We start from the raw sequence: 72,089 nt of genomic DNA on the forward strand, positions 1-72,089 counted from the left end.
TATGTAGGTATACTATATATTATATTATCGTTAGGTTAAGGGTTATATAGGTATACCAGATAGTTTATTATCATTAAGTTAAGGGATGTAAAGGTATTATACTATTACGTGAAAACGATTAACTGACATTCTTATAATAGGTAATTGTCTATTGCTATAGACCAATCCATTCTCAGTTTTTAAGGTATACATAAAAGGCTGATAGACGTAATATAGAGCGCGCCCTCTCTTCAATGAAATGGCAAATTGTTATCTTTGTATATTCAGTTTGAACCAGTTTCCAATGAGAACCATTTAAATGAACAGACACACATGTTCACGGATACTCTCTCTCTCTCTCTCTCTCTCTCTCTCTCTCTCTCTCTCTCTCTCTCTCTCTCTCTCTCTCTCTCTCTCTCTCTCTCTCTCTCTCTCTCTCTCTCTCTCTGTGACATAACGTCACAATAGTGCATGTTTGTGAACTATAGCTATAGATGAAATACATGCTGTAAAGTACACGTAGTATATACCGTCCGTAGAGTCATACTGGCCGAGTGGTAGCGAGGCCTTATGACGTCTGAGGACGGTATCTATTTTGTACCCGAGGGACAGTCTGTGTATCGTTTCACATCATACACCTTTTCCATAGACTATAAACCGCAAAAATCATTGTGTCTTCTTTCAGTAAGAGTTTCCGCCCAAAGACGAAGCATTGGCTGTCTCATATATTCTCCGCTTAACGTACAAGTGCTGTTGTCTAAATCTCGTAACCTCTGTGTTGACTGTCACTGGTAATTGAATCCCTGGCGACCCGATAAGAAAGAAAAATTGTTACCCTGTAACTCATATCTGTAGGCTGACCTCGTTTTGGAAGGTTGTTCACTTATATTCGTATTATTTTGTGTGTTTTCTGAAATTCTTTCCACCGCTTTCTTTTACATGTCTTCTGCTGTGACTACAGCAAATCGACGTCTCTCTACTTTCCTCATGTTTATAGGTACTCGGCTAGTAGTTGCATCGCTGGGTTATTAGTGTGTCACGTTGACCTACACAAGTCAACATATGGTTATATGTTTGATACAGTGTAGCGAAAGATTAATAAACTTTGTGCCTTGCTTCCGGTCAATTCTTTCCTGGTCTTGGGGCATTTTTTCTCCTTTTCTTTCCGCTGACCAACCGGTATAGCTTATATTTCGCTGAAAGTTTGGTGTATGAGATTTATTTCCTGACTCGTGTTTGGCTGATGCGCTCATTTGCCCGTCAGTCACACTGGTTACGCCTACCTTGGTTACAAATTACGTTGATAAGTTTTTATTCGTGACAACAAAGTATATGTAATTTATGATTGTACTCAACTATTATTATATAATTGGTATAGCGGTGTTATTGACTATTAATGAATATATCTTAATTATGTTAATAAAGTCTACTGCAATGGGTAAAACACACTTTCACAAATTTCCTGTGTGTTATGTTACATCACTCTTCCAATTGACACCCATTCAAGCACTGTTGGAGTAAAGTAGTATAAAGGCTAGTATTGGGAGTGAGTACAGTGTGACTATATGTAGCGCAATCGTGATTCTTCACTTGCCTTTGTACTGAATGAATATTTGTCCTCTGCTCGGTGGGGAGGTTGGAGATTTTCCCCAACAGATCGGAAAAGCGCCCTCCAATTCCAACTTTTTTAGTTGAGATGCATGATAAATTCATTAACCCATTCACAATTGTCATTCGAAACACGCCATGTATTTCCACTGCATATCACCGCCTAGCAACATGTAATCGACTTTTCATTGGGTTGGGTTGGGGTACTTCAGTGGTGTCTGAGCGAAAAAAAAAACAACAGTTACAGCTAGTGCAGTTTTCAGTAATAAATAGTATACTGAATGTCAAAAAATACATGTGTTGATATGGTGATCAAATCGACTACCTAGGTTACTGGCCAATCGGTCGGTACAAAATGCAGGTACAGGACAGGCCAGGTCAGGTCAGGTATTGACTGAATATTTTTTAAGGTTTACATTCAAATGCAAAGATTGGAATCCGTCATTACATTTGTTAGATTTTCAATAATAGTTATTATTTCTCAGTAATTCGCCATCAGGTGTCTTTTTTCAAAATTTTCATGCAATGAGTGTCTTCTGCTTTAGGAATAACATTTTTCACACCCGATTATATATTTGTTCTTGTACATACTGGATGCACTTAATTATAAAGGAAAAAGAAGAAAAAAAAACTTTTGCAAATATCATGGTGCACAGGACAACTACAGGCACTTTTAAAATGTTGCAAGTGAAACAAAGAATATGGCAGACACTTGTATGGGAACATTCTCATTTCGTGTATGGGGAGGGGGTAGGGTTTGGCTAATTGTGTTTGCTTATTCGATATGTGCGCAATAAAAAGTGCGTCAGATAGTGTTTTAAAATGATCATCATGAAAGCTATAACGATACAGCCTTGAATTCCTGTCGATTCGTTCATGACATAAAGTGACTAGGGCTGTTTTGAAACACCCGCTTTGGTGTTTCTCATCAGTTGTAAGGGATGTCTCCAAATTATGTGTTTTCATCGGGTTAGAGGCATCATTGAGTGATGCTAAAATATTGATCAAGTGCAGGTATGTTGTCTTTGTTTATCATCACAAATGGTATGGTTGGGTTCAGTTATTTTTACCAGCGGTTCGTTGCATGAATAACTGGAGTTCTGTGTTTAGTGGTGTATATAATATTTGATTGCGAATGTCAGAGAAAACATCAAAGACAAATAGTCATAAAATCCCTTCTTCCACTCATAATTTAGGTTGAAAATTCACACCGGTTCTGATTGGGTCTAACCCCACAGTATGAGTGCTGTTTAGATCCTGTTTTAATGGTGTATGCTCTGAACAGTCATGTAACTGGAACAAAGCCTGGTTTTAAAGATGATTCTAAATACTCACATTCACTATTGTTATTTTGCTAGACGACATGTTCGTGAAACGTATTCTTGTTTTAAAACTTTACAGTTTTTCAGTCAGTTCCCATCGGATTTACGTCGAGAGTTTTCGGGTATTTCCGGTCCCGCCGAGACCACGCCATTTTGTGACATTATTCAGAGAATGACTTAGCATTCAGGCTATGACAAGCACTGCATTGTCAACAGGTGACTAAAACACAACGTTGTGAATAAACTGCATCGCTGTAGGTTGCAATAGACATCAGTAAACAACTACAATCTACACATCTTAAGTGAATCCTTTTAACCCACACTACCTGACAATCATCTGTGTCTGTGGGTAATACACAAAATATTAATGTAATTTTCCATATATGTTCCCCATATTTATGAAATGGGAAAAAATGAAAACAGCTACACTAGATATACATTAATAGTTGTAATTTCTGGGTGTTTCACATACAGTCAATTAGTTGTATTTATCCAATTTGTATCATTTGCCAACAAGTACACTGCCATACCATCATGACTGCATATTTTAGCCAACTCGACTCATGTTGCATTTTTAGTGACTTGTTCAATATTTATTAGAATATACAATGGAAAGTTTCAATTTCAATAAGGTCTATCACAACATGCACGACATGTAATTGACAAATATGGAGTATATGGATAAATTCATCCCAAATGTAGTCTCCGAGTCCATACATACACTACTTGAGTATTTGATTGTGTAACAATCCTACTGCCGTGGCAGTAGTGACTACCCATGGAAAAAAACTATTGCCTTGACAACACTACCCACCTGCCGCTAATTAAACACCCCTCATAATTACCACCTGTACACAGTGATCAAAACACAATAATTTGAGTCCCCAACAAGTCGATGAGACCTACTTCTGTTCAGTATGAATGCGAGTTTCTGAGGTTTTACGTAGGTCTCGGAGTAGCACGCCCTAGACAGCCCTGGCCAAAATAATAGATGTAAACATGCTGTCACAAGCCAAGTATGTGACAATACAAGACAACAACGAAAATTGTGAAACATTTACAGGTCACTCTCATTTCATATATAGACAAGAAAATTAGGCTGGCTTCATTTTTTGCCTCGCCAAGGTGCCTACACCGCAAAACCATTGAACTTTAGTAGCAATCAACTTTTGGGACGGGAAAAATATCGGCAATCGTAACATTGTGTTTGGTTCAAATTATTGTTTCTTTTGGACAATATAAAAAATTAATGCATTCTAGTTATCATTAAAGGCATGATAACAGTAGAAGAGCTTTTAGCTTCATTGAGGTTCGAATCGGCAATATAATTCGTGATCAACTTGAACCCGATATACTCTCCAAAATCAATAACATTTTGACTATTGTTGCTAATATTGTAGGACAAGACACCTACATAAAAAACAATCTATCAAACATTATAGAGTCGTCAGATAAATTATCAAAGTATCGAAGTCAGAATTACTACTGTCAGCCATTGCTTACTATTATACTAAGTGACATGAAACGTCCCCTCTATGATGTCATAATCCACAAATGGGAGAACAATAGGCAGTAAAACTGTAAATTTATGGCTGGTCGGATCACCTTTTTCGCACTTGTCATGCAATTTTGAATATTTAGCTTTGCATGGACAGGTTACAAGACATGTAAAGAACACTTTTCAAGGTTGTGGTATGGGGCATTTTGAATCACCTTGAAAGCATGGTTGTAACTATGTGTACAGCACAGTAGTGTGAAGCTTTGGATAAATATTGACTAGTGAATTCTGATGGTAGACATTTGGATCCGAATGTGAATCCAAAAATAAAATCCAGTCAATACATTGTCTGACCTGGCCTGTACCTGCGTTTCGGACATCACTGCGCCAAATTACTTTATCTACATCAATGCCCTCAGTCACGACAGCTTAGAGACATTGTAAATTCGACAACAGCCTTAGTATATCCATTCCATTTTGTAAGAATTCGACTTCAGTAATTGCATGGTCATCCAATGGTGTACTTGTGTATTGCTAATTCATCAACGCACATAGGAAATTTTTTTATGCTGTCCTTAAGTGATGTTATTTTTTTTAAGCAGTCCACGAGTGATGTAACATGCATATCAGTAATTGTAACTTTAAGGAATGAGCCTTGAGGGACTCCGTATTGTACATGCGCAATTGTACGGCAGAAAACACAAATAAAGCAATATGTATGTATGTATGTATGTATGTATGTATGTATGTATGTGTCGTGTATTCGCTTTTGTTTTGAATACGCAACCAGCCTGATAAAACAATAGCCGGCATTTTTTTCTATACGTAATTAATGTATTTTTTATAGTATTATTATTTTATGCAGGTAAACTCGCTCGTAAAACTAAAGGCGTGTATTTCACGGCATTTGAGTTTAATAACAATGCCATACATCTAGGCCGAGACAATAACTTCTGGTTTGATCTCTTTTACGTTCAGATAGAATGCAGTTGGACGCATGTAACTGAAAATTAAAGTTCTTAAATTTTGTACACTGCTTCTGATCCTTTTGATTTTGGGACCACCATGTTGTTATCATTGACAAACTTTCATTTCGTAGGGTTAACACAGTTTTCGGCCGCCATATTGAATAATTGTGAAACGCCTTAATGTGATATCATTTTGACCTCTATATCAATACGTTATACTGTAATCCCTGATTTTTACTTAATTTTAACTGAAAATGGGTTGGCGTTTACTTCAATTCATATTCGAGGCGCATTTCACGTTTAAGACACTACTAACTAGTAGATTATGACAAGTGACCATCACGTAACGCAGACTCAAAAAGCTTTGTATCAAACGAGTGGTATTGACAATGATGAATTATTCATCAAATAATAGTTATTGTCTTAATTTTCACATTTTAGAAATTAGTTTTCTGTTGAGGACAGAGACAAACTAAGTTATATTTCAATATAATATTTCACTAGCTAACTAGAAAACTCCCATGTCGTGTTGAAGCATGTATCGTGACAGGAAGCATTATTCATACTCAAAACTCACGATACTCGGAATTCATAGCCCGCATTTTCGTCCTTAAATAACAAGTAATTCTAAATTCATAATAAAAAAACCCTGTTTTTACAATATTTACTTCGCCAGACGCGAACATAGGTTAACAAATAAGGTATCATGTTACTGTGCACATCATAATTTTCAGGCTGAGAGAAACTATTATATTTCTGTTACACAACGTCTAATGTTCATTTGCCAATGTGTGGATTGTTTGTTTGTTTGTTTGTTTGTTTGTTTGTTTGTTTGTGGGGGTTTTTTTGTGTGTACATGTGTGGGTGTTATTTTCTTTGTCTTTCTGTCGGTCAATCGGTTAGTCAGTTTCCTTATTTGTTTATGTTTATGGTTTTGTTGGATAAGCTAGTTAGTTTGTGTGTGTGTGTGTGTGTGTTTGTTTGTTTGTTTGTTTGTTTGTCTGTGTGTTTGTTTGTTTACAAATTTATGGGTTCCTTACTTATAGTTTCAATAAAAACTTCTGGCATCAAGAAAGCGATACCTCGGACAACCCATTATATGAGCAATTTAAAAAAATAATAACAGTGACAAATATTGCAGGTTAATTTATGGTAAGACGGTAGTTGTCTTGATATTTATAATACCAGAATATTGTCTTGTTGATAAGACTTGTTACCTTGACAGATTTCTGCTTTCACTTTTTGAAATTGAGACCCAAATATTGTATTTTTTCATGAAATTATGCAATGGACTTTATACTGTAATTACATGGAAACTATTTTACAAATTTTGTTCATAATTTGGCTTACTAAAACGATTGAATTGTTAAATATTGCTTTGATAGACCTCCCCCAATTTCACATTCAGTTTCAACACGTATGCACTAATACTGTTCTCGCCCACTTATGAAATGGCCATTGTTTGAAATTAGACCTCAGAAATAGACATCAGTGACAGCTATACGAATGCTGTTTCGATTCCGTATGGTGTCACCATTATGGTCCCTCTAAAACATATTTTGCGCTATCGCTTAGTATTGCTTATCTTAATTGGTATGGATGGACTTTTATATCCGCAAGCTCGTACCGACTTAGCAATGCCAATAGCTTTCCTTAGATTCTACGGCAAATTACAGCCGTACAAATCTACGGCTACGGAGCTTGTATTTGTTGTAGATAGTTCAAGCAGTATTGGGTCTACAAACTTTCAAAGCGAGATCAATTTTCTAAAGCACCTAGCAACACTTCTCAGTATTTCCACAACTGATGTACACCCTGCGGTCGTCACCATTTCCAACACAACAGAGGTTATTCGTAACATCGACTATATTAGCAACCCAAACGACAAGAACAAATGTACTTTTATAGAAGAGCTGGACTCGTGTGAATATATTATTGGTCATGATTCCGAAATAACTTGTGCTCTCGAAGAGGCTTTAGAGATTCTTAAAGACTCACGTCAAGATGCAAAGAGGTATTGTTTTACTTTTCACAATTCTTACCCTGAAGATGAAATTTATTATCAGCTCATGAAGGTATGATACTGAGTTATTTTTAGGACTAGTGCAGTATTCATTGTAGCCATTCTAAACCTTTGAATGACCTTGACGACAAAAACATGCATGCATATTATGTAGATTAGCACCATTTGTATATCCGTGTCCGTGTCAGTGTATTCAATGGTTTATATCTGAATGACGTATAAATGACCAAACCTTTGATTTTCGTAATCCTGAAAAGGCAAGGTTAATCGGTTCAAATAATGTATTGAATATATAATGAGCAACATCTTCATAAGTGTCTAATACTAGGCAGCTCGTAGACTTGTCTGGTGTCAATTGCTCAAGAAGCTAACCATATAAGGTTAATGCAGATGCAAGTTAGAAGCATTATGATGTGTTTTGAATTTTAAAGTACGGCCAACAACTCTGCCAAAATCTAAGTGAATCTCATATTGTCTTATACTGAGAACACCGTCTTAATTTAAGTCACATGGTGCCACAATTACATTGATTCATTTGTTTAGTAGATGTAAAACAAGGTATGCGAGCGTTGAGTTGTATATCCTACTAATACCACGGCTCCCTTTGTGGTGATGATTTGATGATATTCATTAAATAACTACATCCCCGTCTCTCATGTTCACATAGACATGTTGACTGTCTGACTGACTGACTAACTGTCTGTCTGTCTGTCTGTCTGTCTGTCTGCCTGTATGAATGTGTGTGTGTGTGCGTGCGTGCGTGCATGCATGCATGCATGTATGTATGTATGTATGTATGTATGTATGTATACATACATACATACATACATACATACATACAGGTAGGTAGGTAGTTATGTAAGTATGTATGTATGTATGTATGTATGTATGTATGTATGTATGAATTGTAAAGTGGCTTAATTTTGACTGCTTCCAAAAGAAGAAACGTGACCACTGATTTTGGTTAAAATGTTTAGCTAGAAATGAGTTTTCTCGAACAAAGTAATAGCAACAGGTTAAACAAATGAAATTCTAGGCACATGTCGCACATATCTTGTCTAGATAATTACAAATCTGCCTTCTACCATAACGAAAGGCAGACTACTCAAGCCTTGTATCAAAAGAGTGGCATTGGAAGTGATGAATTATTCATTGAATAATAGTTATTGTCTTGATTTGCATATTTTAGAAATTATATTTCAATGTTGAGGACAGAGAAAATATTTTTCTGCTCTGTCTTCGAATAATTTACTAGCTAATAACTAGAAAACTCCCACACACAGTGATGACAGGAAGCATACATTAATAATTGATACACATTCATACATTTGAGCAAGGCTGGTATATATCTCTATATATCTCTACTTTCAAAGTTTTTTGTTTTAAATCCCCTGCCAAATTTTGGTAATATTGAAAATTTAAAAAGGGCCAGGCTATATTACGATTTCAATAATTGAGGTGGGGGGTCCACAGTTTATAAATCGCTTCTCTGGGGAAGGTCATGTTTTAGAAATTTGATCAGGGAAGAGTAATATTTTAATTTGACCCATTGTATTATCAAACTAACTTTATATTAACGTGTGATTCTATTATCCAATTCTGCTCCTGTTGTCATATTTCATAGCTGCCAAATCACACCGCTGCCAGCATTGTTACGTAACAGTAATACCTGAACATATCATATACCAGAACAATCTCTCATTACAACCATGCAGTGAATCAATTATTAGCTATGTTTTCAGTTGAGATGTAGGTCTCACAAGAGTGATAGTGGAGTTTGGGGGGTAGTGTGGTAAAATACTGGGGTAATGAGGTGGAATGGGGATGCTGTCATCTTTAGGAGTTCTGGCCTTCAGCTATGCCAAACATACCCAAACATACAAATTAATTAATTCAGTACCTTCATACAAATTCAATGTGGTGGTAATACTGGGAAACAAACGATGCTTTCAAAATTATATAAATGTGTTGGTAGCCGAGGGATCGACTCCTTAATATTAATTTTGGGATTTTCAAATCGCGGCTTCTCGTTTAATAACGTTGTTGACTCTAGTATTTTTATTTGTAAAAGTTTCACTGAAATGAAAACAAATGTAATTATCATATTCATGATCAGTTCCAAAACGTATGCACATTTACTCTTCTCGCCCACATATGAAATCGTTTAAAACCATCGTCGGCTAGTCGTAAAAAGTACAAGTAGGGTTCGACGTGTCCAACACCAGATATCAGTAGTTGTTAACTCACTTCGTATGCTGTTCGAATTCTGTGGTAAGACCATTATGGCACTTCTAAAACAAATAATGTACTATCGTTTAATACTGTACATCTCTCTAGGCATGAACGGACTTTTATGTGCTCAAGCTATTACCGATGAAACAAAGTCGTTTCTTGATAAGTTAGATCCGTATGCATCTACCGCTACTGAGATCGTATTCGTGGTAGATAGTTCAAGTAGTATTGGGTCTACCTTTGAAAGCGAGATCGACTTTGTGAAAGACCTATCAACCCAGCTCATTATTTCCGCAAGTCATGTACATCCTGCGCTTGTCACCTATGCCTACACCAGTAAGGTTGTTCGTAATATCGACTACATCAGCAACTCAGATAGCAAGAACAAATGTACCTTCGTAGAAGAGGTGAACTCAAGCCCGTATATTGGTGCGTCTGGTACCTATACATTCTATGGACTCCGAGAAGCTTTAAAGATACTGAAAACATCACGTCAAGATGCCAAAAGGTACTACTTTTAAAATCATATTTTTATCAGAAAGTCAGTGCTGATTACTTTATTAACGTTCAGGTTGCGAAACAAACAGTATAGAGAAACACTGTTTATTTACCACTGTTTATTAACGTTTTCCATTTTTTTGCTATCTCTGCCTTTTACTAAAAGCTATATACATGTATATATAAATGCGCTCCGCTTAGAAATAAGTTCATCAGCATTGCCTATCTGAATGATGTACCGCTGACTAAACTTATGTTTTTCGTAATCCAATACAAGGTAGACCGTTCGTTGTATGAACTGTTACCGTTTCAATTGTATGACTACACAATGAAACCCTTTCATGTCAAATATAGCCTTGTATCGCGGAACAATTTTAAATTGCTATTATAGCTCATCGTCTGGGTCAATAAATATCTTAACATTGCTAATAGAATCCTCTGGTTCAACACATATCTTAATTCCATATTGAGGAATTTTTACACTTTTCCTACTTTTCTTACTTCTGTGTCTTTTTGTTGGCGTCTTGGTTCTCTTGATCTGTCGTGTGTATATCCTTTGCTTTGTAATTAATTTTAAAAAAAACCAAACAAACAAACAAATAAACAAACCAAAAAACAAACAAACCAAAATCATTGTTACACTTCATTGGCTGGCTGCACGTAAGTCTAACTAGCATTGCTATATTTCATAATATATTTAAACATATTCATTTCCAACGACATACACATTCAAATTGAATACCTTTTATTCATCCCAAGGTAAATATTTGGTTCGGTCGAGAAAAATATATACAATTCGAAAAGAGAAAATGTCTCAAAAACAAAAATAGGAAGACAAAAGAATAGGAATTGAAAATAAAAATAAATAAACCGATGAAAATGTATTATTTAAAGCCCCTTAGCAGGTAGAACATTCTGTTGTTAAAATGTGGTTAAATTCCAAGTCAAAATAAGTTATATCGCTATTGATACTCCAAAGCAAATATTCCCAACCACGATCAACTCACTAATTGACTTTGCTGACAGCTGTCGTAAATTGGTTCTATGTTGAGGTTTTAGTTACAATGTCAACAAAGTACAAAACTAATTAATATCGCTGGTATAACAGGTTTACAGGCAAAAGACAGAATTTCCCCTGACTGTGCATTACATGTGCTGCTTAAACTAAGAGGCGAGATCAATAGTTCAATGTAGGATAAAAAAGTAACTCTTTTTAATTACTTTGGGGTGGGGGTGCCATTTTAGTTATCATCCTACAAAATCAATTTTACTTTGTTTGTACCTCTGAATGCAAATATTCCTATAGCAATGTCGTGAAATTGAGAAATAGAAGAATATTCGCTTTAGTAAATGCATGACACTAAAATAAAGTGTCAACAAAAGAAGTAATACTAAATACTGATTTGAACTTAATTGTGCTGTCTGAAGGGGGGGGGGGCTGAGGCCTAACGAAAAGATGTTTTTTTTATCCTACATTGAGTTATTGATCTCCCTCATCTTTAGAATGCATTAACACTGCAAATTGAGGACTACACAGGACTACACAGGACATCAATACATTTCTGTAAAATACATTGATCATATTTCTCGGTGAGCAACAAAATGAAAGAACTCGACGCTGATCTAAGCAAAGGGGTCCTTTTATCACATTCTATACAGACTATACGAAAAAGTAGAGCCTCTCTCATACCAAAGCCTTGTCGACTGATATATTCTGACATAGAATTTGTATTACATATGGTGTGTTATGATAGTAGTTGAGGAACCTTAACATGAAATTGAAATAATGGTTATATCTAATTTGGATTAGGGAGGGGAACTGTGATTTGATTTTCAACCCACCAAAATAAAAATAAAAATTTGTTTAAATGTTAAGGTTTGACATTAAAAGAAAACCCTTACTCATTGACAAATCCCAGGGTACTAAAAAGTGACGCTAAATACGCATGCACCCTCCTCAAATAGAAGTATATGCAGTGCCCATAGTTTCTTGAGTACACGCTCTCATTGCATATTACTTTATCAGATCAAATATGCCACTGTCGTAGTAATGATTAATAGCTGTACTGTATCGTTACCAGTATATTTTAACAGGGTGTGGGCGTTTTCTACTTTGATACATTTGATACATTTTTTAAAATGACTTCTTTGTGTCTAGCTAGGACCCTCAGTCACCAAGCACTCGCTCGACCGAGGTTAGCCAGCCTCATCGCTGATGGTTCACTTCTGTCTGTCTGTCTGTCTGTCTGTCTGTCTGTTCATTAGTCTCGGGAGGTTACCCAGACTCCTGTCGTTGAGGGCTCCACCCCTAGCAGTGTCTGGGAAAATACAACGTCAGTGATTGTTACAAGATGGCTGCAGGGAGGGCTAGAGAGCTGTATCGTCGCAAAACACAGTCTGTTTTACGGCACCATTCTCAGTGCGCCAACCCACTGGCCGTGGACGTATTCATTTACAATTTAGGGGATCTATCCCTGAGGCCTTTTTACGTCAACAATACAACCAATCAGATTGGCCCATGCACACCCGTGATATACAATTCCTTGGCAAGATACTAGTATGTACACTGAAAACTAACTTGGCCAAGTTGGGTTCTTGTTGCTGAAATTTTATTTTTGCCATCCTACTAGAGTACTGACAGGATTGGATTGATACATGTATGAACATAAAATTATGATCTATAAATCTTGCCTTGAAATGTCAACTTGAACAGGTGAGAATATGGATTTGTTGTACCGTCAGATCGGGCGTCCGATACAATCGTGAGTTTGTAGCAAGTAGGTTGCAATGTGGATTATATCAATATCAGATCCATGGTAACATCAAGTCAAGATTGACTGATTCATGCGAGTTCACTCGAGATAGAAATAATTCCATTCACAACATGTAGTTTTTGAAGTGTTGTTTACCATACCCTTGGTTTTACAAGAAACTGAACCTGGTCTAAATGCTAAATAACTACGACCTTTTCGGGCGCACGAGTTCTGAATGCCGAGACTGCATTCATGGCACTCGTACTAGTATTAATACTCTGTACAGTGCCCATTTATCAGCCCTTAATGTAAATTTTCAACTAACCTTTCCCCATTCTTACTTTATACTCTTTAACCCCGTCATATGTAGGTTATCGCAGTAGATTTAAACGAAACTAGTAACTTTTACATTGGTCTTATGAATCGCCCCTGTTCACATTCACTCCCGTTCACATTCACTCAGTGCATGCATCTGTCAATGTTTGCTGTTCACGCTAGCTAGCTATGTTGGACTCAGTTGATCATCGTCGGTAACCACGATCCCTTTTACTGCAGTGTTCAAAACGCGCCATGTGAAAGTCCCTCATTTCTATTGTACCTACCAATTATAGTTTTTAGGACTTATTTTGGGAAAGTTGTATGTGTGAGTACCCTTTACTTTTTTACCTTCCGTAAGGAAGGTTATAATATACCGATGAAGTCTGTGTCTGTCTCTGTGTGTGTGTGTGTGTGTGTGTGTGTGTGTGTGTGTGTGTGTGTGTGTGTCTGTATCACGATTCCGAAAAAAACGGCTGCATCAATTCAAATGAAATTTCATACACATGTTCTGTTGGGTAATGGCCAGAACCGATTAGGTTTTGGTAATAATCCAATGAATAATAATGAACAATTTGAGTAATTAATTAATTGATTGAACGAGTATAAATTTGATTTCAGATTCAGATTCAAATCAGGTAGCGTTATCTTATGAACGCTATATTGAGCGTTAGATGGCCTCAGATCCGAATCTGAATCTGACGCCAACTTTATACTCATGCTCTACACTACTGGAGTTTCATGCCAACCGTATTTTGTGTTTCCCTTGGATCTGCACTCTGCATTGGCTGCACAAACTCGAGAAAAAAGAAGACTGAGGCAGGATATTTAAGTGATTCAAACTCACAAGAAAAAAATGTTTTTTCTTGGCCTTAAAATAGGTTTCCAATGAGTGCGGAGTTCACAAACAGGTTGAATATTTATCATCGTTTCAATTTCGTCAAATGTGGACTTATCATTTTCAAATTTCACACACTAATGGGCAGATGAATAAAGAGAAATCATGACTTTTTAGATTTTCGATTAGAAGTTTAGGCAGTATTATATTGACTTTAAACCGTCTCCTTTTATCATGTTCTTTTCCGATTTCTCTCGATAACAAACTACCACTGTATGTTGCAAGGCTTGTACATAATCATTTATCTAGCTCTGTATCTCAGGATATAAATACACTCTCACATATTTATCAAGTGTAATAATCTATAATTTAGACCCAAATGTGTGTGGTCAAAATATGGAAAATAGACCAAGCCTCGGCGAACCTGCAAATAAAATTTCGTGACAATGTATCAATAATGGTGGCAGGCATTTGAACAACATTTTTGACAACAAACTTTCATTGGGACTTGCGAATCACAGATATAGAGATAAATGTCCTGCATAAATCCTTACGGAAGGAATTCAGTTTAAATCTGGTCTGAATTGCGTTTGCGGCAGTTGCAATAATTCGCCATAACATGATATGCCATTGTTGTTATGATTCTGAAACGCATTCTTTGAGAGACAGACTTTAATTGGTCGGATTATCATGAAGACATTGCTCATGAATATGTATTACCTATACGCGAGGTACGACTTTGACAGCCGAAAGAAGCCAGAGTCTTTATTTCGAAGTGTAGCCGGAAAAAATAACAGCTGTGGTTTGCGAGAATAGACAGCTGACCCATAACATGACATTTGTATTAAAATCACGTGGTGGCAACTCTTGCTATGAGTATTTTGATTTATCTCCAGACAAAGATGGTTTTCAAAACGTCCATATCATGATTTCTGTTAAATATACACAGAGTCAATTAAAATGAAAATTCAGAATCATTTTGTCCAATCAGTGACTGTCCCAACTCTTGTCAGGTCAGCGGCCATGTTGCTCCTTACAATAGGTGATATTGTATTTTCCCAGAATCTGCCGGGAGGGATGGCGCTCTCAACGGCAAGAGTCCGGGTAACCAAGACTATCAGTCTGTCTGTCTGTCAGGTCTGTCTGTCGTCTGTCCATCCATCCATCCGTCCGTCTGTCCGTCTGGTCAGGGACATGATATCTCAAGAACTAGGATGTCGGTGGCCGAGTCGCTATAACACTTGAATCTTACCACTGTGGCCAGGGTTCAAACCCCATTTTAGGTTTGATTAAATTTACCACGCTATAAGAAAGAAGAGTACCGTTCATTTGTCTTCTGAACAACACAGGTTTTCCTTGGGTACTGTGGTATCCAACTTCACTAATATAATGCTGAACCCATGAGGGATGGCCCTAACCGGACTTCTTGGGAGATAAGTGTTTATATACTTAAACACTTAAAATATAACTAAAATGATTATTATTATTATTATTATTATTATTACTTTCCAACTACTGCCTCAGATTGTAATAAATGTTTGCTTGCTTGCATATATCTTCCTTATAGTCATGGCAAAAACCAATTAAATTTGTTAAAATCCTATGAATACTAATGAGTCATCTGAATGAATAAATAAACGATTTTCAGTAAACATGATTTAATTTACACACAAAATACAATACCATGTGTCTTTTAAAATTTGTTGATGTTGCTTTTGATTTAAATGTTGATTATGTTATTTGCATACTTAATGATTTAAATTTCATATAATTTGGTACATACATTGCTGATAACAAAGCACACATTTCTGATGACACTTGATGATGTACTTTTTAATTTCATTCAGTCATTGTATAACTTATGATTTTTGGTAATTAGGCAGTATCGTAATGCTTAAAATTCCATACGACTTGACGATGACAAAAAGGCGCATGTCTTCTGTCTTAACAATTCATGTGTAACACTTAGTATATATGTTTATAATAAATCTCCAGGTTTTACTGAAGATATTCAGTTCACGTCCGGTTTTCACATATCTGCACACTTAATTTGTCATTTCATTTTACTGCAGGCTTATAATACTCCTGACTAATGGAAGCGGGCGAGTGTGTCCAAGAGTATTTGGTGCTGTGCTAGACGAACTCAAAAGAGAATATATATATATATTTGCTGTAGCTTTAGGCTCTCTAAATCGGCCTAGACTTGAAGAAATTGCTACAAAAGAAAACGTCTTCACCTTAAACCAAATATCGGAAGACATTGCAAACCTAGCCAGGGACACAAAGGATGGTAAGCAGAAACATATAGGAATATATATATATATATATATATATATATATATATATATATATATATATATATATATACTGTCCGTCTGGTCAGGGACATGATATCTCAAGAACTAGGATGTCGGTGGCCGAGTCGCTATAACACTTGAATCTTACCACTGTGGCCAGGGTTCAAACCCCATTTTAGGTTTGATTAAATCAATATATATATATATATATATATATATATATATATATATACACACACCTCGTTGAGTATCAATCTGCTAAGACAGTGCTCTATACCACAGTGGCAGAGCAGAATAGTTTTGGTAGTTCTATAACTCTTTCTTGGTTGCTAGGAGTTGTCTGATGATGTATATATATATATATATATATATATATATATATATATATATATATATATATATATATATATATATATATATATATATATATATATATGGTAGTTCTGGAACTATTTCTTGGTTGTAACTTGGAGTTTCACGCATCGATGTCTGATGATCGCACGATGCGTGAAACTCCGAGTTACAACCAAGAAAGAGCTCCAGAACTACCAAAACTATTGCGCTCTGCCACTACGGTACTGACCACTGACACTCACCGAGTATATATGTGTCATCGTCATTCCAATAGATTCCTCAACGCTTCAATTATTACCTGGAAGTGACGCATGTGATTGTGATTCCGAATCGACTTGTGCCTGTGGTACTAGAAGTGGGGAGTATATGTGTGCGTGTAATCCTGGCCACAAAGTAGTCAATAGCGAATGCGAAGGTAAGAAAAATTTCGAAACTGAGGTACTGGTACCCTTTGTAATTTTCACATATCCACTTGCTTACAAAATGTATATCTAAGTATCCTCCAACAGTTTGCCCCCAAACACTGTGTGTGTGTGTGTGTGTGTGTGTGTGTGTGTGTGTGTGTGTGGCGCCAAAGTATACGAGAACATATTCCATGGTAAGGAATATTTTGAAGAGTAAAGACTCAGACATTTGTGTACCCGTCGCACTATTTTTTTGGCGGGCTAGTCAAGTTGCTAGATACTAATTCACTTCCATCAGTCAGACCAAAGGCATGAAGCACCCATTCTGGTGTATGTCAAAAGTGGAATAACATCAATAAATAAGACAATGATCAATGTATGGCCACACGTGATAAATACCTGCAATATGGACAGGTACTCTAACGTGACTCCTACATATCAATGCTAGCTTTTAGATCACGAGAAAGGAGAAATGCAACATGCTTTATGTTTTCTGACATAATACTTCAAAGGAATATTATGTCCTAGCTATATTGCTTTGATATTTCGCTTTGACGCACTGTGTCGTGCACGAAGCAGATTGAACAGTGCCCCATACAAAGTGCACATGCAAAGAATCAAATCTTGGTTTCTCTGTCTAACATATCTCTAACATCTGTACGCGCGTGTTCAGCATTTGCTCAATTTGCTCTTTTGCTAAAAAAAAAGAAGGGGTAGGGCACTCTGGTCATCTTTTTCTATGTATGCTTGTAATCACATTGCCCTCGTTAAAGGACTTAAAGCTAATATGGGCAAACTTATGAGTATTTGTAAAGTCAGTCAATAAGGCTGTTACGTTTTATTCTTCATTCAAATGTATATTTTGAATAGACAAGGATATGACGACTAGTCATTATTGGTTCCATTTTACGAAATTGTATAAACATAATATAGACCAGAATCAACTGTATGTTTTAACTCTTTGGCAGGAAATCTTAATAACAGCAAGATATTATCAATTGTGTTTTTGTTTATTTCTCTTGCAAAAGACACAGCCTTTCATCTAAAAAAAATGTGCCACTTCGTCTGTTCTAATGTTCATTAAACTTCACATTATACTGCAACATGTGTGAACACATATCTCATCACAAGAGGGAGGGAAGCACGTGATAACGAGATATAGAGAAAATTCAGGGTCGACTTTAGGTATTGATTATGTTCTATTATCAGCATTACAAACATACTGAATATATTCGTATACTGTGGTTTTTGGAGTCCGTCATATTATAAACGTAGTCTACAATTAATATGTTTTCATTACATTTTTAAAGACCAGAAAGTGTACATGAACATGTATATGTATATCATGGTGATTCTTATTTTTCACATTGCATTTCTGGCTAATGCAATCCATAATTCCGAATATGTGTAAGCATGTAATACGCTTCCAGAATAGTAAATAAAGAAACAGGGAATAGATATGATGTAACTGTGACTTGGGCCTTAATTATTATCATTTTCGAATTTCTCCTGAATTGTTGCCTCGCGCCTCTGGTCAGAGGGTGTAGTAGATGAAAGTAGTAGATCTGTAAGCGTTGTTTGTAGGAGATTCACCATGAGCATGCAATTTTGATGAGACGACATATATCAAGTTCGATGATACTGATCATACTATAAGCACATCCAACTGAGGGCGCTAGGCCAATGATGCTCGGACTGTGCCAGAGGTTCTGTCATCACCTTACCACTTTATTTGCCAGCCTTCTAAAGTGCAGATAAGAAGCAGATACATATCTAAGATGTTTGGGCCAGACTATAATAAATACACAAAGTGGAATAAACTCACTACGAAATACGTCAAGCTCTGGTTTCACTTTTAATGACAAGAAATGTTGACCCTTCACCTACAAATTAGGTAATGTCCAGTATTGTTTGGACTAAAAGCTAATATACATGACTATTGGTTGTAAAGTTCTGGAGAGATTTTTAGATGATTATTAATCAATACAAGTGGATTTCGGCTATGGTACTAGGTGTTATGTAGAAATGAAAATGTCATTTTTAGTCAAGAATGTCTACAGTGTGAGGTAATTAATGATCAATACATCCGATTTTTGCTAATACACAATTTTAATATCATTTTATTCTAGTCGTACACACACAGACACACGCAAATAAAAACACCAACAAACCCCACAAACACATTATACCAGTCATCAGTAAATGATCAGAGCTAAATACTATTGTTGTTGGCAGATATGTACATTTATTACAATTCCTGTCAAGACAAATAAGTGTAACTAAAGTAATCACGTGGTGCATAACCTAATTGCTATAGTCCCATTTACTTATTTGTCTATTAGTATCATGAGTCCCAGACACTGTCTATAGTATATGTACAACTCCAGAGAACAGTAACGGTATTTATTCTCTTCGTTCATTTATTCAAACAGCATGTCCACTCCATACCTACAGCGAAGTTTACAATGCAGTTGAATGTTCAGCATGCCCTGGAAATTCAGAAACGAATAACATCGCAAGCACATCCATGGATCAGTGTGAATGCATAGCTGGCTACCAAAAGTCTGGCGGGGAATGTGTAGCCGGTAAGACAACTATTATATTTTCATTTTTTGACACATATTTATAGGAATGAATACAAACATAATTATGTTCTTATCGGTTATTGGTTATCGGGTGATAGGAAGGATACTACAATAATTGAAACATTTTTTTTTATCTCTATATATTTTTCTCAACGTTAGTTTGTCTTGTCTTTACGCAAATGACAGACAGCGAACCAAGTTTCTCCATTCACTCAGGAAATAGTCTAATGGAATCTGCTGACGTAGAAAGACCCCATGTGTAGTGTCCCCTCCCAACCCTGTCACCTAGGCCTGATGGCGATATACAACCCTCCATTCCATGTACAAATGTATACTTCTCAACAATTAAACATTATACTCAAAAAGTGGAAAATGGAGTAGGTTACATAATGTTTTGTAGGAAGCATAAAACCATGTTCAGATGTAGAAATTGTTAACGAACTTGACATAATTCCTTTTGATTGGGTGAAAAGTTGTTTTGTTTACCTACAAAAATGAAATAACGGTTTAAAAACATTTATGTTAATTAATTACAGCTGACTGTAAGACACTACCAAGTGTAACCCAAGCAACAAGTACATGTCCTGTACCTAAACTACATAATGAAATCTGCACATTCACCTGTAACACTGGTTATTATACAAGTGAGGGATCACAGACTGTTACAAGCACTTGCATAAATGGATCTTGGAATGTTGATTCTATTGTATGTATTGGTAAGTGTTCCACTGTCTATAGTTACACATTCTTCATAGATTATCTATTACTTAGAAGTGGAGGAATATAGTTCGGAGGGACGAGAATGATCGATAACCATATATATGTCATTTATTCCGTGTATCTAGTGATCTATTCCCCATGCGAAACCCTATTCCCGACACCGCCTGTTCAATTTAAATCAAACTCGACACTCAAAGTAGGATATTCACATTTGACCTTTATTTTACAACCCGGAATAGTAGTGACATTGAACGTGGCGCCCTTAATGATTACCTCCATAGTGGTTTGTCAAATCTACAAGAAATTACAGCAGTAACTCTGAATCATCATCTCAAGTCACTCCTCGACAAACACGCACCATTGATAAATAAAAAAAGGTTTCAACCCATAGGAATGCCTCTTGGTACGAAAGGCAGTGCAGAACCATCTCAGAACTGCCAAAACAAATCGACGCCATGGTGAAAGACAGTGGAGAAAAACACGTCTTGAAATTCATAAACAGCTTTACAGTCATACTAAGAATCTCGTCACCAAACGTTTCAGTCAATCATTTCAGTCAAAGAATCTTGGAAAGTCAAACATGCAAGCAATTGTTCATTGTGTCAATAATAACCCTCTGTGCTACCGACATCATTTCCCTCTAGTGAACTACCCAAGCGCTTCTTTGATTTCTTTAATTTAACAAGAAAGTCGGGTGTATCAGAGAAAATCTTGATTCCCAATTAACGCCTGCTCCTTCCGACACTGAGCCTCATTTCCAGGGTCGGTTTTTCAATCAATTTGACAAAGTTTCTGATGACACTGTTAGGAAAACTTCTTAAATCTGCTACCAAAACTTTTGATCTTGATCCTTTTCCAACTGGTTTACTTGCTACCCTTCCTAACAACAGTGGTTAACAAATACATTGTGTAACTCTCTTCTGGGTCCTTCCTTTCTGTCTCTAAAACTGCGCTTGTAACGCCTACATTAAAAACCATCCCTTGATCCAAATGAATTGCAAAATTACCGCCCTGTTTCAAACTTACTCTTTCTTTCTAAGCTCTTAGAGCGAATTTTTCTTTCACAACTTATCAGCATACAGACCATTTCACAGCACAGAAACTGCACTTATCAAAATTCTCAATGACCTCACTTCCATGGACAGTGGTGAAATCAGTATTTTAACTCTCCTTGACTTGTCTGCATTATTTGATACCATCGACCATAATATCTTACTCCATCGACTCTAACGCACTAATGGTATCACGTCAGCCAGGCTGGCCGCTGAAGAGTCTCTCCCTATACATATCTATGTCGGTGATGCCGATGTGCACTTTCCTCTAGTGTCAAGAATCTCGGAGCCACTGTTGACTGTCATTCGAACATGGCAGAACATGTTCAGAATGTCTGTAATCTGTCGTATACACACCTTCGTCGACGTCGGATTGCTTCCACCCGTCATTTTCTAATGCGACAGGCCACCAAGACTCTTGTCTGTACGTTTGTTCTTTCTCGCTTGCTTGGATTACTGTAATAGTCTGTGTTACGGTTGTTCTAAGAATCTTATTAACAAGCTACAGTGGGTACAGAACACAGCCGTACGCCTTGTGTGCAAAGCAACAAAGTTCAACCACACTGAATCACTTCTACACTCTTTGCATTGGTTATCAATCAACTCTTGCATACAATACAATATTTCTTCTATTTTTTATGATGTATTAGAGGTGACCGGTCCTGAATATCTTTCTCAGCTTCTTCATCTTTATGCTCCCCATAGACAACTTAGGTCTTCTTCCGACTCTCGCATCCTAAAGAAACCATGTTTCACTAAGAAGCTCGTCGAGCGTTCCTTCGCCTACACTGCTCCTTCAGTTTGGAACAGTCTTCCCCACAATCTTCGACACCCTCACTCTAAATCCTCCTTCCACTCTGTCCTTATACTTACCTATTTCAGTCTTAAATCTCACTCACTTGCACACTTCTCTCCGCATCCTATGTTTTCAATTGTTTTTCTGTATCTTCTCGTTTTTGTTAATAGTTCTGTGTCTGTGCCTAGAGCTCTTAAGAGGACAGGCGCATTATAAATTCGCATAGTATTAGTATTATTATTATTACAAGTTCTGGGGTTTAATTCTGGGAGGACTTTACAGGAATATCACTTTTGGTTGTTGTATAGCAGGTGTAAAGGTTGAAGTTTTAATACACAACTAATTTTGCAACATTTCTCATTCAAGCTTCAAGTTATACCAGTTTCGAGTTTAGTAATTGCTATGTATATGAATATAAATAGAAGTATTATCTTATTTATTACTAATTATGCACACCTAGAAACCTAACTTTTAATAATTCAAATCGACCGTATGTCATTATAATGTAGAGTATGCCTTATTGACGTCTAAATATTTGTATATACTATTAGCAGTTTTTTGCTCAAAACAGATCAGTGTGAAAAATCCTCAGGAAAACACAAGAGTTTGTTTGAACGTAAATTATTTATTACTATATATGCTTATAAGTTTTTAAAAGCAGCAAGTTTAGTCAACGAGGCAACGTTTTAGGGCATTCAATGGCAGTTATGGTTTGGCAAGGAAAAAAGGACCTTATTTAGACGATTACAAGCAAAATAAAAAATAATTCAAAGTGGACCCTGTTGTAGACTTCAGCCCAGACCATTTTAGAACAAAGGGCTAGAAAACGCACCCCAAAGGACGGCACATTAATGTATACTCAAATAAGGGAATAGCCCACCCCCAGGATATTTCATTTGTCTGAACAACAAGCTTAACAGGCCAAATTCATTGTTTTGTTATGATTTATGAAGTTGTCGATGACATGCCCTAAAAACAATATTTGCAATGAGCCTTACTAATGCTATTCCAAAATCGCCGCTGTTTTGAAATCGTCGTAGACTTTCAAAACATACTGTAACAAATATCCCTAGCCATTCAGCGAATACAGTCCAAAGTAAATCTACTATTCCACGAAGTGTTTAGCAGTAGTACTTGTACTATGTAGCAGTACAGGTACAATTATTGATGATGTCTGATTATACAGTGTTGCAAAGTTTACTGAAAAGAATATCAATTGTTTTCTGGAACCCCCCACCCCCCACCCCAGTGCACTCTGGGCTGTGTGATCGTGAGTGTGATAAACTTTGAGGCTTATGAGCTTGTACTTATTATTAAAAACATCATGAGATGTCATGCACTGACCTCGTTCTTTCAACGTCCGCATGAAACTAGGTCAAGGGTTAAATTCATCTAGAAGCCTTTTGCAAGCCTGGCCAATCTTGTTTTATCATGTAATCATCAAATATTTTCCAGATAATTATGGATTACTTTCTTACTTTACACTTTAGTCACTTTTTTAGTTTTTTCTGATAACCATCCTTCTTGAAAACTATGTACTCAGTTTATTTCATTTTCTTTTCATTGGGTTCATTACCCCCTGTCATTACCATTCTCGCATTGACACAATGGAGTTTCCTCGTCTTTCAAAAAACGGCTCGTCCTCACTGAAGGCCTACTGTGACATGGTGCTGTATCATCTGCAACTATTTTTGTCTTGTAAAATAAAATCTCAACATGCTGAAGAGAACAATGTCTTACATTGTTAAGTTTTTGTTTTTTGAGGGTTTTTTTTTCATTTTTGACAATGAAAACAGCGATCCTATTTTATAATATTTATGTTACAACAGGTACCTCTAACTGATACATACCAAAAACAAGGACATTGTTTTATCTTTTTTTCAATGTTTTATGTCAAATTTTGGAAAAATGATTAAAATATTATGATGTCGGTTACCATGGCAACCGATGTTCATAAAATGAACCCCTTTTTTGAACTTAGCATAACAAACTACTCCAGGTAAGGTGTTTAATTTTCAAATATATTTTATTATTATTATTAAAATTAGTATTATTATATAGTATTTGATAATTAATTATTATGGCTGAAGAGCAGCTGTAGTTGTCATAACATTTTTCACTGTATTATTTTTGAGCCTTACTCAAGAAGTTGAATACATGAAGACACAAGTTCCATTAAAGTCTTTCCACTCTATAAATTGAGTTAAACTATCAATCTCTCATAGGAATGAATAACATCGGACTTTGTGTGCCGAGAAAAGAAATACATTAGATGTTATAATGGTTCACTTAAGACAACATGGTTATCCGTTGACAGGAATGATACTACAATAACTGAAAACAATTATTTTATCTCAATATAATTTTTTTCCACGATTGTATGCCTTGTCTTTACAGAAGATGAACCGCCAAACATAGCATGTCCAGAGGATTTCAGCAAAGCAACTGCTATAGAAAACATTCCTGTTGCAGTTAACTGGGATGAACCAGTATACAGTGACACGATTGATGGCACAAATGTGGACATAACTCAAACGCATACTTCAGGGTCTTTGTTTGATATTGGTACAGCAACCGTTATATACACAGCTACAGATCAAAATGGGAATAGTGCCTCTTGCAGTTTCACTGTCACCATAGTTGGTAGGTTAAAACAATTATCAATGATTAATTAATAAAGAGCACAGATTTTCCAACAGAAGACAATGAATATTTAGCTAAAAGAATATATGTATATATATATATATATATATATATATATATATATATATATATATATATATATATATATATATATATATAACATGTATATATGTATGTATACATATACATATATACATATATATATATATATATATATATATATTATTACAAGTGAAAGGGGTTTAAATATTATATAATTATAAAGCATTGTGAGACAATTTAGATGAATGGTGCCTTTTGGTCAAATTGTCAATAAAATGTATCCATTTGAGCATATATGTGTTATGCCAGCTCATGTTGGCTATGCTGGCTGACGTTTGAGGGCACCCTTTCACAACTTTATCTGTACATACTTAATTCTGCATTCAATTTGAGATATATAATGGAAGTAATTTTAAAATTGCATGTCAGGAAAATGAAAAAGTTAAGGGGTTTAATATTATATCATAATGAAAATGTCTATGAGGTCTTTTGTTGAATATCACTGAAGTTGAAGTTTTAATACACATAATTAATTATGTGACATTTCTCATTCAAGCTCAAGTTGTAACAGTTTGGAAATTAATTATTCCAATGTATATGTCGAGTGTGCCCTGTCGAAAAAAGTCTAAATATTTGTATATACTATTAGCAGTTCTGTGCAGTGACAAAACATAGATCAGTGTGAAAAATCCACAGGAATCCACTAGAGTTTGTTCGAACGTAAATTATTTATTTGTATACGCCAGTGTAACTGACTGTGACTTCACATGTTTCGGACTAGTGTGACTTTTACCCTATCTTTCTCCCGAGGAGGAACCAGTGGCCATCTCTGATATGGGTGACTCGTCAGTGCAGGAAACCCTGGGCCCAATATTATACCCACTTTGACCAAAAATCAATATCCCATTTTTACCTCCCGTAAGGGTACGGGAGGTATTAAAAGGGGAAGGCCTGTCTGTGTGTCTGTCTGTCCGTCTGTCTGTCTGTCTGTCTGTCTGTCTGTCTGTCTGTCTGTCTGTCTGTCTGTCTGTGAAACCATTTTCTAAAAATCGGCTGGCTCAATTGTAATGAAATTTGGGATATATAATCTTTAGGGTAATAGCTAGACCTGATTAGGTTTTGAGTCAGATCTGTTAATGTTTGATTAGAGAAATTTGCATATTAGTGAAATCAACTAATTATGCAATATCTTAAGACTTCATACTTTAATTTCGATATGATTTAGTGTATTCGTTCAACATAACAACATACATTTGTCCTATAAAATTCGTTGATGTATCTTACAGCGTTAATGAATATTTTGCATAATTAATTATTTTTGGTAATTATGCTATATCTTAAGAATACATACTTTAATTTCAATATAATTCAGTACACACGTTAACCATAACAATTGCATATGTCCTGTAAAGCCTGTTGATCTACTTTTCAGTGTTAATGAATAATTTGCATAATTAATGATTCTTGGTAATTAGGCTATATCTTACAACTACATGCTTCAATTTCAATACAATTCAGTACATACATTAACCATAACAAATTGTGTATGTCCTATAAAGTTAGTTGAAACACCTTACAGTGTTAATGAATAATTTGTATAATTAATGATTTTCTGTAATTAGGCTATATCTTAAGACTGCATTAAGCAGTATCACACACTCTTACATACATTAACCTAAGAAAGCACGCTGGTCTAAAAAAAACAAAGCCTGTTACCATAGTTTTTTTAGTTTAATGAGTTATTTGCATAATTAGCGATTCCCTTATGGGAGGCATGCAGTTTAAATCTGGTAGACCATTAATTTACAGGTTTTTAAAAGCAGAAAGTTTAGACAAAATACATTTTCCTTAGGAGGCACCATTTTGGGGCAATTAATGGCAATTATGATTTGGCAAATGACAAAGGGCCACATTTTAGACCAAACAAAATCGAAAATAATGCAAAGTGGACCCGTTTTAGACTCTTGAGTTCGAAATACTCCCTGACCCCATTTTAGACCAAAAGGCTAAAAAACGAACCCAGCCACCTTGAAAACTATGTATAATAATAATATAATATAATAATATTCTTTATTGCCAATCGATAGAATCGAGAGGAATGTGCCTTGGCGTTGCTAAACAAACACTCAAATACAGAAAAAGACACAACAAAAGCTCCATAAAATCACAAACGACTGATAAAAATGCAGTATTACCACACAAAAATACAATCTTAAAACGCTACATTCAAATGCGACAGTTTTGGACTGCTTTCGGAAAGAAACTGTGTAAAAACCGGTTTGTCTTACATTTAAAGCATCTAAAACGTTTCCCTGAGGGAAGGAGTTCGTAAAAGTGATGCGCCGGGTGTGTTGTATCATTTATAATCTTGTCGGATCTCCGTACAAGGCGAGCAGCATAAACAGAATCAACCGATGGAACCTCGCACCCGATTATTCTTGAAGCGGTCTTAGCTATTCTTTCAAGACTAATTCTATCCTTCTGTGTCGCATTACCGTACCAGACAGTAATAGAAAATGTAATAATACTCTCAATGATTGCTCTGTAAAAACGAATGAGAATATGTTGACTTAACCCAAATTTCTTAAGTTGCCTCAGGAAAAACAAACGTTGTTGTGCCTTTACCAAAATTGCGTGTATGTGGGTATCCCATCTCAATGTATTTGTAATTGTTGAACCTAAGAAGGTAAACGATTCCACCTGGTCAACATGTTGATCATTGATTTTAAGTGGGGCAATTAAACCTGGTTATCTACGGAAGTCGATGAGCATTTCTTTTGTTTTCTTAATATTCAGCTCAAGGTTATTATTTGAGCACCAGTCAACTAGCCAGGCCACCTCGGAACGGTAGATGACTTCGTTGCCATTTTTAATCAACCCAATAACTGTAGTGTCATCTGCAAATTTTACGAGTTTTACAGACTCATTATGGGAGACACAATCGTTGGTAAACAAGGAATATAACATCGGTGATAGGACACAACCTTGAGGTGCGCCAGTACTAAGAGTGATGGAATCTGATGTTTTATCCCCAAGCCTAACGGTCTGTGGCCTATTCAACAAAAAGTCCAAAAGCAAAAAACACAGGGACGTATTAAAATCGAATGATTTGAGCTTCTCAAATAATTGCTTTGGAACGATCGTATTAAAGGCTGAACTATAATCTATGAAAAGAATACGTGCATATGTACCAGGAGATTCTAAATGTTGTAGAACAAAGTGTAAACCAAGAGCAACAGCGTCATCAACTGACCTGTTCGCTCGATATGCAAACTGGAATGGGTCAAGAAATGGCTTGGTAGCAGATTTAAGGTATCTTAATATGAATCGCTCAAAGACCTTCATGATTACGGAAGTTAGAGCTACAGGTCTATAATCGTTCAAACATGATATTTTCCTTCTCTTTGGAACTGGAACTGTTATGGAGGACTTGAAACATGCGGGTACTTTACACTGTTGAAGAGATGTGTTAAATATATCGGTAAATACAAGGGCAAGTTGGTCAGCACAGTACTTAAGTGTTGACGTAGATACGTTATCAGGACCTGCAGCCTTTCTAGAATTCTGCAGCAAAAGTGACTTTCTAACTTCAGTTTCCTCTACGATGAAAGGTGGAGACAGACGCTCTGAACAAAAATCTGTAAGTAAACTATGTACAGATGTAGTGTTATTGGCGTCAAATCGACTGTAAAACTGATTTAATTTGTCGGGGAGACTTGGGTCAAAATTTTGCGTGAGACTGCTTTTTATCTTATAACCTGTAATTTTTTCAAGACTTTGCCAAACTTTCTTTGTATCATTACCAGAAAACTGCACCTCCAACTTGTCCCTGTATTTCACTTTAGCGGATTTAATTGCTGTGCGCGCTTCATACTTAGTTTTTTTGTATGTTAGCAAGTCACCAGCTTTAAAGTCATTATCTTTCTTTTGCAAAATTTTCTTGAGTTCCCGAGTAAACCATGGTTTATCATTTGCATAAATAATGACATCCTTAGTTGGTATACAGATACTCTCACAGAAACTTACATAAGAGACAATAGTATCTGCATAGTCATCAATATTGTCACACGAATCTTTAAAAGCGTTCCAATCGGTACAGTCAAAACAGGCTCTCAACTTGTCGATCGTCCATTTACGGACACTCTTTTTCCGTGGTTTTTCCGTCTTCAATTTCTGTCTGTACTGTGGCAGTAAATATACCATCGCGTGATATATCAGAGTTACCCAGAGGCGCACGAGCAACGGAATGATAGGCATCAGGGATGGAACAATAACAGTGGTCCAACGTTTTCTCCTTTCTGGTTGCGCATGTAATTTGTTGTTTAAATTTCGGACTCACTTTATTTCATTTTCTCTTGATTGGGTTCATTACCATCCACACAGTGACACAAAACCAGTTTCAATGTCTTTCAAAAAACTACCCGTCCCGTGCATACTGAAGGCTTACTATAAATGCGGCATTATAGAAAGTAGACGTAAATTACAGTTCCACACTCATCCCAGTTTCATGCTTGCTCTCGATTCAGGCATCTTTAAAGTTCTGTGGATTCAGTGTACTTTGGCAACCATTTATCAAAGGTAACCGGTACTTATTTTTCATAGAAATACTCCTCAAATTGATGTCATAAAAATCTCAGACCTGTCACCAGCACAACGTATATTATACTTATATTCTGACTTACACCTGACTTGTCATTGTGAACGAATGACAATGTGACTAAATATGCAGGGCTATTCTCTTGAATCAATTGCATTTTCTGAGAGACCATACCAAGTGAGTCCAATGTGGACTCACTTGGAGTTAATATACTTGCGGACATGGGTTTACAAGTATATCAACTCAATTTATAATATTGTACTTGATAATTAGCTGAATTAATGAATATTAATAGTTCACTTAATCTAAGAGATATCCTAGAACTTTGGTTACTAAACCACGAATATTTTGTACGTCCGTGAACAGACAATCATACTTCTCATAGGGTTCCTATCTAAAGAGCTTTATACATGTGAAGCAATGGATTTTGGTTAGCAATTTACCAGAAGCACTTAAAATATCTGAAAATGTAACATGTAAAATTAACTATGCAGTGTGTGTTGTATTATGCTTTGAGAACAGAGTGTCTTTTGCAAGAACAAGAGTGTTTCTTGTCAACAGATGGGGGGGGGGGGTATTGTGTTTTCTTATTTGTCAGAGGGGATTGGGGGTTGAATTGTTTTATGAATGAATTGCAGGGGGTCACTGTGAGTCATGCACCCAAAAACGCACTGTGCTAAAACCCTATTTGACAATTCGAGGCAAGATTTATAGGTCGTTATTATTTTCGTTCATACATGTATTATTCCAATATTGTCCGTTGGATGACAAACATTACATTTCAGCAACAATAAAGTCACTTAAGACTACATGGTTATCTCATATCAAACAATCAGTTGAATGATAGAAAGGATGCTACAATAATTGAAAACAATTATTTTATCTCAATATAGTTTTTCTCCACGAATGTTTGCCTTGTCTTTGCAGAAGATGAACCACCAAACATAGCATGTCCAGAGGATTACAGCAAAACAACTGCTATAGAAAACATTCCTGTTGCAGTTAACTGGGATGAACCAGTATACAGTGACACGATTGATGGCACAAATGTGGACATAACTCAAACGCATACTTCAGGGTCTTTGTTTGATATTGGTACAACAACTGTTATATACACAGCTACAGATCAAAATGGGAATAGTGCCCCTTGCAGTTTCACTGTCACCATAGTTGGTAGGTTAAAACAATTATCAATAATCAATTGATAAAGGGCACGTATATTCAAATAGAAGAGTAAATATTTAGCCAGAAGAAAAGACTAAATTCATTTTTGACCAAAAAGACACACTTTAGATCTAAGTTGCATATCACTGATGGGATCATCATGTCATTAACAATTCTTAATCTAAACATCTCTAAGAATGTTCCAACAAAATTTCAGATCGATCTGCCAAGTAGTTTTAGAGTTTAAGTTCTTTGACAAAAAATCAATTTTTTTAAAACAATGATACAGAGAGGTAAGATCATTTTGATTTAAACAATTTCCCAACAAGACACCCAAGACGTCCATCAAATATCTTGGCAATCGGTCCAGTGGTTTTGAGTTTTAAGTTATTTACTTACAGACAGAGAGACAGACAGACAGACATACATTTAGCGATGCCTGTAGCACTATTGAACCTTATGTAATATGGAAGGAGAGTATTCTACCAACTTTCATTGGCTGCTGATCATGGATTTTGTTGGAACGTCAACAGATGATACCTTGTGTAGTAGTATGCATGCTGTTACATCATATTGGATTTTGGCGCTATACAAAATTCTTTGATTTATTGATTGAAACACTTCATTACATTTGCAATCTTCTCTTTTGTTGATGATTTCTTTTTACATTTGTCCATGACAGAAAGGCGAGTAATACAAATCTTCATTATATTATTTGTATTAAAGATTTAAAGTGTGAAGTCCATGAAATTGAGAATGGAGCAGTAGCCTGTACTACGTGGGATGTTGGTATTGGTTGTGACGACACGGACCTTTCCGGGAGTCAGATATGTTTATTGCTATGTCAAGACCCGTATGACTTCGACAAAACACCAGCTTCCTTATACAGATGTCATTGGAAAGGCAAGTGGGCATTAGAACCATGCCATGGATACGGTGTAAATCCAGATCCAAGCAATGGTTATGAAAACTGGCCCAATTGTGGTAAGCTTGAATTCCGTGAAAAAAAGTTTTTTCTTTCTTTCTTTTCTTTTTTTTGGGGGGAGGACAGATTTTTTGCTGCATAACTTAAAGGGGCAAGCTGAGTTTTCTTAGCTTTTTACTCAAGTGAAAATAAACCCACATTCCAGTATAATGTTTATGGTGATGTATGCACAGACAACAATTCCTGTGTATATCAACAGTGTAATAACATTGGTAAATAAAGACATAAAACAACATGAAGGCAATACAATTAATTCCCAATATATTATGCTTGTTCTCCACATGGAAGGTGCTATCTACAATAATCATCATGAGTTAGCCGGTAACAAATGAATAAACCTTTTACGAGCTTATGGGCTTTGCCTAGTTATGATATTAGCTTATGCAGTGGCTGCAAAGAGGCCATGTAGTGGCTCAACGACTAGTGCGCATGTTCATACCTAAAGTAAAGCAGTAGAAAGATTCGATATGGAGGTATATGATACAAGATTTAAACTGAATGCCTTCCGTAAGGAAATTCATGATTTATGCAAGAAATTTAGCTCTATATCTGTGATTCGTCAAGTCCCAATGAAAGTTAGTTGTCAAAAATGTTGTTGAAATGCCCGCCACGCTTCCTATTCTCAGCACAGGAAAGCTTGCTGTGACTTCACTCGGCTTTCATGATCCCCTACATATACCCGGGATATGGCATGTGCGTGTTGAACTTCCTTCTGTCCCACCAAAAGTTTGTCAAGATTTTGTTGAGTGGCGTGCCCTCACCGTACACTAATTATATAGAGGTCAATGTATAGGTCACCATTATTGATACATTGTCACGAAACTTTCTTGGTAGGCTAGGCGAGGCTTGGTCTATTTTCCATATTTTGACCACACACATAATTTGGGTATAAATTATAGATTATTACACTTGATAAATATGTGAGAGTGTATTTATATCCTGAGATACAGGGCTAGATAAATGATTATGTACAAGCTTTGCAACAAACAGCGGTAGTTTGTTATCGAGAGAAATCGGAAAAGAACACGGTAAAAGGAGACGGTTCGAGGTCAATATAATACTATATTGAAAATCTAAAAAGACACGATTTCTCTTTATTTATCTGGGCATCACTGTGTGAAAATTGAAAATGATAAGTCCATATTTAACGAAATTGAAACAATGATAAATATTACGCTTGTGAACTCCACACTCAATGTAATCCTATTTTAAGGCCAAGAAATTGGTGAGTTTGAATCACTTAAATACCCTACCTCTGTCTTCATTTTTTCGTGTTTGTTCAGCCAATGCAAAGTGCAGATCCAAGGGAAATACAAAATAAGGTTGGCACGTACGAAACCCCTGAAAACAGAGTCTTTCTCAGTGTAGAGCTATGTAGAGCACGAGTATAAAGTTGGTGTCAGATTCAGATTCAGGTAGCATCATATTGCGCATCATATAGCCTCAGATCTGAATACACCAGACGGCAGTGAAGCAGAATCCTTCCCTGTATTCTCAACAGTATTATTTCAGGTTTGAGTCCGTCTGGTGTCTTCGGATCTGAGGCCATCTGATGCTCAATATAACGTTCATAAGATAACGCTACCTGAATCTGAATCTGAATCCAACTTTATACTCGTTCGATCGATTAATTACTCAAATTGGTCATTAATATTCATTGGATTATTACCAAAACCTAATCAGTTCTTGCCATTACCCTACGGAACATGTCTATAAAACTTAGTTTGAATTGTTGCAGCCGTTTTTTCGGAAATCGTGACACACACACACACACACACACACACACACACACAGACTTCATTGCTATATTAAGACCTTCCTTACGGAAGGTAAAAACTGCAAATACGCCAAAGTAATTTTTTATCACCCTTTCATTCTCTCGTCTACAATCAGAGAAAGTTGGCGACATAACAGATCTTAAAGGAAACGTGACTTACCAGTACTATGTAAATGCATGTACTACCAGTGATGGAAGTCAGGAAATCCGAGAGATTTTTGTTAATTTCATGAAAGAGATAACACACGACATCGCTGGAGGCACATTTTGTAAAGACGAGACAATATGTAATGTGGAAGCTGTTGATTATTACTGTGGTCCGACAACTGGCAAACGCTCACTGGACACTGTACTACGATTCACAATACCTCTGGAAGTCGAACGAATTCAGAGTGTGGTATGTAGCTATTTCGTTTCTAGAAGGGGTAGAATATCAGTTGTTATCTCCAGTTTGAACATGTATTTAGAGAAGTTGGCATTTATAAGTAATGTTCGCAGAATCACACGCATTTAAATGACACATAAATTCCCTTTTGTAGATACATTACATGTCATGCTGACATTAATATTTTGAGGGTGTTAAAAGGTTACTGTACTCTCAGCTTTTGTATAATAATAATGGTTATAACGTGTTCGATTCTCGGTACCTGGAATGGGATTGTACAAGCTAGGCGCATCGCAAAGATAACGATCTTCGGTTTCTTCGTCAACATCAAGACTTCCTCTCCACGCGCTATACATTATAACGTGTACGTGTGAAAATGAGTCGACTTGTTCTATTTCACCCCCTGGCATGAGTTAGAACGTTATTGCAGGTACCGACAATTGACAACTGTCATTATGCCACGCGTAAAACTAAATTGAATGTAAAATATGGAATATATACCCCGTTCATTCTAATGATGATGTTCATTATTATACCAATCGTAATTACGCCAGGATGAACTCATTATGTGGTATTGTGCCGAGGTAGTCGTGCACTGTCTGTGAGAATTTTTGTTTTTCAAATAAAAAATAAATAAATAATACAAAATATATGTATCTGGTGAAAGTTTAAGATGCTTAGTTGGTACATACATGACAGTACCCCGTGTTTTTATATTTGCATAGGTTGATATTGGTGGGCCAGATCCTGTTGAGGTAATGGATAAACTGATAACATATCTGAATGCTGAGGTTGACGAATTTATTAAAGACATTGATGGTATCACCATACTAGGTGCGGAGACCCCGGAAGTGAATATCGACGTTGATTGTCGTCGACGTTCGATGTTACAAAATGACAAATGCTGTAAGTTTGATTATTAAGCTTTGTGAATGGTGGAATGCTTTTACATAGACAGTTTGGTATCAAAGTATACAGCTAAGATAAAATTAACCTGGCATTTGTTTTAAAACTGACGTCACTCTACTATATTGATTGCTAGATATAACAAATCTGACTCAACGGAATTGAAATGATATTGTTCGCATTTTAAAGGGCAGAAATTCATAACCAAATGCAACGTTTGTTAAATATAGGATATTTGAGTTGTTATAACTGGCTAATGTTTAATTTTAACTTAATTGATGTGATTGATTCTTAAAGTACTAATTTGTCAGTTTTATATTTGCATTCTATTTAGTGACTGGATTGTGCTCGCTTACCTTGCAAATGCAATACTGACGAACAAAACCCCCAAATAAAACCTCCAACAACAACAACAACAACAACAACAACAACAACAACAACAACAACAACAACAGCAACAACAGCAACAACAACGCGACCTATCACACCCAGCACACAATCTGTTCCAATTAATTAACGTTGGGAAACGTTTTAGATCATTTAGACCAAGAACTGTGTTTCCAGAAAAATGTTATCTCAAATCCGTACATGTACAACATTTTATGCAGGGCTATACTATACCATATTTGACAATTTCTGATCATTATCAAACCTTTTATGTTTAGTATATTGATATCACAGTTTATGTTGTGTTGTGTTGTGTTGTGTTGTGTTGTGTGTTGTGATGTGTTTACATTGTTTGTCTTCCTGTTAGTTATGTTTGATGTTTTAACTTGCAACACTAAGGCAAGCAATTATGTAATGTTACTTGACATAATTGCACAATCCTCAAAGACATCCATAAATGCACACAATCTATATTTTTGCAGTGATCTGTGGAGGAGGGTCATACTACGACAAAACCATCGGCGAGTGCCAAGAGTGTGCAAAGGGATATTTTCAACATGAAGACGCAAGCACATCTTGCAGACAATGTCCCATTGGTACTACAACAGACAATGCTGGGTCAAACTCAATATCTCATTGCAAAGGTAACATTTACCAGTCTAAACATATTAGCACATATTAGTTATTCCTGATGTTTTAAAATTGTGGTATCGAAATTCGGGTTAATGACATTTCTATGGGCTTAAGACATGTACAGTGAGATTCAAAATATGTGTATAGTGCCTAACCTGTGTGTACTTTTGGGTTAATTCTTACACATAAAGTTGACAAAATATGACTTAATTTGATTGGCAAATTCATCAACTATCAAACTTGTTAATATGATGAAATTTCCTCGGTCCAGAAAAGTTCAAATATCTTACTGCTCACGATTAAACCTGCATCTCCACACTACTAAACCCGTTTATGTAAATCAATAAATCGCAGAAAGAAACAAACAAATAAATAACCCCCTCCCTCTATACATGCAACTGGCTCCAAGTATTGAAAACATGGTAAAGTTGTTGTATTCATTCTGAACTATTCTGATCACATAAAATTATATCATAGATTGATATCGGTTTTTTCCTTCGGTAAGGAAGGAGATACTATAGGGGGAGAAAAGTCTATGTCTATCTGTCTGTGTCATCGTTTACTCCAAAACAGCTGGCTCAATTCAAACGAAATTCGGCACACATGTTTTCGTAGGGTAATGGCACTAACTGATTAGGTTTTGGTAAACATTCCCAGAATATTGATGAGCAATTTACGTAATTAATGAAAAACAAAAGAAAGTTGTTGTTTTTGGTCAGGAAACGTTGCCTGAAGTGGTTGACGACACGAATTTGTTTGTTAATTGTTCATGCAGTTGTCTTCCCTTTGGTAGCAATTAATGTAGGAAGAGTTATTTTGTGTTTCCCTTGGATCTACACTCTGCATTGGCTGGGTAAACATGAGAAAGAAGAAGATCGAGGCAGGGTATTTAAGTGATGCAAACTCACCAACAATTCTTTTTTTTCTTGGCCTGCGGGATCAAATAGCATTTTTCAATAGGTTTACAATGGGCACACAAACAGGTGAAATATTTATCTTTGTTTCAATTTCGTCAAATATGGACTTATCATTTTCAAATTTCACACACTAATGCGCTGATGAATAACGAGAAATTGCATCTTTTTAGATTTTCGATTAGAAGTTTAGGAAGTATTATATTGACCTCAACCTTCTCTCCTTTTTACTGTGTTCTTTTCCGATTTCTCCCAATAACAAACTACGCTGTTTGTCGCAAGGCTTTTAATCAATTATCTATCTAGCTCAGTATCTCAGATAACATCAAACACCTCAAACAAAATACACTCTCACATATTTATCAAGTGTAATAATCTATCATTTATACCGAAATGTATGTGTTCAAAATATGGAAAATACACCAAACCTATGAAGAAAATTGCCTTCAACACTGTTGTTTACTGCCTACGTAAAAACCTATATTTCTATTCAGCAGTCCATTGTGTGGGTTCGCGACAATGTATCGATACTGGGGACCTATACATTGACCTCTATATAATTAGTGTATAGTGAGGGCGCACCACTCAACAAATCTTGACAAAAACTATATGTGAGAAAGATGGTGAAAATAGGATTTAGAGCAGATGGTACTCTGTCGGTCGAAACAGGAATATACAATAATATACAATTAGATTGTGTAAAGAGCGAAAAATTACTTGGTGTTATGTTACAGCATAACCTGGAGTGGTCTGATCACATAAGGTATATAGAATCCAAAGTAAAGCCAAATCTATATCTTTTATCGAGAATGAAACATTTCCTTACAGTACATTCCAGAAAAATATTTTACTGTAGCTTTATTCTACCCTATTTATGCTACTGTTCTAATGTGTGGGGTACTACATCGGCTGTTAACATTCAAGTATTAGAGCGTATTCAAAGACGCTGTTACGTATGAGATTAATTCTAGACACTGATCATACAGTACCAACAAAAGATCTTTATCTTCGCTAAAATGGTTACCCCTGACATTAAAACTACAGTTAAACAGACTTGTCCTTGTATTTAAAGCTATAAAAAAAGTTGCACCTGATAATGTAAATGCTCTGTTTAACCTATACTGTCCCACACGAAATTTACGGTCAGTTGATCAGCACCTTTTAGAAATACCTAGAGCTAAAACTGAGTTTTTTAAAAAGTCATTTACAGTAAGAGGAGCTAAAGATTTTAATAATCTACCTGTACATTTGCGTAAAATAGATGCAGTTGATGTTTTTAAGAGGGATTGCTATAATTTCTTATTTACAAAGTATGTGGATGAATCATTTTAAGTCAATTGTACTTATTGTATCTGTAAATGTATTTTAAACAGTCTATTGAAATTTTATTCCTCTTTTGATTGTCACCAATGTCAATTTTTAGTGTTTGTTTGGTATTGAATATTTGTAGTGCACTGTATTGCCGTGTATTTAATTGTGTTGTTATTTTGTATTTTGATGTATCTCGACCTCCACGAAAAGAGGTTTAAAAACCTATGGAGTTATCGAGATTAATAAATAAAGATTAATAATAATAATACGCATTACCCAGTGATGAAGTAGGGTAATAATACTGTATCACTTCACTGTATTATGGATGTTAAAATGTTACAATGCTTACCATGAAGCATGTAAACTTTCTGATGCGTAATTATAGCGTTGTTATCATTTATTATTTGCAGTGGAAACGGGTGTGCATATCAGCATATGTAGGGGATCATGAAAGCCAAGTGAAGTCAAGGGTGGCAACCTTTCTGGTGCTGAGAATAGGAGGAATTTGAACAACATTTGTGACAACTAACTTTAATTTGGACTTGAAAAATCACAGATATAGAGCTAAACTTTTTACATAAATCATGAAATTGCAAGACTATACCCTTACAGTAAGCATTCACTTTAGATCTGGTATGTCAGTATTTTGACTTGAATAAAAAGCATATAAAACCATTCTTTGCCTCTTTTGACTTAAACATTTCTTCTTTCCATCAGCTGAAAAATCTGATTATGAGTGTTCCATGCCAAGTGACCCCGTTGATGGAAGTGTCCTATGTGAAACCTCTACGCAACTTGTTTGTCATGTTCAATGTCGACAAGGTTTCAACTTTGCTAGAGAACCAGCGGATAGATATATATGTGACTATTCTGGTGGTTGGCGAACTGAACCAGTTGACATGGATGAGTTAATTCCTAATTGTGGCGGTAGGTAACATTCTTGTATTAACATACATTAAATTGTCACCCTTGGCTGTCAAGGCTGAAGTAACAGAAGAAAAGCGAGGAAGACAACATTTTGGATAATAAGTGCTTAACCCTATATTATTGGTGGCAAACCTGACATTTGACCTTCACTTTGATCTTCATTATTAACATTATATCATTTTTAGTTACTGTTAACCTTCACATTCATCTTCATTATTAACATTATATCATTTTTTATTACTGTCATTATATTTGACCTTTAACCTTCACTTTCATCTTCATTATTAACATTATATCATTTTTAATTACTATCATTATATTTGGCCTTTAACGTTCACTTTCATCTTCATTATTAACATGATATCATTTTTCAGTTACTGTCATCATATTTGACCTTTAACCTTCGCTAAATCGTATCTATATTCAATAACATTTGAGGGGTCTATGTCTGCTATGAAGACTTGTGACTGTTATCAATTTATTCTTTGAGCAGAATCATCTTTGGTAGAAGTGGCACGAAAGTCAATAAAGGTCGATTTTTATCACACGGATTGTGACGACAACAAAATAAAGAAAGTTCAAAACAAGTTCAAGAAAACGTTTACAAAGTCTTTTCTCAAGAACCAATGTATCCCCGGTACGATTTGTGACATTAATGGGGTATCAGCCGAATGTACAGCATTGAACAAAACCAAGACAATAGATGGCGTTGAGTATAATGTTAAAATAGACATCACATTTTATATCTATGGTAACATCAAGAACCCCTCGAATGTAAGTAGATACTAATTATTGCATAGTTTTAAATTGTTAAGGAATCAGTATTTTACAAACAACAATTTTGTTTTTCATATTTTATTACATTTCTTATTGTGTTCTGCACTTTATGCTTTGACTATAATAGCTACCACCTTCTGTAGTATTTATAGTAGTGAAAAAAAATTACATACATTTATTTCTGTGTGACAGTTTTGGAGAAAAGACAGTTATCATTGCTGCAGAAACGAGGGATTGTAGAAAATTTAAATAAACAGCGCGATATATTTTACGTCTCATGCAATGTAATATGTTAATGATGTCCATCCAAATATACTAACACTAACAGCAAGTATGTATTTTATCTTGTTGTGAAACGTGACAAAGCGAGGTTACGCAAGACATATTGTTCACTAAATCAACAGACAAATCACGTTCCTGTGTTTACACTTATAACCTCGTTTATGGAGGTATAGGAAAACATAGGTAAACAGTTCTCTAAGATGTAAAGTCCTACCAACATTTGTTTATAAATGACTGTTTGTTATTATACCATGCACGAACCAAGTTGAACACAAAATATGGAATATATACTCTAGTCGCTCTACGTCACGACAACGCATGTCTACGTCACTGGTTCTGCTGTGTTCGAAATGAGTCAAAACTTTTGATATTATTGGCGTGGGTATAATTATGTTATTCTCCAATATTTTGCTTCGTTCACTTGGAAAATAGTTGTGACCTACTGGGTGTCACTACGAGTCGCTAGACGAATAGTGACAAAGGCCTCTTAGGTCTCTCATATTTTCCTTGGCTAATAAATGAATGTATTTTTCATATCTTAGGACGAAAATGTCCATGCAGCTAAAATAGCAGCGACCAAGACAGTTCTTGACGACAGAGCAGCGGACTTTGAAAACATGGTTAATCTCGGTCAATTTATTGTTAAACTAACTAAGGAAACACTGCTGATCGTCAAAAGTAACTCTTACATTGGTCTTTCCACTGTGGAATTCTGTGTTCGTGGATCGTTCTTGAAAGGGAACAAATGTGGTAAGTGTCCTAACATATTAATACTGACAATCTAGCATTCTCATTTCCCTTGAACATTTAATACAAATAAAAATGTTGTCATTACTGTTATATTTTATAAGAAGAATTTGTTGCAGAAACTACACTCAGTCCAACTACAATGGTGAGCTAACTAGGAGACATGGACTAAAGAAAGTGTAAAATTGGGTTTGGTAAAAAAATGACAACCCCTTTTGTCTATGTTAATCTTTATTACCAACGTTTCAACCTCACGCAGGAGGTTTTCATCAGGGTAGAGTAGCATAGTGCGTCAAGTTATTAAAAACCGGCAGTGGCAAATCTTTTCATAATTAGTTTAAAGTAGAATCTGATACATCATTAATTGTTAATGTCAATTCATATTCTCTCAAATGATTAAAAAATATATTGTTATGAAATTGTTATGTAATTCTAAATATGTAAAATATGTTTTATATTACTCCAAATTCTTAACATTTATAAATTGTAGCATTACATTATTCAGTAAGTTTGACCGTAAAATTATACAATAACTGCTTTTTATTCAGTGTTGTGTTAATTTCCGAAAAGGTTGGTCTTCAGCATTCGGTTGCTTTAGTCGCGAATGTTCATGATGTGTATAGTATTAAGATAGTAGCCTAAGATAGAAACACAAGCTAAAAATATTCTTTTTGCATTTTGTGATTTCTATTGGGTATATATATATATATATATATATATATATATATATATATATATATATATATATATATATATATATATATATATATATATATATATTAGGAAAGGTAGCATCTGTTGATCAATTAGCAATACTGTTTTCACACTGAAAAACGCTTTCAAAGTAGTCTATAATTCTCTGTGTGGTAATTTGTCTTTCGGTTTACAAAAGTACATGATTTACATTGAATAAAAAAGTAACAACATTTGTCAATAATGATTCCTCTGGGGTCAGAGATAATCGTTTCTACTTCTTTTGGGTGGTGTGTTTAAGGTTCAATTTTTTCCCCATTAAAAAAGTAAATAGAGACATTGTTTGTTACACGAGTAGACAATATCGTCAATTGATGTTTGATGTTAGATTATAGAAATGGGTGCATATATTGGGTATACTAGCCCTGTAATAAAATTACAACAAAAAACTAAACAAGCTCAAAAGGTACACTGCAAGATCGTCGGAGTCATCAGAAAAGCAAACCTACTGTGAGTACAATGAAATCAACGTCCCTCAATCATCAACATGTCGGCAACAGTATTCTTTGTGTCCATCTTTGTTAGCTGATAGCTCGCGTTCTGCTGTCGTAATTACAATGTCAAATGTACCAACACAAAAGAGCGAGTTCATCCAGTGTGGCACTCGTCATGCGTGCATACACACCTCAACAGTATGAACCACTCCTTTGACAATAAGGATGTGCTTATATTGGACAAAGAACAAAGGGGGTTCGAAAGAGAGGTGAAGGATGCCATGTATGTCTAAAAGGAGAAGCCTTCTGTTACTAGGACAGTAGGCTATATCATAACTTGGCAGGCACGTACAACACTGTGTTTAGTAAAATTCCTCGACGGTTTGCATCATCACATGACAATTCTGCTCTGTCAGATGTTACCAACAACCTGTCATTAGATCTTCAGTCAGCCTGAAGAAGTGTCCAGGATAGGACGACGTGAAACTGTTGCCCTTCAAGACGAGAGAAGGTCCAGTAGGGTAGATTTTCATTACTTCGTTATGAACGTCAAAGTTTGCTTTCCTAATTTTTTATTGTTTTTTTCGTATAGTTACCTGTCCAGTCGGGACCTTTGGATCAGAAACATACTGTGAACCTTGTCCAGTGGGTACATATCAGGATGAGGACGGCCAAATAGAATGTAAAGATTGTCCTGATGGGCAGACAACTTCTGGAAGACAAACATCAAGTTTGGGAGAATGCATAGCAGATAATTAGGTGAATATTTTATTATATAATGCTTTGTTAGCAAGCACTATATATTGTGCACTGTATCTCCTCTTAATACGCCCTGTCATGTAGGTCAAAGTGCCAAACTCTACAAGATCGTGTCATAATTTACCCTGTTAAAGAGAACTGTCTTAAACGTTTTCATACAATGTTCAGTTAAACGATGGCTGTATATTCCCTCGAAGATTTTAGCCTCAGTACTTCAAATTTACAGGGACCACATGAAAAACCCATGCTTACAAATCATCGCGCATTGTCTTCCATACGGTAAAGGGATATTCGATGGCCGTAAACAGGTAATCTTGTCTGCCGGATAGCAGGGATATAGAAAGAGCAAATTACATTTTTTTGTGTCAGAATCACATATTTGCAAAGAATAAAAAAGACAAATGATACGACCGGTACATACGTGTTTTGTTCGAATTTTTGTCTTATGAATGTGTTGACATTCGAAACAATTTAAAAAATCGACAACTAAAATGATGTGACCCTACAATGTAATGGAGTCATCAAAACGATGCAATAAAATATGTTATTGACATTAAATTTTCTGTCCCGTTTTCCTTAAAGCATAGCGTAATGGCGATCTTTGTGTTGTGTGTTGTTTGTGTATTTCTTTTGTATTCATTTTGTATATTTGTATCATGTTTCTTTGAAAGTTTAACTTATTTTTGTTATGTGGTGAAGGAAATTTCATTCTTTCATTCATTCATTCAATCAATCAATCAATCATTCATTCATTCATTTATTTTTTCATTCATTTATTCATTTATTCATTCATCCATCCATCCATCCATTCATTCATTCATTCATTCATTCAAAACAGATGGAAATGCAAAGGGAACACAAGGCATGAATCATGAAATCTCATCGATCATTGTCACTTAAAAACTAACCTCTAAATAATGTATAACTTGTATGGTGTAATAATCATATGATAATGTTTTGCCACACTTTACTAATCTGCAATACCCTTTCCCTTTACATTTTAGCATGGACAAAATGGCGAATTTCCTGTTACTCTTGTAGCAAAAGAAACATGGCATTTGAAAAATGAAATATTTGAAAGAATTTCGAACCGTTATTTTTTGTTCAAGATTGGGTTTGGTATTGGATTAACACAATTTATGGTACAAGGGAATTATTTTTTTTACCATTAAAAAAAGTTCATCTCGAAGCTATTGCCAATAGATAAGAAAATATGGAACAGAATTTGTGTAAAATAACTGGCTTGGGCACTTATTCTAGATGTTAGAATTTGTCCGCCAGAATTTGTCCGCCAAGTATGGCATGTCTTACTTGTATTTGTATGCATTTAGGGTTAACTTGGTAGATAACTAATGTAATACAATTAAGATATGTATTTCTTTAGCAATATATATATGTAGTAGTAAGGTTATACAGGTATACTGATTAACTATTACTTTACCATATATATATATATATATATATATATATATATATATATATATATATATATATATATATATATATATATATATATATATCTGTTTGAAAAAGTTTATATATATGTATGTATATATATATAATATCGTAAACCATACAGTATATATATATATATATATATATATATATATATATATATATATATATATATATATATATATATATATATATATGTGTGTGTGTGTGTGTGTGTGTGTGTGTGTGTGTGTGTGTGTGTGTGAAAAGTTTAAATATCACTTTACCATATTATTTAGTTGTCTATTGCCATAGATTAATCCATTATGCGGTTGGTTTAAAAAAGGTATACATAAAAAAGACTGATTGACCTAATGTAATTATAGTAAAAAAAACATTGTTGGCGTGTATTTCTTAGCAAAGTATAACAGTAATGTTAAGACTATTGTCATTAAGTTATGGGTCATGTAGGTAAACTATATAGTATATTATCATTACGTTAAGGGTTATATAGGTATACCAGATAGTTTATTATCATTAAGTTAGGGGTTTTATAGGTATACTATATAAGAATGTTTAAAAGGTTTAATAGTTATTTTATCACCTGTAATCGTCAATTGCTATAGCATAATCCATTCTACGCCTTAAGTTATAAATAAAAGGGCGATGCTGATATTATTTGCTGTACAGTGAATATTAGAAAATGAAATATTCATTGAATGCAAAGTGACTGCTAAAGAAGAAATCTTCCACTATAAAGATATCGTACTATTTCCCCGACAACTTATACACCAATTCAAATATTATCTAGCAGAAACCACTGTCGCATTTGCCAGCAGATATCTCAAATGGAGAAAATTTCAAAACTAAAACATGTACTATTATGTACAGCCCATTACTGACACCTGCTTTAATGATCAAATGAAAATTCACCTGTGTTGGTAACCCATAGTTATTGAATTGAACTTCTGTTCAAAACACAAACTAGAATATTGTACCTGAAATATTTGACTGCGCACTTCAAACTTTGTCAACAGATTGACCCATTATTCAGAGTACGTGAGTTTATGAACATGTGATGCCTTGGTTCATAGGTGCCTGGAACAGGTACATTATTTTTCAAGTTTCAGTTCGATTATATACTGTCCCTGTAATGTATACAGCTTGAAATACAGTAGATGTAGTAAAGTATGCATTACGCTACAAGTAATTCGGGTACGTTTTTATTCTAGGTATGTAATTTATGATTGGTAACCAACTATTAATTAAATAAGTGGTATATGGGTATTATTGATTATTAATGATTATATCTTTATCATGTATCTTTATTATGGTAATAAAATCAACAGCAATGGTTAAAACGCACATTCACCATGTCCTGTGTTATTTTTTCTAACTCTTCCAATTTTCTAGTATGAGTGAATATTACGAAATCAATACGAAAGTGTCTATTATATTTTGAAAACCATCCCTTTAGCATATAATTGGAATGTCAAAGGATGGAAGGCACAGTTAGGAATGGGTACAATTTGACTAATCCTGATTTTTAGTTCTCGCTAACTTTTACTTTACCATCTATTTCTCCCTTCCATTGAGCTGTATGAATATCTTTCATCCACTCGATGGAGATATTGATGTTATTTCCTCATCATAAAAAATGCCCTCTGCCAAGTGTGTTCCTCTTCCCTCTTCTACTAGAGACAGAACCATTTGGTACACAGACAAATTTAAATTGGGCACAAACAGCTTCGTTAGTTGCACCTACGATACACAATATGTTTGCTGTGAAGGCTTCTCTTTCTGTATGTCTATCAGTCAGTTTGTCTCTCTGTCTAGTTTAGCCTATATAGGATTCAGTAAGAGAAGGAAGACATTTGCAGTAGTTGCGTTGTATCCGTCGTGACATACTGTTACCCACACTCCATGTAAGTTGAGGAGAATCCACCTTGATGGCCTATACTTGGGATATCATATTTCCAAGTTGCGTGTTTGAACTCAACTACCTTGTCAATTATGGCTGAAGGTCAGACATTCTTGTACACTGAAGCCTGCCCCCAAAGGCTACCGATTACACAAACTGGACAAAGATAACATGATTATTTCAAATTCTGCTTACGATTTGTCAACACTTTTGTATAGGCAATGATACAATCGTATTGGAATGTGATGACATCATTATCTACTGCTCTCTACAGCATCAGTCAGGTGAATCAGGAAGAGTGGTGTTTCAGTCAGCACTGATAATCATACCCAGTCGGTTTCATCAAATGATTAGTTACATTCTGATGTATCAGCTGATCAGATTCACGGTTACAAAATACACATTTAGTTACATTGATTATATTTTTGTCAAACGGTGTTCTACCAAATAATGAGAAATTGGCTAAACATATTGCAAATACACAGGTAAATTACTTGTTGAGCAATTGAATTTTGTTTTTTATGGTCACCATCTTAAAAGTCTGATGTAGGCAACGGTTCTATTTAACAATTAGATATTCCATGGTCTCTCCAATAACATGTTATTAAGAGGATTCACACTGATACTGAACTTGATGTCACCTGATCCCATCACGTTGCCTATATACAATAGATCTCGTTATATTTGGCATGAAATGAATAAGGATATTACAGGTTACACAGCTTAATGTGCAGGCTGTCACACAAGAAAGAAAGGCCGTTTCGGGACTTATGTATAGAATTGGTATTTAACAGGACGACGGTTCTATCAAACAATTAGATGTTCCATGGTCTTTCCAATTGTATATGTTATTAAGAGGATGAACAATGATGCTGCACTTGACGTCACCTGGGCCACAGCTCAATGTGCAGACTGTCACACTAGAAAGAAAGGCCGTCACGGGAGTTATGTATAGAATTGGCATTGATTTCACAGGACGACTGACGTGTCTGTTGACATCTATTCATTGATTAACCTGGAAAAAAGTGAACAGTAACGCCAAATCGGTGCTGGAGACTATATTTCCTGGGATTGAAAGTAAGGTCACCTTGGCATATTTCCTATTTACATTTCATTTTCGTATATGCGACAGTGATGTTAATTTGCGTTCTCAGTGAGATGTTATGTCATGTTATGCTTGCGCAGTATCAGTATGTATATTATTGTTTGTGTACTTAATTTAACTTAATGAAAAATGTCTTGCCGCTTGAAACTTAACTCTATACTCTGTGTACCAATTTTTATATTTATAATACTGTTACGGACACTGTGTATTATTTAAATACGACATTTTAAACATTTCTGATGAAAAATTAAAAAAAATCCTATTGATTTGACGGAATTAACGTTTAAATCAAAAAATGATGGCATGCTTGTCATTTTAAACATTTCTATGAAATTTACTAGGTGTCAAAGAAAGTTTCTACTTCAGATGTTACTAAAATTCAACAATAAAGGACATATCGTGCATATTTTCTGAAATTATTTCTCAGATTGAATCACAATTTCTTTGTCAAATGCATATCGAAAGGTTTGTGTATTTCTAAAAATGTGTGTTACTGTCACTACAAACAGAGAATGTCCGACTTCAGGATATATGCAAACAGGTTTATAGAAGTTTTGAGTATATTTCAACAGCGACATTTGCCTTATCATAGCCAGCTCGCGTACGTGTGATTAAAAGTGTTAAATGCGGCGAACGCACCATTGCACACAAAAGTAATACATATTTAAAATTTCATGACAAAGTATACACGTATTCCACTCATTTTGATTTAGTACCACAGATAATGCACAATTTAAAGAGGAAATACTAATAAGTGTTTTTACTTAATGTTAAACTCTGCTTGTTTTTGAAACGGATATGGGGCTAGAAACATTAGGCGTACTTTATATCTTGGAGGACTGTTTTGGTGGTCGTTTTTACCTTTCGAAAGGGAAGGTTACATTTTAGGGATGGATATCAGTCTATGTGTGTGTGTGTGTGTGTGTGTGTGTGTGTGTGTGTGTGTGTGTGTGTGGGTAGTATACACAAAAAGGGGGAGGTAAATGTACTAGAGGAAGCGAGGATATAACAACTTATGTATATGACATACGCATTCTTATCTAGATATTTATTTTACAGTTTCAGATTAATCATCACTATGGCATCAACATTAAAACAATGTCTGGTACTTTGTCCAAGTAAAGCCGACGAAATTGTCTTCTCGAATTTAGTTAAGTTACCAACTTGGGTACTAAATAAATATAGCTTTATATATGCAAGATGGAAACCGTCGTTTGAGGTGCCAGTCTTCGATATTTCCCAGTATACAGAAAGGTGTATTGAACAAGCGCTGCAAAATAGGGTCGATTTAGTGCTTAGTGGAAGTGACGAAGCATCATTTATCCATGCTATCATAGCATCCATTTTGCCTAACATCAGAGGGCCTTCTGTGGAGTCGGCATTTCTAGCAAATCACAAATTTTACACCAGGGAATTCCTTGATTCAGATCCTTCCCATATACACTACACATTTTTGAATCTGGATGACAGACAGGAAGCTGTTATCGACAAGGCAACTGATTTTATCAGCATGGTAGGTGGTTCTTGTTGTCTAAAACCAGCCATGGGAAGTGATTCGATTGGTGTATGTAAGATCAAAAGCAAAGCAGATATCATTGCCGCGCATTTGAAAAGTCATTTGCAAAACAAGTCACTGGAAACTTTTCTAAGAAAGTGGATAAGTGTTGAATTCTACCCACACTGTCTTTCCCGTTGTGCCATCATGGAAGAATTTATAGCAGTCCCTAAAATAATACAAACGAATTCCTGCGTCCAGAATGGTAAAGTAATACACCTTAATACTTTGGAGTGGTTGTTTTATGAAAATCAACCAACAGAGGAGTCCCTGTTTTTTGTTGGAGGGGTAACCCCTGCAACTTTGACAAAAGTTGAAGAAAGAAAGCTCTGGCAACATAATGATTGCATAGTATCTAACATGATAGATAAAGGTTTTGATAACCAACATGTAATCATTGAGTTCTTTCCAATGTCTAATGGAGATTTCAAATTAGTAGAAGTAAATGGAAGGATGGACACGGCTATGGGTCGTGTCTGTAAAGACGTATATGATGGTAATGATTTCATAGAGATCCTGATTAAGCTTGGTACAGGACAAGAGGTCACTTGCCCAAGATATAAGGGTAAAAGAGGATTATGTGGTTATGTGTCTACCTTCACGTCTGGGAAGGCAAGTGAGCTGATAGATTTCAACAAGGTTGATAACATTCCACAGTTTATGTCTTTATACGCTCCGGATGATGATGTCATACCGATATCACCTATAATGGGAGTGACATTGGGTTATACTTGTGTGACTGGAACTGATGTTGAAGGTAAATACAGACATATACTATGTGTTATTATAGCATCAAAAGTGATCAAACAATACATATATATAACTCGTATCAATCTGCTAAGACATTGCTTTATACCGCAGTGACAGAGCATAATAGTTTTGGTAGTTCTGGAACTCTTTCTTGGTTGTAACTCGAAGATTCACGCATCGTGCGATCATCAGACAACTGCTCACACACAGTGGTATTGTCTGATCAGTAGTCTGATGATCGCACGATGCGTGAAACTCCGAGTTACAACTAAGAAAGAGTTCCAGAACTACCAAATTTATATATATATATATATATATATATATATATATATATATATATATATATATTATATATATATATATATATATATATATATTATTATTATTATTATTATTATTATTATTATTATTATTATTATTATTATTTCTGCAACATTATTAAACTGAAATTTGGATTTACTAATAAATTGAGGATGTATGTAACAGCCTTCCCTGATGTTGTCTGCATATGATACATATTACTAAACAAACAATACATGAAAGATAGCGTTATGTACACAATTTGATACTCACAATTTTAATTAATATTTTTCAGAACTTATATCCAATCACGCTGAAATATGCAGAAGAATCTTAAAGAAACCACAGTCTTCACCATGGGACACACACACACACAAGACAGAATGAAATTTAAGAACAATTAAAAGACCAGAATCATCACTACTGAAATTTCTTTTATTTCACTACGTTTCGAGCCAAGACCAGCTCTTCACCAGTTGTGTAATTGTAAAGATACATCAAAGCAAAATGAAAGCAATGCATGATATTTGAGTTGATGTACTAGTGCTATAGCTATCTGAAAAAGAGCTAAAATCAGTGATAACCTTCCGATTCCAAAAGTAAACTTGTCATTTAGCCAACAGCATTTTAACTATCCAAACGTGGAATTCTGTGTCCACAATAAGTAAGACGAACAATAGACAAATATTTAAGGCGAATTGCTAAAACAGTATTTTTGAGAGGATGACTACATTTTCCCTATTTATGAATACATTTATGAATGGTATTGTGTTGATGGTATTGCATTTATAATTGATTTCATTACAACTTTCTTTACAGCAATGTTCAATATTTTACATGTATGGTTATTGTTACATTTTTGGTTGTTTTTACTGCATTTTTTATTTTCAATGCATATATGGCTGATGTTATATTTAGAATGTATTTCGTTAGTTTAAGGTAAGATTGACATAAGAGACTTATTTTTTTGTCTCATATATGGTCCATGTAGAGTTATTGTATGGAAAGAAGATCATCTCAGCACCTTTGGGAAAGGGCTATTTTGTCATAATATCATTATTAAAGTAAAGTTGAAATTCTTTAAGGCCATGGTTAGTATTACAATTAATGTAAACATAATTTTATTCATAATTATTATTATATTTCGGAATGCATTTATTACATATATGGTTATTATTAATACATTTATGATTGGTATTGTTGTTTGATTGATATTGTTGGTTAATTTACACCCCTTTGTTATTAGACATTGCTATTTATGATGAGAATTGAAGAAGCATTATGTTATCAAATTATAACACAATATATATAATTTTGGGGACTATGTGTAAAACCAAGGAAGACTTGCTATAATACATAGAAAAGTGCATCAATTATTGAAATTAATGTATCACATTTGTGGTTGATATTAATGTATTCATGATTGACTTGATGTTTAAGAAATTATTACGTTTATAGTTGACAATTTATGATTGCAATATGAAATATTTATTGAATGCAAAGTGACTGCTAAAGGAGAAATGTTCCACTTCAAAGATATCCTACTATTTCCACGACAACTCATGAACCATTTTTTCTTGACAATAAGGCATGTAATTTACGATTGGTAATCAGCTATTAATTGTATAATTGGTATATGGGTATTATGGATTATTAATGGTTATATCTTTATTATATATCTTTATGGTAATAAAATCAACAGCAATGGGTAAAACGCACCTTCACCATGTCCTGTGTTATTTTTCTAACTCTTCCAATTTTCTAGTATGAGTGAATATTACGAAATCAATACGAAAGTGTCTATTATATTTTGAAAACCATCCCTTTAGCATATAATTGGAATGTCAAAGGATGGAAGGTACAGTTAGGAGTGGGTACAATTTGACTAATCCTGATTTTTAGTTCTCGCTAACTTTTACTTTACCATCTATTTCTCCCTTCCATTGAGCTGTATGAATATCTTTCATCCACTCGATGGAGATATTGATGTTATTTCCTCATCATAAAAAATGCCCTCTGCCAAGTGTGTTCCTCTTCCCTCTTCTACTAGAGACAGAACCATTTGGTACACAGACAAATTTAAATTGGGCACAAACAGCTTCGTTAGTTGCACCTACGATACACAATATGTTTGCTGTGAAGGCTTCTCTTTCTGTATGTCTATCAGTCAGTTTGTCTCTCTGTCTAGTTTAGCCTATATAGGATTCAGTAAGAGAAGGAAGACATTTGCAGTAGTTGCGTTGTATCCGTCGTGACATACTGTTACCCACACTCCATGTAAGTTGAGGAGAATCCACCTTGATGGCCTATACTTGGGATATCATATTTCCAAGTTGCGTGTTTCAACTCAACTACCTTGTCAATTATGGCTGAAGGTCAGACATTCTTGTACACTGAAGCCTGCCCCCAAAGGCTACCGATTACACAAACTGGACAAAGATAACATGATTATTTCAAATTCTGCTTACGATTTGTCAACACTTTTGTATAGGCAATGATACAATCGTATTGGAATGTGATGACATCATTATCTACTGCTCTCTACAGCATCAGTCAGGTGAATCAGGAAGAGTGGTGTTTCAGTCAGCACTGATAATCATACCCAGTCGGTTTCATCAAATGATTAGTTACATTCTGATGTATCAGCTGATCAGATTCACGGTTACAAAATACACATTTAGTTACATTGATTATATTTTTGTCAAACGGTGTTCTACCAAATAATGAGAAATTGGCTAAACATATTGCAAATACACAGGTAAATTACTTGTTGAGCAATTGAATTTTGTTTTTTATGGTCACCATCTTAAAAGTCTGATGTAGGCAACGGTTCTATTTAACAATTAGATATTCCATGGTCTCTCCAATAACATGTTATTAAGAGGATTCACACTGATACTTAACTTGATGTCACCTGAGGCCATCACGTTGCCTATATACAATAGATCTCGTTATATTTGGCATGAAATGAATAAGGATATTACAGGTTACACAGCTTAATGTGCAGGCTGTCACACAAGAAAGAAAGGCCGTTTCGGGACTTATGTATAGAATTGGTATTTAACAGGACGACGGTTCTATCAAACAATTAGATGTTCCATGGTCTTTCCAATTGTATATGTTATTAAAAGGATTAACAATGATGCTGCACTTGACGTCACCTGGGCCACAGCTCAATGTGCAGGCTGTCACACTAGAAAGAAAGGCCGTCACAGGAGTTATGTATAGAATTGGCATTGATTTCACAGGACGACTGATGTGTCTGTTGACATCTGTTCATTGATTAACCTGGAAAAAAGTAAAGAGTAACGCCAAATCGGTGCTGGAGACTATTTTTCCAGGGATTGAAAGTAAGGTCACCTTGGCACATTTCTTATTTGCATTTCATTTCCATATATGCGACAGTGATGTTAATTTGCGTTCTCAGTGAGATGTCATTGATTTATGTTATATTATGCGTGTGCGGTATCAGTATGTATATTTTGTTTGTGTACTTAATTCTTAGTGAAAAATGTCTTGCCGCTTGAAACCTAACTGTATACTCTATGTACCAATTGTGATATTTATGCATGTGTAATACTGTTACGGACACTGCAAATCAATTATTTAAATACGACATTTAAAAATAATGAAAATTAAAAATAATCCTATTGATTTGACGGATTTAAAGTTTAAATGAAAACAAATGATGGTATGTTTATCATTTTGAGCATGTTTATGAAAGCTACTAGGTGTCAAAGAAAGCATCTACTTCAAATGTTTTTTATTGATTGCTAAAATTCAACCATAAAGTATATGTAGTGCATATTTTCTGAAGTTATTTCTCAGATTGAATCACAAATTCTTTCTCAAATGCATATCGAATGGTTTGTGTATTTCTAAAAATGTGTGTTACTATCACTACAAGCTGAGAATGTCCCACTTCAAGATATATGCAAACAGGTTTAAAGAAGTTTTGAGTATATTTCAACAGCGAAATTTGCCTGATTACAGCCATTATTAAGTATTAAATGTGGCAAACGCACCATTGCACACAAAGCTAATACATATTTAGAATTTCGTGACAAATTATACACGTATTCCTCTCATTTTGATCTAATACCACAGAAAACGCACAATTTAAAGAGGAAATAATTTAATACTTAATGTTAACGTCTGACTGCTTTTGAAATGGATATGTTTCTAGAAACATTAGGCGTACTTTATATCTTGGAAGATTATTTTGGTGGTCGTTTTTACCTTTCGAAAGGGAAATGAGGTCACATTTTAGGAATGGATGTCAGTGTGTGTGTGTGTGTGTGTGTGTGTGTGTGTGTGTACAAAAAAGGGGAGGTAAATGTAATAGAGGAAGTGAGGATACAACAACTTATGTATATGACATACGCAATCCCATTCTTATCTGGTTGTTTATTTCAGATGTATATATATATATATATATATATATATATATATATATATATATATATATATATATATATATATATATATATATATATATATATATATATATATTCAGGTATATTTATGATTGGTATTATATTAATTATTATATGTGTAGTTGACAATGTATTTATGATTTTAGTATTGAATTAAAAAAAGCATAATATTTGTTGATGACATATATTTATATATGACCAATATATTTATGATTGGTACTGTTTAATATATTTGCAGTTGACAGTGTATTTATTTATTATGATTGGCATTATATGTAAAAATTAAACACAGTGTCCATGTTAATTAGAAGCCTTTTGGATGAGGATTGGGTATTTATTATGGATTTTTAATTTATAACAATGTTATCATGGCTTCCTACTTCACAAATCAATGTGACACAACACTTGCCAAGTTCTTGTTTGTAGTACAATGAATTGCAAAAGACTGATAAATATGTAAACTTATTTTTTCATCATTTTGCTAAGTATTTACAAGAGTTACAAACACAGATTTGGTCTATGTTATTTTACATTCATTTTTCAAGTAGGAAACTATGATAAAATTGCAGTGTACTGGCAAGTTTAAATATTAAAACTGCACTATATATGTAACTGAAGTATCATTTTTCGACCACACAACCACAATATTTTCACTAAATTGTTAAAATACAAATGCATGCAATTAGACATTGTAATGTATTATCCATTGTCCATACAAGAAGTATATAAACAGGTTGAATCGTATTCGACGTAGAGGGCGCGATTTTTTGGCTGTGGGCACAAATTCAGTTTGATTTGATTTATCATGGATACAGCTACAAATAATACGTTTACCCTCGGGTGATACACTACTGTTCACAGTAGATGACATTATATGAGTAAGCTATTGAACCTATAAACTAAACAATTTCAAAAAAACATCGGGTGATAACGAAAATTATTACATTTATGGATGAAATTAATATATTTTTGTTTGTTATAGTAAAGAAAAGAATTTCCATTTATGGTTAGCATAATATACATGTATTTGTCATGAATTAGTAATTACTGTGTTGAGGTGCAGACACGACGCTGTTTCTACATGTCGGCAAACACCTAGTTAGATAAATGAATATCTTTTATCGCAATAGCTCACATGGCTGTCAAGACAATAGGTACACTAATATCTTATGTCTGGAGATGTCATTCAAGTTAAAGTTTAGCGTCCTTTGTTTCATTTCCATGACGCTCATAATTATGCATGACCTCTTGTTATCTTAGGAAGCTCATCTCCTATGCGTGACTTTCGGTACTTTTGACCGCGGTGCTGTGAGCATCTGCTCCTCCTGGCTCTGGCTTTGGAGTGAGGCCGTGATGCCGTCGGAACTCAGGGCTTTGATAAATAAAGTCTATATTCCAGTTATACAAGGTACATTGTCTCGTATGCAGTTTATCCTTTTACTACAAGTCTTGCTGACATGATTGCTAATACGTTAAAGAAAAAAATAACATCTTTGTGAAGAGTAATTTTGTCAAATAAAGTAATACATTGATGCTTTAAATAAATGTATGTGAAAGATCTGCCGTAGTGGGCGCTCTTATCATTCCTTACACAATCGGTAGGGAAGGGACGATAAGGATACCGCTGCGACGTATTTTACATATATCGACCATATATCAAGGAAATCGTTTTATTGGTTTATTTTCCTTTGGTTTTCGTTTAATTTTCCTTACACACACACACACACACACACACACAGAGAGAGAGAGAGAGAGAGAGAGAGAGAGAGAGAGAGAGACACACACACACACACACTCTAAATTTGTAAGTGTTTATGAAAATATTCCGCATTTAGAGCAATATTCATTATCTGTTTCAAAAATTCTACTTTCACTTTTGAAGAGCCGTACTCATTTTTCATGAAATTCGCGAAACGATCAACAACTCAGATTCCAAGGCCACATTGTAATCGGCGATTTACATACTTTAGAAGTATAAGTGGGTAAGTCCGAGAGTGGGTGGTGGGTTGAATAGAAGTTTGGGGATGGCGGTGGAAATTACAGGTCGCAGTTAGTACTAATCATTGTGAAAGAGGACGAGTTACGAATATTCCCAGGCTGTGTGTTACCGTCGATGTTGGTGCATCCATAACGCCAGGAGTCGAGTATGTGTACTTCCTAAACCATGAGGTATGTAGGTAAATCAATAGATATACTGAGTATGTACACTACGCTACACGACTGGAGTGTGTTGTGAACAGCCTACATGTACGTTGACTTTGTAAGGCTTCCGATATGTTGTGCACTAAGTACACCGATATGATCGAAATCTGTGTACTCTAGAACGCAATCGCACTATGAAAATTTGACTCTGTGAGAGACAGGCAGTCTGTCTGTCTGTCTGTCTGTCTGTCTGTCTGTCTCTCTCTCTCTCTCTCTCTCTCACACACACACACACATGCTGTTACTGAAGCGTCGACATGCGATCAGTGTTCATGATATGAAATAGTTGTTCATGGTTGTTTGTAATTAAATTTGCATATCTTATTTCAAATGTGGCGGCTATTTTATTATTTGGTCATCGGTTATGGTCAGTCTCGCTGCAAAATGTAATATGCGCATGCGTTAATCATATGCATAGAATACAGGCAGCATATATACCAATTCATACTCTCACTCATACGATCCAAACACAAAATGAACCTAACAAAATATATCCTCATAATATGTTTGGTAGTGATTTCTATTTGTAAGTGTTTATGAAAATATTCCACATTTAGAGCGATATTCATTATCTGATTCAAAAATTCGACTTTCACTTTTGAAGAGCCATGATCTTTGTACTCATTTTACCGCCAGGATGAATTTCCTCGAAACGATCGACAACTCAGATTCCAAGGCCACATGGTAAACGGCGTTTTACACATTTTAGAAGTATAAGTGGGTAAGTCCCTGAGTGGGTGGTGGGTTGAATAGAAGTTTGGGGATGGCGGTGGAAATTACAGGTCGCAGTTACTACTAATCATTGTGAAAGAGGACGAGTTACGAATATTCCCAGGCTGTGTTACTGTCGATGTTGGTGCATCCATAACGCCAGGAGTCGAGTATGTGTACTTCCTAAACCATGAGGTATGTAGGTAATTCAACAGATGTACTGAGTATGTACACTACGCTACACGACTGGAGTGTGTTGTGAACAGCCTACATGTACGTTGACTTTGTAAGGCTTCCGATATGTTGTGCACTAAGTACACCGATATGATCCAAATCTGTGTACTCTAGAACGCAATCGCACTTTGAAAATTTGACTCTGTGAGAGACAGGCAGTCTGTCTGTCTGTCTGTCTGTCTGTCTGTCTGTCTCTCTCTCTCTCTCTCTGTCTCTGTCTCTCTCTCTCTCTCTCTCTCTCTCTCTCTATCTATCTGTCTTTGGAGACTTTTTTGAACACTCAAACCTCAGGAGCAGTCGTTTACCTTGTACTTTGCAAAACTTTACACTTCATTTACCTACCATACATTTAATTATGAGGCAGACAGTAGCCAAGCAAATGTGTGTGTCTGCCAAAATATCTCTGACTAGATAAGGTTAAAGTGTAGGTAATTTAGCTATCCAGTTGTATATTAATGATGTATTGACAGTAAAATTGGGATAATGAAGAGAATTTTCAAGGTACTCTATAGCTTTCGATAATGTGTATGGTTTGAAATTTTATGCCATTAAATGGCCTCCTACATGTCCTTATTTTTTTTTTTAAAGTTCTTACTGTGGGAGGGGGAACCCACTCCCAACTAGCTATCACGGGGGATGTTGTTTCTGCCCAGAATCAATATTGAAAGATAAAACCCTGCCGACTAAGTATCTCAAAGTACAGCCCAATGTGAGACCTCTTTTCGCAAAGCCCACATATATTTGTAAAGAAATCTCTCATTGTTATGCATGGACGCTGAAGTTGATTTCCACTGGTAGTTTAATGTAGTGCACTATACTGTACAACTGTAAAGTGGAGGGGATGGGGGTACTGTACATTAAAATATGTAGCCGGCAAGGGCGGGGGGGGGGGTAGCTACGAAAATTCTTGGGTTCATTTCGGGGGTGGGAGCATGACATTTTTTGAGAGTGCGAAGGAGGGGGGGGGGGCACTGCGAAAAGAATTTTGACCAAAATAATCTATCCCCCCCGCCATAAATTCTGACTCCAGCCTAACATGTTAGTAGCATGTCATCGAGCCAACTGAGACAATCTGCATGACAATTTGCGCTAACGTTTACATGGACCTGAAACACGCGGTGGTAGCATACATTTTGTAGGACACAGCCAATGAGTTGTTAGCGTTATTTTCTAGCACAGGTAATAATTTACACTGCTGTAGACACTGGTTCACTGTTTGTTTGTAAGGTGTACCGGTGACCTAAATATCCTATTTGTTTAAACACTAACGCATTGAAGTGCTCTTTCATTTAGTCTTTCGGTGAGAAAAGCGTGGCCGTTTTACCGGATATTCTGTTGTGTGTGTGTGTGGGGGGGGGGTATTTCTGTTTCTTGCTGATTACTTGTCACTATGTGTATGAATGAGCGGTAGATGCTAGACTAAATCATTCCATTGTTTCACAGACAGATAGAAACATCCTAACCATACATCATACATTATCATTTAATACAACATATTTTCAGACTATGTAGTGTAGATTAAACCAATGAAATGGCACACACATAATGATGAAGCCGCTTTCTCTCTCCCTCCCTCCCCCATCCCTCTCTCTCTCTCCCTCTCTTCTCTCTATCTCACTCTCACACATTATTTTTACCGTATATGTTACTTTATCTGTCTGTCTGTCTGTCTGTCTGTCTGTCTGTCTGTATGTATGTATGTATGTATGTATGTATGTATGTATGTACGTACGTACGTACGTACGGGCGCATGCATGCATGCTGGATGGATGTCTGTGTCTATATGCCTATCTCTGTCTGTGAAACAAGGGAATGATAGAGTCTGTCAACTACCACTAATTCACACAACACATAGTGGCGAGTAATCAGAAATAACCGAACCCCGCCAAACAAAACATCCTGTAAAACCGTCACGCTCTTCTCACCGATAGACAAAATAAAAGAACACCACACAATGTTTTTTGTTAGGCCTTACTATATATGGAGTCACAATCGGCGGATGTGTTTATCTTAGTTTGGGTTTTTCGACTGTCACGTACCATTTGTTTTATATGTCAACGAGCATGGGGCAGTCGTTGCTAGGCATTCTTAGGTCAAATTCTTTGTGAAATACGTCTTCATTATATTTTTCAAGGGTTAGAACTGATATCGGTGTTAAGCCCCAGGTTTTCGCCACCTTCTCGCTTCTGTGAGGTCAAAGAGTTCAACATTCATTTATTTACGAATCTAATAAGAACGTAGAGATCAGATAAGAGCGACGTGACGGCGCGGTAGGGTCTAGATTCATCAAACTGATTTGCAGACAAGATGAATCAAAATGTATTCACTTGTAGCAAGATAACAAGGTCAAAAGGTCACAGTGACGTGTTTCCCTCATTCAAACATGGAAACTGTGAGATGGGGTGAGTAATATAAATGTACACACATGGTTGTAGACATGTCTGTAGTGATATATTACTTGTAATTTTGAGTACAGTCATCAACAAAATGAGTCACAAGGTTTATTTTTAGACACGGGTATAATACATACTTTGCTTAATTTTAGAGAGAATATAAGTTAAGGTCACGGGGTCAGGGGCTAGGTCAATCTGATTAAAATCTGATGTTAGATAGGCTGGTTTTCCTGTATTTACCTTTATTCCATCGTTCGTTCGCCCAGGAAAAAAAACTAACTTAAAAGACGCAATAACGATGGAATAAAGGTAAATACAGGAAAACCAGCCTATCTAACATCAGATTTTAATCAGATTGGGGCTAGGTGTAAGAAGTGTAGTACCAATCGTGACTGAGTAACCACAATGGACGATATAGTATTAGTCTCTGGATGTCAAAGTGGTTTCTAACTAAACCTGTGAGTGGAGGTGTAAATGGTAACGATACTGTATTATTAGTGTATACGTATACGAACTAGACTATAATAGTAGTATAGTGAGTGGGCCTTGAGTCGTGACGGGGAAACACGTGGGCGTCTCTTTATCCATGCCATTTCAATGGAAAGTGAGCAAAGAGCATCTTTCACTTTCTTTCGACATATCAAAATTAACGAATATTAATTTGATTTGGCTATTTTCCCAGGCAGAATCCGCTGCCCATATGGTTGTTGAAACGGTCGGTACAAAACGCAGGTCAGTGAGGTACAAGTCAGGTACAGGTCAGGTAACGACAGAATGATTCACATGCTGATCCAATGACCCATCATGTTCTTATTCGCAATATCTATTGATTTTCGCAAGATTCGTTTTGATAGGGTAGTTAATAATGGAAAAATAACACCTACTGTCTGTATTATTTAATGGTTACAATATAAACATATAATTACGACTGGTTTCCAAGCCGTACAATTAATTTGAGGGCTTCACACCTGTACTTGAAATTGGAGAGGAGGGGATGCGCGGATGAACTGTGTCCTAATCTTGAATATACATTTTACTAATGGAATTTTGTTATTGTGGCCAAGGTTGGTTCAGTGACAATACAAGGGCCTACCAACCCTGATAAGTTAATTTCTCCTCTTGAAGTAAGGTTACAATAAATGAGTTTTACATACTTTTTTCCAGATGTTGGGCATGCCATAAAAGGGCAACATGGTCCTATGCATTCTAGTGTATTATGTTACAGCTAAAATGATGTTGTTTTGGTGTTTCACTCATGTAACATGACATTTTTACACACATTCAGACTACTTCAAATGCAAAAGAAACAATTACATAGGTGCTGCACACAGTGGGGATGTAAAAGGAGTCAAGTTGATATGTTGATTATCATGATCAGTTAGAAAATAAACAATTGCAGCTTTTAAAATTATCAAGTCCATGTGTGACGTTTTCATTAGAAGCATGTTTCTACTGCAGTGTGAAAGAACAGCAATGCTTACCAGTGTTCAATGTGATTGGGCAAAGGATCCTGCTATGTTTATTGTGTCTCTGTTGTTTGTTAGTCTAGAGTTGAAATATGCCTAGCTTTGTATCAAAAATACAATTTGAAATAACCAGATTACAACTTGCCTCTAATATTCCCCACATTTAGGATACCAATTTCCGTCAAAGTAAAGTTTGGCCATGGTTTCATTGTGGCAATATGATTTGTTTCTAGCGTGAAAGGGAACGTAATTGACCATGGCAGTTTCAAAGTATCCACAAGGTAAAAGAGACATCATACCGGGGAGAACAGGTGGTGATCGTCATGTACACTCTGCTTACGACAGAAAGCATTTGGGAGACTTGATCAAAAGAGATAACATTCCTATTGAAGCGATGAGTAATGGATGGAACCCTACAAAAGAACTGTCGGCATGCGGCACTGACGGACAGCTATCCAAGCGTAGGGTAGAAACTAGAGCAGATATAACAAGTCGAAGACCAAGCCACGGCTCGTGTCCCCGTACAAAAAAAGCCACAGTCGAAAGAGGAAAGTAGGACAGTCAAACATACAGTGAATCTTGCTGATCTGGCTTCTGTTAAGAAAATACCAAGTACTGCATTATTAGACCACTGGAAACAAGACTATCCTGTAAAATCGAAACAATGCGAAAGTCGTTCTAAAACTTGTAAAATAAAAACAAAGTCATCAGAAATTGTGGGCGTTGGTGCCCATCAAGACATACCAGCAAGCCGTGGATCAAGTCAGCGCCCGTCGAGTTCTCGTCCAATGAAATCACAACCGACTGAAAAAGCTTTAAGGACCGATGAACATACGGGGAATCATGCTGATCTTGTTGCTAAATATAACATACCTAGTACCGCATTCGACCACTGGAAACCTGGTCGTCCTATTGAATCGAGGGAATCGAGACAATGCTTCAGTCGTTCCAAAACTGATGAATCCAAAACAAAGTCATCTAAATCTGTGGACGTTGTCGCCGATGGGACGCGGGGCCGTCACTCAGCATGCGAACCAGAATCACTGTCGACTGTGTTTGACCATATACTACAAAACAGCGTTATCACAGGGAGAAGTGAGAAGGGTACAGCTGTAGGTGTGATGAACCCAATCATAGAGGAGGTACTAAAGTGTGCTAAGGAGAAATTTGACAGGCCTGTCAAACGATTGAACGTAGGAAGCCATTATGAATTACTCAAGGTAACGAACCATAAGTTTTTTTTTTAAAAGGAGAGCAAAGGTGGCCCTGGTTTTATCTTAACTGAAAGTTCCTTGCTTAGTTGACCCAGAAAATGGCAAAACTGCTTGCCTGCTGCACACAGGGGGCGAGGCATACTGTGAAACAACCAACTTTCAGGAAACCTCTTGAAGCACTACCCCATTGTTTAGGCAAGGATGTTTTGTAAGGAGATGTTTAGCTCCTAACTTTATTTCCCAGAATGCAGTTGTACAGTAAACCTCTCAAGTTCTAGGCTTGATAGGCCATTCATTTGCAATTCTAGTTAAAAGAAGTCGTGCAAACCACGTTAGCAAGGTGTCAATGACTTCCTGAGTCCCCTAAGCATGATGAAATGTAGTTAAGATGAAGTCTTTCTCTCCTTTGTCCCGTTTTCACCGTCATATACTGCAAATATAGTACACTAAATTGTCATTCATATAGTTTTGATTTGGGAGTAACTTGATTAAAACCACACAAAAAGGTTGACATATGCATTTTCTTCTCGGTAACCGTTTGAATAATACCTACTCTCAATATTACATCGTGGTCTGAAGGTAGAGAACTAACCACAACAAAACAAAACGTATAGCTATTGGTTTACTAATGCGAAGATGTCAATGGAATGTCACAATATCAAAACATTCAGGTTTATCATGTGACCAAATTAATCGGAAACGGCCCATTTGTGTGTATTTTTCAATGTTTGTATATCTCTATCTCATACAGGTCTGCAAAAGCGATGAGTTAGATGTTATGTTAGAATTGGACATTGATACATATATCACCTGCCACGAAATAGTCTCCCCATGCCGGGGATTTGTTGAACTAGAGATTCGACCACAGTACATTCAAAAATGGGAAGCCTTCTGTACACCAGACGGATATCTTTGTCCGAAGAAAATGAAACAGTATTTTGCAGATGACGTTGTTAAATATGCGTTACGGTTGTATCGTAAAAACAACAAAGGTACGTTCACATTCGAGATCATACTGCTTTTTCACGCCCAGAGTTGTCGTATTTTTGACAAGTTTTGTAGCATGGCTATAAATAATATTCTATTTTGTTTATTTGCTGCGATACTTCACCAAATATGAACATCATATCCAGTAAACACATTCTAGCCAACAAACTCATAATGGAAAGTATATGATAGTTCGTGGTTCTAAGAATTAATAGGACCGTAAAATATAGCTACTTTTGAACGGTGAATTTTAGAAACGAATTCGACGTTTCGATTCAACGTTTCAACGACTTTTCTACTGCGGACTTTGATCGCGCACTCATTGCAGTATTCAGCATTAATGTTTCTCTCAAAAACCGGTGTGGTCAAGGACCGTAGTAGACGGCGCCGGGTTGGAAAAACGTCACATTTATTTCTACTTTTCATCAAGGTTCCAAAGTATCTCTAATTTTGCTGTTTATACTTAGTCAATTTCACTGTGAATCCCTTTCGCGACGATACTTTTAAAGTAAAACAACCTAAGTGATTGAGCTAGCATTTAAATGTTCTTAATCCGATGACTAGTTTTATGACTGTACTAATCGCAGGGTTCAAATGTGACAGGGTATGTTATACCTGTATGGCGCCCCCAACGGCGGAAAAATTAATCATTTGGACTTTAGTGTATATGTATTTTACAACAACAAACAAAAAAAGCAAACACAACCTCCTCAAAAAACAAAACAGACAAACCAGCAGAGTTAGTAGTGTTGTTTTATGAATTGTCAAAAAAATACCAAGTTCTCATCCAGATATGTAGCTAAGATCCATCTATAGACGAAATTAATTGAAAGATACGACTTCTTATAGATACACTTCTAAAACTGTGGCCTGCATATTTTCGATCACAGCAGGTCTCATTTAGTTTGTCTCTGATTAATAGGTTCACGCTAGTTCAATAAACAGCGTTATCTCAAATATTATAATAATATGGAACACAGCAAATCTTTGTATGGATTTAATTTGTAGGGGTGAAGGTGTCTATTGAGCCAGACAATGGAACAAGTCCAGCGGTGACTCTAAATATTATTAACAAAGGTGAAGAATATTCCATAGATTTGGTACTGACTATAAAACTCAACAAGACGTTTGGTGATCTGGAGGGAACTAAGGATTGGACTGCAAGGTTACGCTGGGTTCAGACAAGTGAAATTAAGGTGATTCCTGTACACGTGGTAGCTAAACCTTCACCGAAAGGTAAATACAATTGTAATCATTTCAATGAAACAAAGTATCGTCTGCTCGACAGGGCTCTTTGTTACATTTCATCGTCTTCTTTGACAAAGAATTACTATTGTCGAGCTTGATAACGTATCAGTGTTTGAAAGTAAATTTTTTATGCGAGATTCGTGATATCTAACAAAATATGAGGACAAAATAAGAATAAAAATAAACAAAAACAACTGTACGGTATGATTGTAATGTTGGTCAGTAGTAATATGGTTCGGTTGTTTGGTTAATTGATCATATCGAATGGCCTATATGGCCGATTTGGTAGGTTGATGGTGGTTGCAAATGGTCAGTTGGTTGTTTGGTATGTTGGTTGGTTGGTTGTTGGGTGGGTGGATGGATGGACAATTGATGGTTTGTTTGTTTGTTTGTGTGTTTGTTGTCGTCTGTCTGTCTGTCTGTCTGTCTGTCCGTCCGTCCGTCCGTCCTTCTGTTTTTGGCCGATTTTCAATGTTGGTTGGTGTTGTTGGTTGCAAATTGTGTATTGGTTATTTTGTGTGTTGGTTGGTGGGTAAGTGGATTGACAAAATAAATTGATGAGTTTTGTGTTTGTTTGTTTGTTTGTTTATTTATTTATTTGTTTGTTTGTTTGTTTGTTTCTCTCTCTCTCGCTATGTCCGTCCGTCCGTCAGTCTGTCTGTCTGTGTTTGTCTGTTTGTTTGTTTGTTTGTTAAGTTATTGATTTTCATAATTAAGTTGGTAATGTCATTTATTTGTCTCATTGTTTACCGAAATAATATTTGCATGATTGTCTCATTTTCAGAAAGCGACGAACCTGAAGAAAAACACAAAATGTGGCGATTATCATTTTCTATGGTGGAGAAATTCATCTTAAGACAAGCCGACAGCAAAAGTGATAACACCAATCGTAAACCGTGCTATCGTTTCTTGAAGTGCCTAATTCACTATCTCAAAACCAAACCTGAAGCTAAAGACAGGCGTTTCTTTGAATGCTTTTCTACATTCCAACTAAAAACAGTATTTCTCCATTGTTGTGTGAAATACCCACGTGACGAGCAGTGGTCGAAGGAGAAGAGGATAGACAGAGTAAAAGACATGCTGAAATACTTTATTCAACGACTACGACGTAGAGAGCTTAATTTTTTCTTTCTGCCAGACTATAACATGTTTGCTCCGGACCTCTTCCATGCAGTTACTCTTGAAGGCTTGGCAAGAAGACTCGAGGAGGGCGCCCTCTCGAAATTGGAGAATGAGGATGTCAATTGGCTGAAAAAGCTGATGCACGACGCCACGTAACTCAAACACTCGTGGGGTATTCAACAACGTTAACTACCTCATGTATTGTAATCAATACATATATATGCGAAAACTTACTTAATTTCAAAAGTTGAAAGTTTGCCATCCTATGGCATTCTGTCACAACATATCAAATGTACAAAGCAAAAGTAAGCGAAACGTTATATATCCCAATGGCGTAAAGATCAAGCACGTGATACATACTATTATAAGTATACATATATATATACACACACATCATTATCATCATCATTCGTCCATGGACGGAAAAACCGCAGTTTCATCAATAGCACACTTTGTATATTTCCTCCACATTTCTCTATTGTTCATGAAGGTGAGAACTTCTCCCTTTCATTATTTAGGGCAACTTCCTTTTTCATACATATATCAGCATATCCGTAAATGTCAGCATACGGTATATATATATATATATATTGAGGGTAGAAGAAAATCAAGTCGGGTTTTTCGTCTCTACAAGCCTGTTTCGTGAGTAAATCACTCGTCAGGAGATGTTGGTGTACACCAACATCTCCTGACGAGTGATTTACTCACGAAACAGGCTTGTAGAGACGAAAAACCCGACTTGATTTTCTTCTACCCTCAACATATACTCCGCTCTGCGTGCAGACGTATCGAGCACTGTACTACGGACAAATCTTACCACTGACTTCCTATATATATATATATATATATATATATATATATATATATATATATATATATATATATATATATATATATATATATATATATATATATATATATATATATATATATATATATATATATATATATATATATATATATATATTCCGTTTCATGGTACCGTTCAGCGGCTCTGTTTGATACAACCACGCAGAAACCAACGAGAAACTGCATATTCTACACTATGCCGGCGGAAAATCGCAATTTATTGCTACATTTTGTCTAACTTTTTAGATATACTGGAACTACACGTAGATATGGGGGCGCCAATGTTTTGACGGCTGCATTTAATGTCTGCATGCCCACCATGCATTACATCATTTCATTCAAGCAAAGTGTTGCAAACAAACAATATTCATTCAATATTGCTGTCTTAAAATGTAGCATGTACAGTTTGTTATTGGTTTCTGAGAGGTTGTATCTAACAGAACCGATGAAAGGTTATTTGAAATGGGCTGTACATATATATAATGCAAAAACGACATGGAGCAACAAAGATATCGAATGATGTACAATTTGTGTGGATGGCTAAGAACATACTGGTAACGATTTTTGTCAATTTGGACACGTTTTGTTTGTCAAGTTGACACTGATGCGTGCGCATGCAGCCACGAAGTCGGAAATTTCTTTCGCACATTTTACCTACTAGATATTCTAGTTCGTATACGGTATCGTTACGATTTAGCCAGACAACCTACCAGAATATATACACAGACATTGCACGTGACTTCTTTTATTTTATATGATGGCATAAATACAAATTTAATATACTGTAATATGCAAGTTATGAAAACTGAAATAAAGAACTTTTCAATTTGAACAGTTCTATATTGTGGAAATCATTTTAATATGAGAAATAATTCTTACACATTAAACTTGTACGACGCATGTCATTGGGAATACTCACTTATACATGAGTCTGTCTGTCTGACTGCCTGCGTGTGTGTGTGTGTGTGTATGTATGTATGTATGTATGTATGTATGTATGTGTGTGTGTATGTATGTATGTATGTATGTATGTATGTATGTATGTCGGGTGGGGTGGGGGGTTGAACTGTTGATACTTCTGTTGTCAACTTTTTACAACAAAAGTTGAAGTTTCAACAGAAGAGTTTTCCCCCTCTACATACACACCTTGTATTAATAGTACTACGCATTGACTTGAAATTAATCGTAGTAGTCTGAAACAATTATAAATCATGGCCAATTAATAATTTAGAAGGTGCGGGGAGCTGAGACTGTATGTATGTATGTATGTATGTATGTATGTATGTATGTATGTATGTATGTGGGTGGGTGGGTTAGCGGGTTCCTAATATGCAGTGGGTGCATGGGTGGGTGATTGAGTAGTGAGTGAGTAGGTAGGTAGGTAGGTAGTTACTGAGTAGGGCATCGCAACTGGGAAACTCAAAAGAAAGCCATGCCCATGACTTTCATTATAGGGTAATTTTAGGGGTAAAAAGGAAAGGCTGTTCTGGTTGTCTTTTCAGTACAAGGCAATAACTTCTACTAGTATTGTTGACAATGCGTGTAGTAGAAAACCTCTGTGTAGTTTGATTGCCAGTCACTACAACGTAATGATATTCAAACAGCCCGAAAACTATTTTCCACTTTCCGAAAAGTACACATTTTTAGATTATTTTCATAAGAAAGATTCATAAATGAGTGTACGGTATCAATTTTGACATTTTTCCATGACAATTTTCAAGATTTTGTTTACTGTAGTCAAACCCTTTCATATACTGCAAAGATTCCAGTGAAATAATGAAATCAACACACTGCAATGTTTTTTTCAAAATATTTCCATCAAAATGTGTTAAAATTGCATCTGAATTAAGATATTTATTAATTTTAGCAAATTTCCCTCATAATCAGTAAAATTGAACCTGTGTTAGTTGCAGGACTTGTCCTGAAGCTGAAAGGGGTGTGTCAGTTGCAGGACTTGTCCTGAAGCTGAAAGGGGTGTGTCAGTTGCAGGAATTGTCCTGCAGCTGAAAGGGGTGTGTCAGATGCAGGACTTGTCCTGAAGCTGAAAGGGGTGTGTCAGTTGCAGGAATTGTCCTGAAGCTGAAAGGGGTGTGTCAGCTGCAGGAATTGTCCTGAAGCTGAAAGGGGTGTGTCAGATGCAGGATTTGTCCTGAAGCTGAAAGTGGTGTGTCAGTTGCAGGATTGAATTGCCTAACAGTTTCTGAAATTGTTGCATAGTTGAACTGCTTATAAATGCTCTGCATGACACAAGGATCCAGTCAATAAACCACACTCTAGAATTGGTTCAGGATCGTGGATTTTATAAAGTAACCTATTATTTATTTGTTTTCTTTTTATTTAGTTGAGGGGGTCATATACAGGTGTTCTTGGCTAATACCATAGACAACACTGGTGCCTTTGTAGTGCTACCAATCCATCTTCATTACCTAAAAAAAGGAAAGAATATATAGAATTAATGTCCTGTTTGACATATACACTGCGAGAAATATTATATCAATGTGTATGTGACAGATATTATTTCAACAAATTAAACATTGTTAAATTTGTTCACGAGAAATTCTTTACACAATACATGTAGTCTTCCAAAGATATTCACAATTATTTTAGTCGAATGAGTCATTCCTACTCAACAAGGCAAGTACAAGCAATGATTTATGTACTCCAAGAGCCACACACAAGTAGGGTCTGTTTCACATAAAGAATGCACCACAGAAATATGGAATAGACTACCATTGAATATCAGGAACATCCACGGCCCCGCCAGTCAGAGTTCAAATGAGAGTTAAAAAAAATATCTATATTCGATTAATACAAATTGGGCATATCTTTACGCTTTGTCATAGTGTGTTAATTTTGATGATCCAAGATTTAGTATGTCACATTTGACATATGGCAGTTATGCCGAGATAGTATTTATTGTCAATGTCAAATGTACTGTATTTATATGACTAGTTAAGTTGCAAAACAAATATTTTCATTCCCCTTTCCCCTTAGTCATTGATATACATATTCATCTTGACTAGTAAATGTGTTTTGTTATGTTATGAACTTATATTCATGATATATATTTTTGGCATAAATAATTATTAATTTAGGAGTCCAGATTTTGACTAATTGAAATTTGAGAAATAAATTCTAAAATATTTCACAAGGCTATCTTAACTTTTGATTAAAAATGATGTGTGGGATTTTTGTCTTTCAACAGTGAATTTGTGTCTTCATATGATTATGATAATATAAGATACATGTACTACTACAATACTTAGTGCAGTTGCGATAATGATGCTAAAATATATGTACAATGTATCTTGACAGAATGGTAATGACATGTAAATGAATGCATGATGAGCACCTTTTGAACGTAATGAACTTCCTTTGGTGTGAATGGTTTGTTTACCAATCCAAGCCATTGCATGGAACAGAATAGTACTGTATAATATTTCAGGCAGGCAAACACCGCGTCATAAAGCACCCACGTTTAATACAGAAGTACGATATTTATATCTATAAATGAGTAGTACTAATAACGTCAATACGAATGATAAATACAAACATCGTCAGATAGAACTTAGAACGACTGCAATACAAACAATGGAAGGATTGTCATGACGACTTTCTACTTTGCATAAAATATGTACGATTTCGCTGATAAAGTGATATGACGTTTATCCACAAACTCAATCATACAACAACTTAGTCCTGCTTGCATACGTCTATAAACAGGACAACTAAACTGTTTGGCATGTTACTTACCGTGCATTTCTCATGGACTCCTCGATCCAAACACACGGCCATCGCGTCGTTTTCCAAAACAGAGGTCACGTATATTACGTAATGCTTACAAGTACCAGCTGGGTTGCATATCCGAACAAAAGGAGTCTGGGTAATCAGGATTAGTTCATGTTATGAACAGGTCATATACGAGTAACTGAACATGATAACGCTACACACACTGTGACACACACACACACATACAAATGTTTCTTCCGTGCATGTTAAGACGCGTTGCATGCATTTTGATTCGATCTATTTCAAAGTAAGATTCTTTCACGCAAGCAGTTTTTAGTTATATGTCTTTGGGCAATGACTGCAGTCGACGAGCCCTTCACCCTTGTTGCTCGTGTTCCTTTGAGAAATGGACTTTACCATTAGGTCACGCAGGGGTTATGATATGAAAGTTAGCCTTTGTGTTTATCAGCACGGCCAAGCAGTTTTTGGTTCATGTTCTGACAATCGTGAAAGTTATGCGTCTTCAATGGAGTGATCATGTTAGAAACACACTGTGGTGGTATACCAGTATTCTCAAAAGCCTTGTGGAGAGAGTGAGAGCGATTTATAACGATGGAAAGAATTCAACGGAGGCCGGCAAACAGTCGTTAGCATATCAACAATGATTGAACACTCAAAACCATCGTCGCTGATAAACGGCGAAGTGCAAGGTAAGCCACCTCATTTATGGTTACATGTATGTTTTAGTTCCAGAAAATGTCGTTTGCACAATTGGAATGAATCAAAATTAACAATATCACCATTGCCATTGTACCATCTCAGATGTAAGCTATTGTTTACAATTTAGGCTGCTTTCACAAAAACTTGTTGGGGGGGGGGGGGGTCAGGAGATTTTTTGTAAAACCCTAATTTTTTTTCAAGTACCCCCCTGCCATATTCCAAAATTTTTCAAGTACCCCCCTCCCCCTGCCAAAGCCCCAAATATTTCAATCCCCCCCCCCCACCCGAATAATTTTTTAGTGGAATACTCTTCCTGTGCGTTAAAATTCCATACCAAGTACAAAACTGTACATAATACACTTAATACCAACTTTGTCCATTATATATATAATCAATTTGTATATTGTGTGTATATATATACACAAACACCAGTTAAAACAAAATGTTATGTTAACCAGTGCATTGCCATTCCAAAAAACAACATATACTTGTAAATGAATTACACTTTGAATAACTCTTGTAAAATGATCAGCAGACCAGCTGAGTCTTTGTTTTCTGTTCAATATTGTATTAGTACATTATACTAGTAGTGTTACAGTTGAATGTCATTTTAGTTGTATTTGCAAATATTGTGATGCAGGTTATCTACATGTACATTATATGAATACAAATGTTTGAGATACAAAATATACTGTTATTCTGTACTTAGAAACATATAGTATAGAGATATGAAGGGTTGCACTAAAATTTTGTTTACTAGATGTTTAATATAAAATATCAATTTTTTTATCATTTTTATCAAACAAAATCTTCTTGAAAATATTCACCAGGTCGGTAAAACATACTAGTATAATGGTTCATATTGCATGACCAAAATGACATTCTGATAAATAAAATCTATTTAACTAAATTTCTCCCAATAATCTAGTTGCTGAAGTTACTTTGATGACAACAATTTCAAAAACAACTGATAAGGTTCTGTGGTATACATGTAGGTCATACGTGTGTATGTATGTATGTACGTATGCATGTATGTATGTGTGTGTGT

The 72,089-nt window shown here is 35.7% G+C and overlaps 2 protein-coding genes across 3 annotated transcripts; both read left to right on the forward strand.

Moving 5' to 3' along the window:
• Positions 1-6,885: 6,885 nt before the first annotated feature.
• On the forward strand, positions 6,886-44,078 carry LOC144450486 (sushi, von Willebrand factor type A, EGF and pentraxin domain-containing protein 1-like). 2 transcript variants are annotated; one of them, XM_078141112.1, is made up of 16 exons: positions 6,886-7,389; positions 16,107-16,324; positions 16,960-17,100; positions 19,522-19,674; positions 20,211-20,390; positions 24,640-24,885; positions 30,452-30,697; positions 31,415-31,672; positions 33,567-33,847; positions 34,561-34,741; positions 35,611-35,772; positions 38,704-38,913; positions 39,407-39,687; positions 40,515-40,722; positions 42,499-42,665; positions 43,670-44,078. In XM_078141112.1, exons 1-15 carry the CDS (start codon positions 6,914-6,916, stop codon positions 42,663-42,665), a joined length of 3,408 nt encoding a protein of 1,135 aa, XP_077997238.1. In that variant the 5' UTR covers positions 6,886-6,913; the 3' UTR covers positions 43,670-44,078. The 2 variants fall into 2 exon arrangements, with proteins under 2 accessions (XP_077997238.1, XP_077997237.1); XM_078141111.1 differs by lacking the exon at positions 6,886-7,389 and adding an exon at positions 9,594-10,138.
• A 17,882-nt stretch (positions 44,079-61,960) lies between these two features.
• Positions 61,961-65,899, forward strand: LOC144450612 (cyclic GMP-AMP synthase-like receptor 1). The gene is made up of 4 exons (XM_078141257.1): positions 61,961-62,392; positions 63,138-63,378; positions 64,382-64,609; positions 65,406-65,899. The coding sequence occupies exons 1-4, from the start codon at positions 61,961-61,963 to the stop codon at positions 65,897-65,899; spliced, it is 1,395 nt and encodes a 464-aa protein (XP_077997383.1).
• Positions 65,900-72,089: the final 6,190 nt, after the last annotated feature.

Source organism: Glandiceps talaboti, chromosome 20, assembly GCF_964340395.1.
Source record: "Glandiceps talaboti chromosome 20, keGlaTala1.1, whole genome shotgun sequence".
Lineage (NCBI taxonomy): Eukaryota > Metazoa > Hemichordata > Enteropneusta > Spengelidae > Glandiceps > Glandiceps talaboti.

Bases quoted from the DNA above. Each gene is read 5' to 3' on its own strand.
- LOC144450486 (XM_078141111.1), top strand. From the start codon at position 9,651: ATGCTGTTCGAATTCTGTGGTAAGACCATTATGGCACTTCTAAAACAA. The intron at 10,139-16,106 runs GTACTACTTTTA...ATTTTACTGCAG, and splicing joins TCACGTCAAGATGCCAAAAG to GCTTATAATACTCCTGACTA. The intron at 40,723-42,498 runs GTAAGTGTCCTA...TTTTTCGTATAG, and splicing joins CTTGAAAGGGAACAAATGTG to TTACCTGTCCAGTCGGGACC.
- LOC144450612 (XM_078141257.1), top strand. From the start codon at position 61,961: ATGAAATCACAACCGACTGAAAAAGCTTTAAGGACCGATGAACATACG. The intron at 62,393-63,137 runs GTAACGAACCAT...TATCTCATACAG, and splicing joins GCCATTATGAATTACTCAAG to GTCTGCAAAAGCGATGAGTT. The intron at 64,610-65,405 runs GTAAATACAATT...TCTCATTTTCAG, and splicing joins AGCTAAACCTTCACCGAAAG to AAAGCGACGAACCTGAAGAA.